The sequence below is a fragment of the Vidua chalybeata genome, chromosome 2, assembly GCF_026979565.1.
Source record: "Vidua chalybeata isolate OUT-0048 chromosome 2, bVidCha1 merged haplotype, whole genome shotgun sequence".
Taxonomy (NCBI): Eukaryota; Metazoa; Chordata; class Aves; order Passeriformes; family Viduidae; genus Vidua; species Vidua chalybeata.
This window is the reverse complement of record NC_071531.1, coordinates 81265286-81337374: the sequence shown is the minus strand read 5'-3', so window position 1 is coordinate 81337374 and position 72089 is coordinate 81265286.

Here is a 72089-nt window from a genome sequence, read left to right as displayed (position 1 = left end):
GTGCTGGCAATAATTTTTTATTTGAGCCTATTGGGGTGTGAAAAATGTCTGGCCAGAAAACTCTTCCATGTCAAGGCTCTATTAATAAAAGGAGATGGTATGGTGACTAAGACTGACAAATTCTGTGCTTCGGTATTTTGTTGTGGGGTTTTTTGTGGTGGGGGGAGAGTCAGGATTTTTTTTTCCGGAACTACTTCATGGTTCTTGCCAAATGTGGAACCTAAAAGAGAACAAATCTTTTTAACAGGCAAAGAAGGGAATTAATTCACTGATTTGTCTTACATGATAGGGTTATTACATCAGTGCTGGCAGAAAGTGTAGAAAATACCTTATTCATGTTTTGCTTGAGAGCTTCCTATTTGAGGAAACCACTCATGAGAACCCTGCACACCTTTCTAATCTCCTTCCCATGAATAGAACTGGACCAGAAGAGGAGAGGGGATTATCATCCAACCCATTTACTTGTGTGCTCTCCACAGTCATTTAGAACTCAGATTTTACAGTACTACCTTCAGTTCTAGGTTGAAACCTCCATGACCTTGTGCCAAATTTTGTACAGGTGCACCTAGTATGTTAGAACCCAGCTCGACAATTAGTGAGAAAAAGGCAGGTTTATTACAGAAGCATTTAATAAATTGTGGTATGGACAATTTTCTTGGACCCTGGCCTAAAAATATGATATGTCATAGCTGAGTCTAATCATTAAGACATTTCTCATCATTCGGTAATATAGATGCACTGGCAAATCAGTATGTCTAAGATATCATCAGTCAGCCATGATTACCTTACATGTGATCTTGTCTTCACAAGGTGCTGCTACTCAGCTGTTAAAGTCTCTCCTGCTGAGAGGAGATTAGTAGTCCTTTGTAGGACACTAGAAAGGTAAGAGCCAAAGGGCAGTAGTATAACTCAACCCACCTTCCATACAGAGACATAATGCAACCTCATTTGCCTAACTGGAATTTTTCAGTCTGCTTTTGGCTGTTGGTTTCTTTTCTTTTGTAACCAGTCAGATGTGCACATGGGGACTTTTCTCTGACCACTGCAATGCAGGGAACTAAAAGCCACTTTGAACTGCTGCCACTGCACTTCTTTGTGTTTTGGATTTGCAGAGCCTCAAGGCCATTCCTTACAGAAGAAATACAAGCATAGATTCCTCATGAGAACATGAGGGATGCTTTCCCACAAATTCTGCAAAGCTTTACCCATCTGAAAGGAAGAGGCTTGAAGATATTGTCTTTAATAGGCATAATTGTGTCACCAAACTCTCCATACTTACTGCTTTTGGCAGTAAGAAAGAACTCTGCTTAAATAACTGATGTCATTATGGGGAGGCTTATCCACACTGGGAAAAGAGCAACATTTGCTTTCCTGTGCAACCAACTCAGGACCATCTTTTCCATCTAGAAATCTGGGTTTGTGTCAACCCAAAGGCTCATATGCACAAACTGAAGGTGAAGAACAAGGAACAAGAAGGACTAGAGGATAAACAAAATAAATTTAAATGCCCTCCACACCGTCCTATGCATAACAGCTATATATTTACACGGTTTCATTCACCTGTTCAATTCACTTTCCCCTACAGGCCTGTTAACTAGAAGTTCGGCACACTTCATTAGTATTTACATTCTACTGAGTGCTTCATTAGCCTGGGCATTGTATTAATGATAGCTGAGGGCAAATAACCCATAAAGTGAAGTTTTGAAATGGAGAATGCTTAGGAGGTGCTCAATCAAATAAATATGTAGTTTCATTTAAAAGACTGCAGGATAAATTGACCTGAATGTTACTCCTAATCAACATAATATATGGAAATGAATAGAAGTATTTCTGATTGCTGCTGTCCTTGCAGTTTTGCTGATGGAGGAGATGTGGTATTAGCTCATGCTTCTACCACCTTTTGGTTTTCCTGATGGAAGAGATGTTCCACTGTTATCCCATTTATTGGCAGGAATAACTACCGACCTTTATGTTTTCCATCAGCAGGTGCTCATTCTTACCGTCCATAGTGCACAACCACATCCCAGTGATGCCTTAAATTTTAGCTTTCATATTTTTCAGATTTTGTACTGCATTAGTATATAACTCTGAACTTCATATGAAGTGTTAACAAGTTCTCTTCACAGGGTAGTTAGACAAAACAATACTTTTCCAGACTAAGGATACCATGGGTATCCTTACAGCTGCATCCTGCAGCTTTGGGCCCAAAAACTATAAACAATGGCAAATTGAGAAGAGTAATCTGGGAGCAATCATAACCTAAAGCTGTAATTGGACAATTAACCCCAATATGTAAATGGACCAAAACTTATAAAAGTGTGAAAACTTGTGACTCCGTGTCCATCTTGGGTGGTGCCACTGCCAGGCTGTTGTACTGCCCAAGGTATATCCTTTGAAGGCCTTTTAATAAATACCTACTTTATTCCTTTAACTCTGTCTAGCCTCTGTTCTAGGTAGCCTCTCTAGGCACCACCAGCTGCGCAGAGGCATGTGCATTATCATTTCTACTGATGGACTGGCAAAGGCAGCAGGGCATTGCACAGGCAGACTGTCCTGTGTAATGCCATGCACACTGACAAATGGAAACCCTCCATACATGATCCATAGTGGAAGGGATATAAGTACCAGCATTATTTGCATGTCCATGATTCCCATTCTTTATGCAGTCCAGGAGGGGAAGTCTGCACATGTGTGTGTGTGTGTCCATTTTAGGACATGGGCTCTGTAATGACAGAAGCCTGTACACACCCACATTTAACTCGTGGCATAATTTACCTCAGAGCAAAATCTGAGGTTTTAGTTCCTGCCAACACAAAGAATGGAGGGGAGCAGGTCTAAGAGGACCAAACTGGGAATGGTGAAAAATGTCATCAGCAATCCACTGTTAAACTGGGAGTCTTTTCAAACTTCTGCATCAGTTTTCTGATTCGTCCTCCTGTTCTTTTCCAGAGAACCTCTGGGAAACAAGAATAGCTCCTTGTATACATTTATTTAATTTTGTTTTGTTTTTTTTAATAACATTGGTCAAATTTTGAGTAGAATTTTACGGCCTAGTAATTCTAGTAATGATTAATAATGATAAGAACTACAGTGTGCAAACAAGTGGCTGCTGAAAAGACCTGCAGTTACTGATTAGTGATCATATATGCTCAAACATGGAATATTTCCTGCAACTTACTAATACTTATACTCTTTTCCCTCCCCTTGGACAGCTCAGCTAAATTTCATTCTGCAGGGACTTTGTAGATAGGCACAAAGTTACCTTTCAACTATTTTTTTTTCTCCTTTGCTCGTGATGTATGGCTCAGCAGATTATTGTGAAGGAAATGTCTTGGACTTTTTTTTTTTCAAAGTGCACAGGCTTTTTTTTCAAAAGCATGCCTCTTTGTCACTGTTATTGACATGAATTGGTGTATATTTTAGCACTTAATTGGTGGCTTAATATAATTTCAGTGTTCAGTACCATGCAGTTCTGAGGTTCACTTTGGCTGTGTAGAGGAAAATAGGAATAGTGGGGACTGCATGTCGTTCTTATATCAATAATAGCTGGAAGCTACAGCACTCAGGTCTTAAAACAAAATGATGACACATGAGACAACATTGTTTTCTCATCATACCATTCCTTGAACTGTCATGAAATGGTGTGTTGTAGGTGCATGGGAGATGTTGCAAAAGCAATGAGGTTCCTGATCCATGCACTTCTCTATTGATCTTCCTAACACAGGAAGCAGAAAGAAAACAGGGTACTGTACCTCTCTGAAGATCCTCTGGAGGAGGAATATAAAAAAGCTCATATCTTTCTCAGTTAAAATCTTCTGTTTTCTTTGTAAAGATATAGCACTGGATTTCTACTTGTGTGCTTTAAGGAAAGGTCCTAGGTGAATTCAGAGTGATTACTCTTCTTGAATGGGGTATTCCATATACAAGTCCAATTTGACCCTTGACATAATTTTGCAAGTCAAACAGAAAGCATATCCTCTGCAAGCCTTCTCTCTGCATAACACAATCAATATTCTTTAATTAAAGGATGATACTATTGATTCTAATTAAACAAAATTGCCTACCTCATTCATTTACAGTTCATACGTGTTCCCAGAGTCAAGATGATTTAGTGCTCTTAATACTGCTTTCCATATACAAGGGAAACATACTTACTACTTACTAAAAAAAAAAAACACCTTAACTCCAGCACTTGGTGCTGCAAATGTAATTTTTCTTTTAAGGAATGGACAATCTGAAAATAATGTAAACATAATTTTAAAATAATAAACTGTGTACATAGGCAATACAAATGTGCAAACATAGGGTTTTGGAAAATTGAATTTAAAAATGTTGAAATCATTAGATTACTGAAAAAAACCCTTCAGCTATTAATGACACACTTTAACACATCTTGGAGATATTAATTTTCACCCCAAATAATCTGTCAGGAAATAGCTTCTGTGAGAAGTGTGCATGTATTGTACTCTTAGGTGTGCTAAAGGGAAAGCTTTGTGAGCATATTTATAATTCCATTTGAAAAGAGGAATCTTGGTTATATTGACACAATATGAAATTTAATGTAAACCATGGATGATTATTTATATTCTTTTATCAGGATGGGAACCAATGTACAACCAAGGATTAATGATCTATGATTACCTGAAAAGCTACATTTACATTTTCATTGGGTGATAATTTAAAGAGAGGCATTTAAATTCCCTATATATGTGAATATCCAGGTCTTAGCCCTAGGACTGGTATGGCCTTAGGTTGCTTTACTTAATTACACTTTTTTATGTTTTCTTTTTTTTTCCTAGGAAGTGCCATTAGACAGTAATTAGAATATTATGATATAGGCTTACCTAGGGGCTCCATGTATGGTTTTTCAGAGGAGATATACTGTATATCAAAGACCTGTGAGAGTAATGGATTTGGAAGACATTAAGAATAAAGCACTTATAAGAAAATTTAAAGTTAAATAAAAAAACCCAAAAGCGGTGAACAGCCTGCTGCCATTTAATGAAAGCAGCAAGGTTTGTAAGTGTTAGCTGGTGTACTTGATTTATTCTGAGATAGATCTGATCTGATTTATTTTCCTAGTAACACAACCAATAGGCTTAAAATAATGGCTGTGGTATAATCTACATGGAAAAATTCTGCAAAGCAAATGTGGAAATTCCCAACCGTGTTTTACTGATATTTACATAATATTTTCCTGACAGAGATGGAGGTGACCCGCTGAACCTTTTTCTTGTGGATAAAGAAGTACTAGTGGATGATGTGATGCCTGGAATTGCCTTGGGTGCAGTGATCATGAAATGATGGAGTTATCAATTCCCAGGTAAGGATGGGGATGTGCAGAACTGCAGCCTTGGACTTCCAAAGCGCAAATTTTGGCTCATTTAGGACACTGATTGAGAGTGTTCTTTGCAAGGTAGCCCTGAGAGGCAAAGTCCAGGAAGGTTGACAGCACTGGTCAGCAGTGGCTGAACATGAGCCACCAGAGTGCCCAGCTGGCCAAGAAGGCCGATGGCATCCTGGCCTGTATCAGCAATAGTGTGGCCAGCAGGACCAGGGCAGTGACTGTCCCCCTCTACTCAGCACTGGTGAGGCTAAGTCTTGAGTGCTGTGTCCAGTTCTGGGCCCCTCACTACAAGAAGGACATTGAGAGGCTGGAGTGTGTCCAGAGAAGGGCAACAGAGCTGGGGAAGGGTCTGGAGCACAAAACTGAGGGGAAGTGGCTGAGGGAGCTGGGGATGTTTCACCTGGAGAAAAGAAGGCTCAGGGTGTACTTTATTGCTCTCTACAACTGTCTGGAAGGAGGGTATGGCCAGGTGGAGGTCAGCCTCTTCTCCCAGGGAACAAGTGATATGACAAGAGAAAATGGTCTCAGATTGTGCCAGGGGAGGTTTAGATTAGATACTAGGAAAAATGTCTTCACACAGAAAGATTGTTAGGCACTGGAACAGTGGGTTGATTTACCATCCCTGAAGTATTTAAAAGAGGTGTAAATGTGGCATTTAATGATATATTTTACTGGTATCTTGGCAGTTGCTGGGTTAGTGGTTGGACTCAATGATCTTGGAAGTGTTTTTCAATCAAAATGATTCTATGATTTGGAGCAACACAGCTACTAAGGGTGGCAAATGTTATTTTTTTTTTGATTTTGGCATAGATTTTTTAGACAGATACACGGGATACTGAAATCTTGCCAAAAGTTTCCATACCAGTGAAAATGGGAAATTGTTTTTATACAAGCCTTACTGATTGTTTGAAATAAGCCTTGATCTTACAGCTAATTTTGCTGAGGGCAAAACTAATAGCTATCTGGTAGTCAATGAACCACATATGAATATGTTTCCTGGAGCTAACCATTCAGTGAGGGGGTGTGGGTGATTTTATGATTTATGCCCTCCTATTTTAAAAGAAAACAAGAGCAAATGAAAAGCTGTATAATACAGTTAGCATAGTCAAGCTGCTTCTTTGTTGCAAAAAACCAGCATGAGATATTGTGCATTCTCTCTTCAAGCCATAAACCTGCAGGGGTGAATTTTGAAAATAAGACATTGGAAACATGCCAATATTGTCAAAAGTGATCAATCTATTTATATGGCTACTCCTCTTCTTTCAGATGTTAAATGAATAAATAGAAGAAGTAAACAAAGTTATGAATGATAAAGGATCTCTGGGCCCTAAAGTTGAAAAAAAACCATCCTTAGAGGTTGTGATTAGTTCTGTTTGAGAGTTCTAGTGAGGGAATGTTTGATTGAGCAGGATTGATAGGAGCACTGGATTTGACAGATGAAATAAGTCAAGCTGGCTCAGCAGCATGGTGCGACACACCCACTGCGACTTAATTGTTTCTCCTAGAGACATGACTTTTTCCATACTTTCAAGTGAGTGAAAACTTCATTTGGTTGGTCTGTGCCAACCCTCATTGATACAAAGGATGGTCTGGGAGTATGGACTTTGGTCATAACAGTGCCAAAGCTCCTGCTAGCAGTTAGCTGGGAAGGATAAGCATTCACCAGTACTTGAAACTGTATGCTTATCCTGTTTATTTTTTAAACACAGGAATAATCAAGGTTATCATCTTCTCTTTGCAGTTTTGTTACTTACTTACATCAGACAGTAAAGGGTTGATTCTGTTCCCTGCAGTACCTTGGGTAGGTTCAAAGAACAACAGATAAAGTGAAGCCACTGAAGAGATGAAAAACAGAGAGCTATTACCAAGAGATCAAGATAAGGGGTAAGGTACCTTGTTATGTTGCGTCATGTATCTGCAAGTTTATACTTTTATATAGTCAAATTGTGTCCCCAAATATAGATAACTGAGATAAGCCCTTAGACAGATACAGACCAGCACAGAAAATGAACTGTTTGGTACCTGAACAGTGATACCATCCCTACAGAAAGTCAGAGCATTGGTTTGGAGGAGACAGCGGTATGCAGTAAACTCAAACCCATTTGGCTGATGGATATATTTTGCAGCATAATATGTACCTTATCTTCAATTCCACATATTCTTTGTTGTCTGTCCTTATGTCTCCTGGTGCTGCAGCCAGCTATCTGATTCATGATGAAGAGGCATGTGGCACTGAATTTCAGTTGTGCATTGATCTTGCTGGGAATTAGTAAAAAAAAAAAAAATCAATTGGAGCATCTTGGCTACCAGCCAAAAAAAAAAAAAAGGATGTAGGTGACTCATAGTTACTGTATGATGGGTCAGTTTAGCAGGTGCTCTGGATAACTGACATGAGAGAACATAATGGTTATTATGGAGAGGCAGTGATAGTATTGACAGGAACATGGATGCATTTCAGAATAAAAAAGGAAGAAGCAAACTGAGACATCCATGGTGATATCAGAACTAGTAATTTTTTTAACACTTTCTCAATGGGGTCACTGCATTTTTGTCACTGGAAGGCTGATCTATAGAATGAATAGATACCTGATACGTTGCTTTTGATAACCTGGACCAAATGCTTACATGTAACCAGACTGTGACAATTAGAGGATAATTTAGGTCGATGAAACAAAATGTTCAGTCATAAAAATAATACACCAAGCAATTGGGCTGGGAAAAAGCCCGTTATATTTCTCATTAATTCAAAAACTTAGAACTTGTTATTCATCTGTAGATTCACTGTATTAAATCACTCTGCAGTTTATATGTGAGCTTACAGGCTTGACTTGCCCCGGCAGGCATAAGAAAAAAGAAAAAGCTGCCAAGGGCAATTTTATCCTCTATTTTCTGGAAAGTACAGATAATGTGCATGCCTAAAGCTTAATGAGAGAGTCTAAAAGAGATCAGGTTTCAGACTTCCTTGCTTGCTTGCTTGTCTGCCTATGCTGGTCAAAGTGGGCTGTGCTAATCCATTCCACCATGGGCTCATTCTGCTTTGTAATGCACTGGAGAGAACCACTGGGTTGTTTTGTGTACAATACCTGACATACAGGCAGATCTAGTCAGTGGCATCCCTGCTTGTGGCAGAGAGGTTGGAACTAGATGATATTTAAGGTCTCTTCCAATCCAGACCATTCTGCGATTCTATGATTCTACAAATACTCGAAAATCCACCCTCACTGTACACTGAAACAGAGAACACCAAGGACATCCCATGGAGGGCTTGGAATCCTCAATGTTAAGTTTTATTCTGGAACAAACTATGAGGATGACCCATGAAAAATCTCTTGCTTTATGTCTCCTCCACATCTTGACAGGGCTATTTTCAGTGGCTTCCCGTTTTCTGTGGGTACTGCAATCTCCCTTATGCCTGGGTCTCTTCTCTTGTGTGTCTTTCATGCCCTACCCAGAAACCCAGAGGATTCCTCTGGCTCAGGATCGTCAGGTACTCTTTGGAATACTGCCTTTGTCTTTTCCTCCCAAAGGGTGGCAAATACTCCAGGATGAAGTATCAAGGAAAATATGCACCTAGTCTGCACCAAGCAATGAAGAATTACAAGTCAGGAAAACACATCCATCTTCTGTCATGATCCATAGATATGTGTTTGTGCAACTCATACACAATATAAGAGAAGATATATTCTGTCTCATTCCAAAATCAATTGATGCAACTGCCTAAAGGAAAATGTACAGAAATGTGTGCTAATAATTATGAGTTATCTGACTTTCTATACAATCTCCATACATACTGATGCTTTAAATAGCAAAACTGCCTGAGGAGTCTGTAGATTTCATCTACACTGTGTATATCTCAATGTCCTTTGTTCTTTTAGGGATAACATGTAGGTGTGCACCACATCTCTGTGAACCCTGGTTTCCCTTAGTAATCAGGTTTTGCAAGTGCATGGGAATGGAAGACAATTTTAGGGAGAAACTTTTAACTACTCATAATAGAAATCAACATTTAAACAATATGATGGTGTGTGTTTCATGTTGTTGTTGTTTTAAGAAAGAAACTTTGTGTTATTATTGGAATACACTACACCAATTTGATCTGCTGTATAACTCCTTGATTTCAACAGAATTACAGCAGATATAAAACTGTCCTACTTTTTCCAGCCAAGTGTTGAATTCCAGCCTGTTATGATTTTTTCACTCTTTAACTAAGGGTGATTTTCTCAACAGTAGGCAGGAAATTTTCTACTTGGCTTTTCAAGAAACGAGTTTGAATTCCATGCAACAGCTGATGACCTGGGATAAACTTCCAGTCATGTTCTACCTTGGCAATTGCAAAGGCTATAAAAAAAAAAAAAAAAACAACAACTTTTTGTTTTACATGATATTCAGGAACTGAGTGAGATTTATGCTTACATTTCACATGGCTCAGGTGAGTTGCTCTATACTCCCAGCTAAGATACCAGTATCTCTCAGTGCTTTCTCTTTTCCATGCCCACATGTAACTTGCGCCATCATTCACTCATCTCTATGCCCTTTTCCCATCTCCATATTTTGGGAGATGCAAAAGGAAAAATGGTTTCCTTTACCTCAGCTTTATGGGATTGAGTGACTGGCCCATTTTTTCCCTATGTATTTCAGGGTGGAGTAGGACCTGTCAGAATATGTCCTTCTTTTATGCTTTTAAGCCACTAGATGTCTCTAATGTTGTTAAAAATTCAGGAAAAAAAGCTTTTGAACGCTGGTAAATGAGGAAAACAAAGTTGGAAGTTGATAGCTGTGGAAATTATCTCCTTGTGCCACAGTTCATTCCTCCTTCCCCTAATAAATTATTCTTACTTTTAAGAAAAGCCACTCATCTTTATCTCATGACAGTCACATACTTCTTTCCCTTTATTACCAAAGGCAAAATATTAATGTACTAATTTGTCAAGTGTCCTCCTTATCTACTAAATTTCCATCTAGGAAATAGGTAGTCAGGTCTCACACCTGTGCTCTTGCTTTCATTTTTGAAATGGGGCTTATTTTTTGCAAGGGATCTGAGATTATTTCCTGTCCAAGTCCAGTGGCATCCCATTGATATTAGCACAATGATAATGCTTGGATATAGAAGCTCCTAAGTGAATTTAAAAGGTCTGACCTTAGATTTTATCTAGATTTTATGCCTGACTGCTTCTCCTTGAAACAGCCAAATCGAGTAGGCCTGGATAATAGAAAATTGACTCCACAGAACTGAGAAAATGCAGACTTTGACTTGGGTTAGTTGCCAAGGAGGTATCTGGTGTAATTGGATATGTTGGTTGGCAGATATGATGCAGACCTATGTAAGACCTCTGTGCTGGAGGGGCAGCTGGTATCCAGACAGCATAACTCTAAAACATCTCAAAAGATACTACATTCTGTGAGCAACAAGTCCAGTCCAAGACACCTAAATTGAGCACTAGTGTCAGGATTAACTTCATTCAAATTTAGCCATCTAAAGTCTAGCCCAAGCTAATCATTCATCTAGAATGGGCTCTGTTGCCCACATGTAAAGTGTTTTCTGTAATTAGAAATAATTTAAGATATTCCACCTTGTCACTCTCTACTGTGTTAGAGGAATTTGCAAGTCCCATGCCATAACTGCCAGTTCCTTATGGACATCTTAGGTACTCTAGGGTTTCTGAAATGAGAGGAAATACATATATGGGCAATGAAGCATCTTTCACCAGCTTCCTCTGTAGACAAGAGAGAGGAAAAAAAGGGTAAAGTGTGCTCCAGAAACCTATCCATTTCATCTTAAGGAAGGTTTCTTTGATGGTAGAAAGAATTGTTCTATAAAGCAGACTCTGATTCTCCAATAATGTAGACCGAGTATACATAAATGTTTTATAACAGGTACCTAACATTTAGAATCTAGATGGAATGAATTTGCAACAACCTCATATTTCTGGAACCAAAAATCCTCCAATAAATATTTTTTGATACACACTTGTTGTATATATTTTGTCTGTGATGCTGAATATTTCCAGTCTAATTCCCATCTTGTTTGCTTTTACCTACACATCAATGATTATGCCCTCTTTTTTTCCCAATATATAAACACACTTCTATTCTTAAAAAGTGCCTTGGACCACAGCCAACAGTGAGAGCTGGGTACCTTCAAAGGGCAAGCTGGAATGTCAGCATCTTGGGTGCACCACTTTACATGAAATAAATTAAAGCCAAGAGGGCATAACTTGAAGTTTCAGAGTGAGTAGTTTAGAAATTAATTAATTAAATTTACCAAGTTAAGTCTCCTGGCCCAGAAAAATTCTGGGACAAGCTGGGACAGGGAGAAGTGAAAGTTTCTCTGATATGTGGTTTCCACATGATCAGAGAGTTGTGGCTGACCTCTGGTATACTTTTAGCTGCACAAGAACAGCTTATAGTACAGCCCATTTAACCAGAGCAAACACAAGTTAAGACAAGGAAGGTCCTTGGTCTCCTTTGTCTTTGGGGCAAACTTGTCTGAAAATAGAAAACTAGGGAGCTGCAAACATCTGTATGTGGAAGTTGATTGCAGGATATGAAGCAGTAAGAACAGCTATAAACAAATTTTTGTAAATCATAGCTGTCAAGTGATATCAAATTAAGTCCTTTGGAGGCAGGAGTGAGAACAGTTGTCCTACTGTCCTTTCTACAGAGTTCAAAGCCAAAGCAGAGGCTGAAGACAAGGCAGCTTATGCCTGCTGGCTGCTGATGCTGGCTTGGCTACCCTGCTTCCTATCATAATTGTTGTTTGATGGTGTTAATTCCAACCACTATTTTTTTTTCTTTACTTAGATGGTGGTTTTAGTCAACTGACAAAGATGAACAATGGTCATTCAGAGAACACAAGAAACTTTTTCACTCTGGTTTTTGTTCTGGTTTACAAAAAAAGTTCAAATAAGTACACATAATTGTAATTTTCTTTCTTTTCTCTCTCTTTTCTTCCTGATTAATATCAAGGACAAGCTCAGATTTGCAGACTTATTTTTAATTTAAAGAGAGTGAAATGAGCTAGAAAGGCTGCATGTCTCAGAAGAAGCAGATGCAACAGATTCAACCCTATGAACACAATTTTCTAAACATCTGCTGTGAGTGTAAAGTACTAAAACCAAAAGTTGAATACATTAATGGCTCAGTACACTCAAGAATATAGCTTAGAATCTATTAAAAAATTGCACAAAACACACATACAGAAAATAAGACTTGTCTACTACAATAGAACTAGGCCAGGTGCTTTTCCACTAAAAGTCTGTGCGAAAAGCTGAAGTGGGGCATAGAATTGACCTCATGTTTTGGTTGCTTGCGATATAACTGCAGAGAATTCCATTTGATAACACTTCTGAAAAGGTACTGCAGAATGGGGTTGTAAACTATAAACTGCAGGATGTAAAACTACCTGACCTGGGACTACCTGGGTTTCAACATCCACAAACTCAGATGGAGAGGGAGGGATTACATCCAGCACCTTATTTCATGGGCTGCACTGGGTAAATAACTAGAGGAAGTTTGTGGAAAGTTGTGTTATTTCTCTGTGACTCAGCAGTTTAGATTTTGCCACCCAAAGGCACACGTATGCTTCCTCCAAGTGAGGTACCATTTATTGGTTGAACTGCCTAGAAAGAAGACATCTGAAATGGCAGGGAAATGTCCTTTCTGTGTATTTCCCCTTACATCCTATGTGGGGTTTGTCAAATCTCTTGCCTTTGGCACATGTTCAGATCAAGACCTGAATTCCTCAGTCTAAATTGTCAGACATGGAGGATGACACTCCTGCTCTGTTGTTAGTAATGTTCAAGATACACTCCGGTCTCTGTATGTGTTTCTGGTTAGCTGTGAAGGCCTCTCTAACCACCATTTGTCCATAATATATTATAACAAAGAAAGAACAACACCACAGGGAGATAAATGACGCAGGAAACTCTGTGTCTGGGATTACATTAAATGGGTTTCGGTCGCAATGTATATGAAGCAAGTGAAGGAAGAGACTGGTGCAAAATGGATTATTGTCCTCTAGATTTTAATAAAACCCAGTAACCTTCCTGGAATTTTTAACCATATAATGTAATACTCCCCTCATACACTTCCTACACGATAGTAGAAATATTACCTGTCTTCATTAATCTCAATACAGATTTTGAAGTAATTTGCTGATCTCGCTGGACAAACTTACAGAGGTTCATTTGACATGTAGACATATACATTGAAGCCAGTTTTCTTGGCTTCCTTCATACTCAGCTCAGAGTAACTGAAAATTATAGGGTGTGATTAATTTTGCCCCAAAACAAATCACATGTGTTTGACTGGCTCTACTTGTTCCCAGTTACTTTAACAGGAGATAGTTTGAGGTGACTGGTTCACATGCTCATGCCAGTGTTATAAAAGTCTCACGATAGGTGAAAAGACTACACTTTTTCTGTCAATCACTATGAGGTCTTTAGTTTTAGTAACATTTTACTTCTTAAAAAATCCTCCAACACATTTAGTACAGTTAATTGAGAGGAGTTGAAATGTTCCGTGGAAGACTAAGTACCTGTGATTTATAGGCGATCTTTAATAGGATAAATGGCCATATTTCATTTTCTAAAAGAGAAAGATAAATAACTCAATAATACCTGCTGATCATGTTTAATCTAGAGAACAGCAGACTGGGGGGGTGATCTCATCAGTACATAGAAATATCTCAAAGTCAGGTGCCAAGAGGACAGTGCCAGGCTCTTTTTGGTGGTGTGTAGCAACAGGACAAGGAGCAATAGCCATAAACTAAAACAGAAGAAGTTCTACCTGAGCCTGAGGAAGAACTTTGCACTCAGGATGGCAGAGCACTGGAACAGGCTGCCCAATGAGGCTCTCTGGAGAGGATCCAAACCCACCTGGACTCATTCTTGTGTCACCTGCTACAGGTGGCCCTGCCTTGACAGGGTGGTTGGACTGGAAGATCTACAGACATCACTTTGAGCCCTATCAGTTTTGTAATTGTGTGATATAAAGCTTAGAAATTACTTGTGTATTTTCCCTTTTTTCTTTTCTTTTTTCTTATTTTTTTCCCCCCATGCAAAGGTCTTCTTGATGCATCTTCCTTTCTCCATTTAGATTGAGTGCCACTCTGTACTTCTTTTCCAGCTTAATTTCATATTTGGAAGTGAATTTGACTCAGTATGGAGCACTACACACTTAACCATAGTACAGTGCATTTAAAAAATTATTCTGGTGCATTCCCTAAAAACTGTTAAACCACAGATAAAATCCTGATATCTACAAATAAAATTCACTAGATGACAAGTAATGTTCATGGTTTCTGATGAGGGAGAGGTTTTGGGGATTTTCTTCTCTAAGAGAAGAGTGCAAGAATAAAGGCAACATTGAGTCATCCAATAAAAAAATACATTTTTGCATCTAAAATGTCTTCATTTTTCATAAAAGTATTTTTAACCAGTGCTTATTTTTTACTTCTTAAGAACACTATAATTTTCACAAGTCCTTGACTTGGTCTCCAAAATATGTGTCAAGTGTCAGAGTGCTGTACGGCAAAGGATTTTCTCTGAGGGCCAAGCAAAAGCAGCCAGGGGACAGAAAGTACAGAGTGATGATGATAAGGAATGAGATCAGAATTTATTCAGTTGTTTTCAGAATAATGTTCCTTGCTTAAAGGGCCTGAAATGCCCGAAGATAAAAAGACTCAATGCAAAACTGGTGACAATACCTTTGGGGAAAGCAAGCACATATCTCAGGAGACAATTACATTACTTTGGGGTGGCTGTGGATTGGGCCTAAGACAATTTTTTTTTTATTAGGAAAGATTTACAAGAATGTGTTCCATGATTACTTTTTCTTTTTTGTTTTCCTTGTCAGTGCTGGGTTTTTCTCAGAATAAGCCATTCTTGTGGTATTCATTTGCTAGAGTTAGGAGTATGATTTCTCCATCACTTAAAATATATGTCTATAATCAGACAGAAAGGTGAAGAAATGCTGGTGGTTTTTGAGACAACTTGTGTCCTAGGGCAATAAGGTGTCTGGAGGTATCCCTGAAATCATTGGATCAGGACAGGAATGAACCCCTGCTAAGTCAAATGAAAAAAAGAATAATAGCAAAGCTCAAGTGAATCTGGGAACTGTCTTCAGGGTAAAGTTCCTTTCCATAGCACTAAATTTCTCTGTCTTGTTTATATTAGCCTGCAAATCCTAATTTCATCTTGGCTCTAGAAAAACCAGCCTTCATTGTCTCTTTCAACTAACTGCCTTATATATCATAGTACATTAATATCCAGAAAGAGCCTTTGGTCTTCTTTTTTGGGTTTGATTAGCCTTGTAGCTAAATCATATCAAAAGTTGATACAAAAGGCAGCTTTGGAAGAATGAACATAAATGCATGGGTTTTTCCACTCTCAGGAGACTGTAAGTGATCTCACTGCTTTCTCAGGCTCAAATAAGCCTGCTGGCATTCAAGATAAAAACTCTGAAGATTTTTAAAGTTACTGCTAACAGTGTCTCAAATGACCTGTTCAATATCCTTAAAAATTAAACACAAGTTGGGACCGAAGGGAGCTGTAATAGGCAACTTAGTGCCTTCATTGTGCTACACTTCAGAGAAGGGATTTCCAGGTGCATTGCTTTATAACTGGGTGACTGCTGAGAACACAATCAGTAACAAATTTCAGGTTTTTTTCCCCCTCTGTGTAACACAGTAACTAATCATTTCACAAAATGGAAAGTCTTGCTGAGGACCGTAAGCCACTGGGAGCATTAAGGAAACCTCGTGGTTCTGATTAACAGGCTTCCAGATGCTAGATTAATGAGTGGATCTGGAAAGTTTGCATCAGCATAAGCTCCACTCTTGCTGAAAGCAGTAAGCTTTTTTGCTAGCATACTGCAGTAAAGATGAGTTGAGCCATAGCATGTGGAAGACCATTTTGCAAAAAAAAAAAAAAAAAACCCATATAACAGCTAGACACTGAAATGTGTGCTTTCCCCTCCATCAACAAAGCCTCTCCAGGCTGAGATAATTCCCCTTTGACTGCTTATTTTGGTCTCAGAAGTGCAGTGTGTTGTCCTATCTGTGTGGCTGTTTCATTTATGGCTGTATGGTTGAGAAGAATAGTCTCATGGAAACAAACAAACAAATAAGCAAACAAACAAAACCCCCCAAAACCCAAATAAGTAAAGATAATACATTCTGCTTAGTAGTGGAGAGAAACTTACTTTGCTCCATCTCTTTCCTTTCGTGTGTGAAACAACCTCGTAAAGCAAAATGCTGACTTTAAAAGAAAGCAAAGTACCCTAAACACAAACACTTCAGAAAGATGCTGGATGAGACGGTTCTAGAAGCGAATGACAAGAGGTGACAACAGAGAAGTCTGTGTAAGGTTGCATCAAAATTAATCTTACCCTTTCCTTTTTGATCATGCCATAGGAGAGCTTTTATCTGAACATACAACAATCTTATTATTATTTTTGTGGAGAGGCCAAGTTAATGTTTATACTTAGAGTTCAGTGGCTCATTAGTCCAGGACAATCAAAGGCAGCCAACAATGGAGCACAAGCTTGGTGATAGGTGTCACCCCCCATGTCATTTCTACCCATTGCCAAGTAAAGAAAACTGTATGGAAAGTACGTTGATGTTCTGGTCATTTCTCTCAGAGCAGCCTGTATGGTGCTGTGAAAGGGCATTTAATGGGGGGTCTATTTTTCCTTGTGGATTTTGCTTCTTGTCCCTGGTCATTTATTTTACTGGGTCCTTAAATGAACTTTAGCATTGCTGCTTGTGCTCAGGTGCATTTATCTGTCCAAAGAGGCAGCTTTGGCTGTCAACTCACACTATATATATTGCTGTACCTGCTGCAATGTTTTATCTTTAACAGTCAAACTATTCTGTTGTGGAAATGAAAGATTTACCAAAAAATGGCAAAAAATAAGACACCCTTACCCTTACAGCGATTTATTTCCTGTTCAAGGGAAATAAATTTACTGGCAAGCAGATTAACGGATTGCTGTTTCTAGGCTAATTTTGATTGGATTCATAAATGTTTGGCTGACATAATTTGCCATTCTATACTGAGTAAGATTAGGTCCTATTACTTCTTGTTTGCTGTACTCTGAAGTCCTTTAGCTAACCAAGAAAATGCTGTTGTGGTATCAGCAGTGCTGTTCTTTGTAAAGCTTCAGGACAAGCATTCAATGCTGTTTTTTTCCTTTTAGGATGAGTGGAAAGAATATTGCAGACAGCAAGTGATAAGACTGGCTTTTGAAGGGTAGTTTGTCAATTTTGATGTCAAAGTGACTCCAAATTAAAATAGATGGGTAACAATTCTGATCATTCCTAAGGGGAAGAACACACACTGCAGCAAGACTCCTACTATGTGAACAACAGAAGAGCCTTATGACAGATAAAAGGTTGTGGTGCACGTTTACAGCAGCTCGTAGCAGCTCCTGTCTCCCAAGGCTGTCTTTAGTCCTCTGAGGTTCCCAAGTGGATCTGTCTCCAGTGCCCCTGGGAATTCACTGTCTTATAGTTTACTGCAGCTGTGTCTTGCAAAGTGTTTATCCACTCTGCCTTCCCCCAAAGAACTATCTTCTTCACAAGTAAAAGAATGAAATAATACCCTTTTTTGACCTGGACTTTAGAATGCAGCAAGACTTCTCTCATCCTGTGTTTTGAAACTAAAGCTCCCTAGGCTTTGTGCTGTGAACCTGTTTCCCCTCCTGCAGGCCCTCCTGCTGCCTATGCCAGCTTTGAGGCAGCGGAGTTACACCAGGGTGGAGGGAGGAATGAGAAAATGACTGTTTCCAATAGCTCGCAGGCAGTGTTCGCAGCTGACGCTGATGCTCTGCCATCTGTGTGCTTGGTGTTTACAGTACTGACCGCGGTGAAAATGTGATCGAAGAGCAACTCAGTAACGTTTTCTGTTGGTCGATTTTGTTCCAGAGTAACTGCCTCCAGGGCAGATTTAGGATTTCACCTGAACAACTGAGTCATCTCAGATTCTAATTTTATCTTCTCTCTTTCAGCCAGTAGCTGTAAATGGTATTTTTTAGTCTCAAAAGCACCTTAGCCCTGAAGCTGACAACAGTCCTCTAACAAATAATGATAGAAATCAAAATTCAGGGGCAGAAATCTCACATTAAATAAAAACTTATTTAGTACAATATTTGAAGGCTGTAAAACCTTGTCAGCTTGCATATATGTCAGACAATTTACCATCTGTCGATTAATCCCTCTGGTCTCCAAAACTACACTAATATGTGTAGTTGTGGGAGAGTTTGTCTAACACCCTTACTCCCTGTCAAGCATTATTTGCTCTTTTTGTGTCACTTCCAGATAGATTTATTCAAATACAAATGTTATGGACATCTCTCAACAGTTACCGCAGTAGAATTTTTTTTTTTTTACTGGAATCATTGCTTGATGGACTTTGGCATTACAGTTTCTTTTTCACATACCGATCAGTTATTCCATTCCCAGGACCTACCTGTAAGCACTGATTTTAATAAACACAGGAAAACAAGAAAACCAGGCCATTACAAAGCAAACAAACTGTTCTTTGATATGAGAAAAATAGATGATGCTACTAACTTCTGTTGAAAAGATTGCTCTAACTCTTTGCATATTTTGAAATCATTCACTCCTAGAAAATATCTCTTTTTTGCTGTTTACTACCAGACTTCGCAATGCTCCTCTCAGGGCTTGCTGAGCTTAGTTGAAGTCAACTGGAGAATAGTAGGAAATAGCAGGGAGACCTAAACAGTCAGTGGTCTCTGTGTTGGAATAGGGAGCAGCTGATTCTTTTGCTTCTTGAAGCGCAAAACTGAGATCCTATCAAATATGACAAGATAGAGCCGTCCTTAAACAAAGAAGACTTATTTTGGATATGGTTGAATTCTAGCTATGCACCTGTGAGAAACAAGTTAAACATATCTGAGGATACAGAAGGGCCTCTGTGCCTTTTGAGGGGAAATTCTTGAGTGGTTTTTTGCCGTGTCCACAATAAACACAAATTCCAAATAAACAGTTGAGCAATGGGAATAAATTTTTCTCAGGTATCTGTGGACAGACCTTGATAGCTGTGTGAAATCATAATAAAACTAGACAGTATCTATTAATTGAATGCATTTTTCATGAAGAAAAGATGAAGCTTTGTCAATGCTAAAATATTTTTCTCAGTTGTCTGTTTTAGCAGGTTCAGATATAAAAAGCAGCAAAAGCCATTCTGATAATGCAAAATCACTTTGATTCAAGATGAAATGTTCTGCATCAGACCCACTTTCATTTCAAAAAAACTTGAATCCGAAATTAAACATTTTGCTTTAATCTCGAATAAGCTCCTGAGTGTTAAAAAGGGAAAATTTAGACAGATAAGAATATATATATAAATGTAACTGTAAATATAAATCTAAAAATACAGAAACAAACAAACAAACAATACGGCAACAGTCAATAAAGCAGAACAATGAAAGCCTGCACAGAAACAAATTCTCCTCTTCTGTGAATGTATGTGGGTCATCTGATTCCCTTGCCTTTTCTGGCTTCTTGGAGCTGTTTTCCAAAACTGTGCTCACATGTGTGACTTCATGTTGTTGCTTGTTCTTACATCATAATCCAGTTCACTGCTGTCTTAATGGTGCTATTAAAACTGTTGGTGAGATTGTTCCATACATCAGATTTATTTACTACCTGTCTCTTCATAAGGCTTACAGTGATGAAGGACAGCAAAAGGGAAACACCAAAACAAGCATATTGGATTAATTAACTATATGACCCAATAGGAAATACCCAAAAGAAAGTGCATGAAATTAGATTTTTAGGTTAAGACATTTTCTTTAAGCAAAATATAAAATTATGTTCATGTTGCTAGTGTAATTGAGTTTCAGAGCCTGAAAATGTTCCTTGGCTCAGGAAAATAAGTAATGGATTTGGTATTAGGTAGCTGAAGTCATGTTTTCTGTAACTGCTAAGTGGCTGGTAGGTTGCTACTATACAGACCCATGTAATCGCCTTGCAGTGAGGTAGCTTTGCATGAAATGGATCTGGTAGCATGTTAGGATAGGAGATACACATTTTCTTACTCCTCTCCTGAAGCTGAACAACCATGTTGCCAGCAATAGGCCCAGCACAGGAGATGGAGATGAAGAAGGATCCTGAACTCCACTGATCACTGCCATTGTCTGTCCCCTTTCTCCAGGACCTCATGTTCATTTTACATTAGACAGAGTAGCACTGGCTGAGGGAGCAGTCTTCACCCACAAGTACAGAAGTCCTCTCTTTGATTCTGTTCAAAGCGAAATTGAGAAATTGTGTAAGGGGCAAGAAGGAAAATATTAATTGGTGATGGCTGAGCAATAGGCTGGTGACAGGCCTAGGAATACAGCCCAGATTTTCCCATTTCCAGATCAGTGGTTTGCTCAGTGACCTATGCTGTTTTTAATTCCCAACCATATTCTACTGTGTTAAACTGCCATCAGTCAAGATCTGAGATAGAGATCTCACTAAACATTGTTTATATCCTAGATGTATCTTTAACATCAGTAGGTACGAAGGTGTATCTGAACATTCATCTTCACCTTATCTCTTTTTGGTAGATATCAACAATGAAAGACTCTGGGTTGATGGTTAAATTATTAAGAGATTTTATTCTGAGATCCTTGATATATTAGTCAAAGAAAGACATGTGCCTGGGGTTTAGATATTTGAACATCTGATTTTCTTTTCCAAATTATACAGCAGCATTTCTGGTTTTCAGAGCCAGAAGCTGAAGAAGAACCTTATCCAACCTTATAATCACTTTGAAAGCTTAAATATTGTATGAACACATTTTGGAAAGTGCTACAGCCTATATTAATTTTATACAATTTTATACAAGGGGGAAGTTCATGCATTAATGGCTGAGAGACATTCCTGGGAGGATTTTTTTGAGCCATAGAAACTGGAAAAAATCTTGCAAACCCCACTCCTCACTGTTAATCAATTCAAGGATGGAGAAAAGAGAAAGTCCAAAGGTTATCTTTTTTCTTCATGATATTCCTCTCAATTCCAAACACTCTCTTTCCTGCCCGAGACAAGAGGCAATGGGATTTCAATGACTGAGATGAACAGACAATATGTTGGAGAAAGTTGGTCTTTTTTTTACCCTGTAGGCACGACAGATTTCCAAAATTTCAAAGTTCATGCTGGAGTTAATGCTTGTAAAAGCACTACTAATTGATGCAGATGTCACTGGGGCCTGTGATGGGCATGTGTCCAACAGCAGCTGTTTCTGAAGGAGCTGGGTAGGAAATAAATATCTTACAAATGTGATCAGTTAAAGTCTTCAGTGATACAGACTCCAGAGATCAGTGGATCTGTGAGATGGTTTCCCAAGAAAACCAGTATTTCTTCCTCTTGTAATAACAAAAAGAAACACCTCTTGCTGAGTCTACTGTTTTCTGTCTTTTCTTGGATCACAGATTTTACTGCAGGACATACTCTGTGAAGAAGCCTAACCTTGAAGTGTAGCAGCCTGTAACAATAGAGCAGAAATGTTAAGCAAACAGTGCCTCATTGGGTGTGTTTAATTGCTCATCTTAAACAGAGATGTATGATCCAACAATTTGGCATGGTGTTTCAGTGATGATTCATGAAGAGTGTTTTTAACACTAATTCTGTTTGAAGCAGCTCCTGTGATCCCCAAAAGCCACCCACTCAAATACTGACCAGGATTCCTTTTTTTTGAAGATCTATTGGAAAAAAAAAAAAAAAAAAAAACAAAACAAAAAAAACCAAGACCAATAAGACTACGGTGCCATCTCTCTAGATCGTGTTCACCTCACTTTATCTTTCTAAAATGTACATGTCTGGTCTGAGCTAGCTGTACATCTTATTGCTATACCCAAAGGAGAGAGAGATATTGTCACAAAGTTGGATATTAGGAAAAGGTTCTTCACCCAGAGGGTGTTGGGCATTGAACAGGCTGCTCAGGTAAGTGGTCATGACACTAAGCCTGCCAGAGTTCCAGAGGTGCTTGTATAATGCTCTCAGGCACATGGTGTGATTCCTGGGGAGTCATTTTCTCTTAAGAGTAGTCTCATCACCTCCTAACTTGATTTTTCAGCAAAGAATTGTTCTTGGCTAAAGTAAAAAAAAAAAAAAGTATCTTACGCTAATCATTGTCTTTTCAAAGCACATTGTGAAATTCTGATTCTTGTTTTCCTGAGGGCATAAGACAGAATTTTTGTTTCTACTATCTGCCTTCAAAAATTCTTGCGTCTTTTGTTTTCAGTTCATTGCTCCTTTAAAAAAACCCTAATTTATCCACACACAGGTCAAGGACTTGAGATTCCACCATGTTGGGTGCAGTATAGCAATGTCAATAGAATATGAAAAAAGTAATTCCTTTAATGTGGTGGGATATTGAACATAACACTGAACTGCAGAATTGTAGAATTTTGAATTTTGTCATAGCTGTCAGTGGGACCAAGATTTCCATGCATAGATGTCCCTATTACAGACAAAGTGTCAGATCTCAGACAAAAATAAATACATAAAGGCAGGGATAATAAACAAATGATAGATAGACAAATAGATCGATCAACAAATAAATAAAGAGGAGGACAATGAAAAGACCTAATAGCAGGTACTACTTTGGCTTGCAGTGTGATTATAGAGTTCATGTCATTTGCACTTGTAGACTGATCAGACCTGTAAATGCCTTTGTTCCTGGAAAATATGAGACATGTCTCCAATGTCAAAAAATGTAACTCCAACATTAGTTTCTGGCTAATACACCAGATGGGGGTGCTACAATTCAGAAGGATCTGGATGAGCTGGAGTAATGGGTTGACTGGCTGGGAGGATGTGCTACAGAGAAGAGTCTTGGGATGCTGGTAGACAGTGAGCTGACCACAAACCTGTAAGCTACCATCCTGGTGAAGAAGACAACAGCCTTCTAGATCTGGAGACTAGAAAGATCAGGGGAAATCTTAGAAATGTGTAAAAATATCTGGTGGAGGCAAAATGAAGAGGAATCCAGACTCTTCTCCATGCTGACTGCTAATGAGACAAGAGTCCAGGGGCACACATTTAAGCATATGCCATCTGAATTCCAGGACATTCCATCTGAACAACAGGAAAAGCGGTTTTTACTATGAGGGTAGTTAAATTCTGGAACAAGCTGCACAGAAAAGTTGCAGAGTCTCTGTCTATGATGGTATTGAAAATCTGATTGTCCACAATCCTGGTAACATGCATACTTCAAAGCTGAATCTTGTTTTACAGGAGATGTTTCTTGTTACAAACCCATATTTTCTTCTGGAGTGCAGAAAAAAAGATGTTGAAGTACAATGAAATGGTGGTTTTCAATTTTTTAGTAATTACAATTGAGATATTAAAAAATAGTTGTTGGCAGATAACACAAATTTGCTATTTGCAAAATTATGAAGGTTTCTCAAAGTAGAGGAAAAAAGATTGAAAATCACTATTCTATGTAGAGGCCATGTTCTTTCCATCATGAGTTATATACTATTTAAATCTATTTGCTTTAGGATGTGGTACAAGCGTGTTATGAGGCATAAGTGAGCTCCACACTTCAGTTTGAAGTTCACATTCTCAGTTTGAAAATAGACCTTTAGAGATCAGCTAGCTGAAATAAGACATTAGTCCTCCTACATGGCAACTCAGAACTCCAGAGTATGAGTGCAAATCCAGAGGAAGTTACTTTGGGAATCTGCACTGGGAAAAGATGGATTTGTTCTGGTGTGGGAGCACCATCAACATTCATACTGACTTGGAACTATGACGTATGATTATGCCAGTAGCAGCTCTTGTCCTCTTTCAAGGGTGTTAAAAAATTGACACAAAAATAAATTATATATGAGAGACAAGTGGAGTATCCCAGGTGTTCTTGGCAAACGCTGCCACAAAAATGAAATAGAATAAAAGCCCTTTTAGGAGAATCTGAAGAAGTAATCTTTCATGTTTCATAGTGAAGCCACTTGCTCACCATCACCACCTCACTACAGATGAGGAAAGAGACATATTGAGGGCTCTTGAGCTTTTTGAATGATCACAGTGAATCAGCAGAGAGTGTTTTAGCACAGGTGTTCTGTAATTGGGCTGCACAGGAAAAATTCTGAGTTCATTCAGTGGTTCTCAATGTCACCTTTTCAGTGGGGAATTCAAGTGAAAAGTCTGGCAGGAGAACAAAATGGCTAAATGTAGTGAATACACACAACCTCAGTATCTCCTCTCCTTATCGTGGACCCTTTTTATGGGCCTATTTTTAGAGGTATTTATTTCATTTCTGTAAAGAGCATTTAACATATGGAATACTTTAAAAAGTCACAGCTAGTTCTGAAAATGTAACTGAAGCACTTCTGCTCCCTGTGTTCATTCTGAAAGGGCACTGCCCCTTTGCCTGTGCCTTGTGGCAATTCTCAGCACTTTGTCAGGCATCATTAAAATCTTATATGAATTTTATGATCGAATTTCTAAGGCTAGTTTGAGGGAGAATTAAAAAAAAAAAAAAAAACAGGAAAAAGAGAAGGGAGAAAAATAGACCAAGGTGCATGAAAGACTGATGAATAGATCCATCAGAGAAACAAATACATTGTCTTGGAGTGTTTGCTCCATGGGATAGTTTTGACTGTCAGAGATGAGCAGACATTGTTTTTTTTACAAATTCAGAGTGAAACCAAAAGCAAAGTCATGAATTAAACCTGGAAACAAACAGTTTCCAGAACACTTATGCTCTGCAGCAACTGGAAGAAATCTGGTGCACTTTCCACTGGAGTTTCTTTAGCCCCTTTCAGACCTGACATTGAAGTGTGACTGTACTTCTAATTACTTTCACTAATTAGAACATACTGGTTTTGTGCCAAGAAAGACAGGGGTCTGTGAAAAAAACATTTTCCCTTAAGAATATTTCTCAGCTCCTTCTGAGACTTAGCTCTTTTTATGTCATGTTGCCAGAGCCATAGAGTACTAAAGCTCCCTCCCTGTTAATACATTATTTTCTCAGTGTTTCATATGTATGGAATACAATTTTCCTGTGTTGAATTTTCCCCTTTAAAAATTAGATTATGCTCACAGTAGTGAGGTGCATGTTGTTCCTTCAAAAAAAAAAAAAAAAAAAAAACCAAAAAACAAAACAAACTTGAATAAGCTAAGACAAGAGGCTCTGCAGCTGACAAAAACCTGGTCCAAAGACCCTGCTGCACTGAAAAAGCAGTTTCCAGTCTATATCCAAGCATGGCAAGCCCTGGCTCCTAGTCACTGTGCTGGCTGCAACTCTCCAAAGGACAGGCCTGCCTACTCCAGTGTGCTTGCTGGAATACCAGTGCACGGGTATGTTTGGGTACGCAGGATTGCAAAGCTCTGGAGAGTGCACTCTGACCACAGTTAATCCATGCAGGCAGGTTTGCTGATTGAATGGCATTAAACACAGAATATAGCAAATAAATTTTCAAAGGCACAGGGAATCCCAGAACAAGACACTGACTTATTGTCCAGTTCATATTGTTGAAAATGGCATTTTCACCCCAAAACTGACAAGTAACCAGGCACTTTTCAAAGCATCTCTCCAAAGGCTTTTTGACATCCACTGAGTATGCAGTACATTTGGGACTACAGCTAGTATTCCTATGCTAACTCCTAATTGCCAGACTCATTAGAAAAAAAGAGCTTGCTGAGATTCAAAATAGAGGTTGTACTTTTTGTATTGCTAGACTGGCTGATAGCAAGGTGTAATGGAGAAAGGCCAGAAAACAATTAGCTCTAAAGAGGTGCATCCAGCAGGTTGAGGGAGGTGATTCTCCCCCTCTACTCTGCCTTCATGAGACCCCACCTTCAGTACTGCTTCCATTTCTGGGGTCCTCAGCACAAAAATTACATGAATGTGTTGGAATGAGTCCAGAGGAGAGACGAGAAGATCATTAGCGGGACCTCTCCTAGGGGGAAAGGTAGAGTTGGCTTTGTTCAGCCTGGGGAAGAGAAAGTTTTGGTGAGATCTCATTATGTCCATCCTGTACTGAAATGGGGGTATAAAAGAAGAGAGACTGACTTTTTACACATACAGATAGTCATAGGACAAGGGGAAATGGTCTCTAACTAAAAGAGAGGTTTAGATTAGGTTTTAGGAAGATTCCTTATCGTGTGGGAGGTGAGACACTAGCACAGGCTTTCCAGAGACGCTGTGGATGCCCTGTTCCCAGACATGTTCAAGGCCAGGTTGGATAAGGCTTTGAGCAACCTGGTCTAGTTGCTCAGGTGTTCCTGCTCATGTCAGGGAGAATGGAATTAAATTATCTTTAAGATCCCTTTCAATCCAAGCCATTCTATGATTCTATAATTATTTGGGAAAGACATCTTAGACAAACACTGTGCTAAGGATTTATGTTTTAACCTGGATTATTTGGTAATAATCATGTGCAAACATTTGAATTTATGCATAGGTCCTATTTAATTTATTAGTATGGATATAGACTATGACAACATTTTATCCCTGGACAAGATTTTTTTAGTGAAATTTTGTCTCTGTCTTTGTGTGAAAGAAAAGCAACACTATTTAAATATGGGTTTATTTGCACTTAACACAGTGCCAAAATAAATGACTTTGTTTAGATTCCATGGAATGATTATACAACATTATCATTTGTTTATGAAATAACAGATAACTTTTTTAAAATTTTTCTTCTCAAAGAAAAGCTTTAATATTTTTTTTCTTCAGAGTAGAAAAGCACAGAGAGAAGCAAAATGTAGAGAAATGCTAAGCCACTTTGCAGAACTGCCAGAAATGCATAACTATAACTTGTGAAATCCATATATTTAAACAAATGAACATATGCTTTTCTTTCATGGAATAGAGACAGAAGATGGAAAGTCTTCCTGCAATTACTTAGTGTGGGAAGTAGAGATGGTTGCACTGAGTAAGGTGGTATATCAATATCTTAAACTTCTTAGACATAGGAAATATTTGACCTGATCTCTTTGTTTCACCCAGCACACACACAAAAAAGCCCCAGACTTTGAAATGGTCCTTTTGTCTGCTCAATTTTAATAATCCCAGAGAAAAGAATTTTTACTGTAGTTGTGAAAAGCTATATGAGATAAAGGTTCCCGAAAAGGGATTTGGGATTTTCATAGGTCATAAGAAAAAAAAGAAGACAATTTTAACTCACCTGTCAAGTTCAGGCTCAATATACTTTATTTTCCATCCTCCACCAGCTGGCTGGTGCAGACATCTCAGACTCTCCAGACTCTGCACTCCTTCACTAGACATTTCCATTCTGTATGCTAGGATTAAGGTTTCAAAATAAATCACATTTGTTTGCAGGTGTTTGGTACTGGAGCTTTGAGATTATTTTCTATTGAGCTATGCAGACATTTGTATCTAGATTAGCATTTCCTGCATGTTCCAGCAGAGCTTGAGGCATTACTACTTCAACATTGCAAAGTGATTGTAATGAAATTCTAAAAAATCTTTCAGAAATAATTTCCACTTATCACATCTTTATGAAAAGTACGGGAAGAAGAGTTTAAGAACAGAGATGTAGAAAATAATAAATTCCTTGACTTATGAGGAAATCAGTATGCTTAACATCCCACTATCAGGAAGTCAGTATGCTTAACTAGTAACAGCTGGAGGTAGCTTACAGTATGCCTAAATCCTCTCCATATATAGGGTTACACCCTGAACTGACCTGGGGTCTCAAAAGGTAATTTACCTCACTTTATTTAATCCTATAAGCTACTATATTTATAAAGATTCTCCCTACTTATTCTGAAATTTCAAATTTCAGCTGCCCACTTAGAGAAAAAGTGGCCTTCAACGAGGATTAAAGGACTGGAGAATCTCTATTGTGGAAAGGCCGAAGGAGTGGGGCTGTTTAGCCTGGCCTAAAAATTGAGAGGGATTCTTACATACATGACATAGAAGTATATACATTGGTATATAATTATCTAAAGGGGAGTGCCAAGAGAGTGGATACAGGCTCTTCTCAGTGGTGCCGAGCAACATGACAAGAAGCAATGGGCACAAACTGCAACACAGGAAGTTCTACCTGAACATGAGGAACAACTTTACTGTGTGGGTCACTGGGCACTGGAACAGGCTGCTCAGAGACTGTGGAGTCTCCTGTCCTGGAGACATTCAAAAACCATGTGGACACAAATCTGAGTAACCTGCTCTAGGGGACCCTGCTTGAGCAGGGAGGTAGGACTAGATTACCTCCAATGGTCCCTTCCAACCTTACCTATTCTGTGATCCTGTGAAAAATGCCTTCTCTGGGGAGAAAGGTGAAAGTTTATAATCCCTTCTATAAGCCTCCAAAAGTTGTCTTCCTTTCTGTTTTTCTGAGTTCAGCAGGGTCATGCAAGTGTGCCAAATTCTACAGGATGAATAGCAACATTTCATTCTGGGATATTCCTTGGCATTAGAACACATTGTGATTTATTGAACAACATGGGTTCAGTCCCATCAGGTTGAATGGTGCTGAAAGGACTGGGCCTCTTGCTTCTTAGACTCAATGCTCTTCAGAAGCATCTAATTTCCCTATTTACTCAAATAAATACTTTTGATGTTTATTATGGTATGGGATAAGTTGCCCATAGTGGCGCCATTCTCTTCCTGTTCATTAAAGAAGTATATTTCCCTTTGTAATCTATATTTGAGGCAGTTAACATGAAGTGAGATGAATAATATCGCAGGAAACCATGACTGAATAATGGCTCTTACCATGATATATTTACACATTGGAATTGAACAACGATTTGCAAAACTGGTACTAATTCTACAGCATCTTTATTTTTAAGTGTCCTAACACTTTTAGTACTTATAGTGCATATATGTGCAGTTTCTTTATTTCCCTTAGAAAACACCCATTAAAATGGCATCATGCCTGAGGAGAAAAATGGCTGCTTGAAAAGTTCTTGTTCAGTTCCCAAAGGAGGGCCATGCCTGGTGCGTGGAAAACCTAATGGAAGGAAGAAGCTGGAAGCAGTGGGAGCCTGGTCAGGGGACTTACAGTCTGTGGAGAATGCATCTGCCAAACTGAACCAAAATCCAGTCTGGAATTCTTTTAGAGGCAGAAACCTAGGGCAGTTTGCTTGCTAGTTTCTTGCTTTTTGTTTTAAATAGAATAATTCATAAGTATGCCTCTGATATGGGGGTTTTCCTTCCCTTCCCCGCAAAATTTCAGGTTCTTGATGCATTAAGGCAAAATTCCAGAAGTGTGTCAAGTGATCACGGGATAAATGCACTTTTTAATTATTTTGATTATGGGGAAAATGCACTTTGTACTTGGATATAGTTTGCCTATTTTAGTTAAAAATTCAAAATTATTTAATCTGTGGCAGAATCTCAGCATGAAATGTAAGCCTTTAGTGTTAAAACTTGGCAGTTAGAATACAAAGTCTCATGTTGCAAAGCGTGAAAGAAGTTTAATTCTAGACAGAGTTGCCCATGCCGCTTGATATTCAGCTTGGCTCTCAAATCATAAAGCACAGAGAGATGGCAGCTTTTCATTTGGAGTGATATGGTCTGCAGAGTGAGTCTTGCTATCTAAAGCTCTGTTGAAGGTCCTGTAATTATGTTTTTCACTTTTCCACATGGCAATGGGAAAATAATCCATTTTTAACATTTGAAGTTACTTACAGTGAAAAAAAACCTCAGATAGCTTCCAGATCAAATGACAGCCACATGCTCCCGTATTTTGATTTTTTTTTCTTTCTTAACTCCTGTAGTTTTATACATTCTTGTTTATATGTAAGAAAACCCAATAAATTAAAAGTTAAAATTAAACATAATTAAGACTGCACAGGCTGATCTAAGTAAAAATATGGTCTCCTTTATTTTATCGTGGCTCTTAAAAAACACCATGTAGGCTTTTACTACTGTAACTAGGATCAGAATGAAAAATAGCCAGACTTGAGTTCAAGCAGTATCTTACCTTGCTGTTAGAGAAGTCTGTTTCTCCTGCCAAAAAAAAGACATCACACCTAAGAAGATATATGAGTTCATCTATTTTACAGGCTACTCTTCTAGGAAATTCAGCTGAGATAAGCTTTGTGGAATAAATTGTTGTGCATGCAGAATTCACAGACAAATGCTGATTCTTCACAGCTGTGGTCAAAAACATCTGGTCTCCCTTTCAGAAGTACCTACCACTTAAACTTTGTTGTTAAGAAGCAATGATGATAGTTAAAGCTTTAACTCTAGGCATAGGAAAAAACAAGATCTGGTTTATCTGAAGGCATGCAGAAAAGGTAGAAAATGAGAATGTCCTACTGACTCTCCTGTAGTTAAAGCTTTTCCATGTATGGAAGTGATCACTCTAGCATTGGTGAACAGCCAGGGAAGGACTTAACACTGTAGGAAAGACATTTCTGAGAAATAAGGATAGAAATAAAAGTAAAGATACTTGCCTTTTGGTACATGATCAGAAATATCCAGTTAGGAAAATGATATAAACATGGTGGACAACCTAATCTGTGTCAAGGAACTTTCAGGAATAAATGAGGTCAACCTTGCCCTAACTAAAAAGAAGAGGCTATACTAGAAACTTCTCTTCATTTTTTAGCAACTCCTGTCCTGTCTGTAACTGTTGCAAAGGTTTGTCATTTTGCCAAGCCTATTAATCAGTCATTTCCCTATTGGAACTGCAGTTGTACAATTTGTTTAAAAAAAAACTCCAAAACCTGAACAAACATAAATGTCAGGCACCAGCTATGTGACCCACACTCAGAATTATTTTGTCTGAAGTATATTTCTGGTGTAAAAAATTGGATCCTTTTTAAGATCTCTAAATATTCAGGGGGAGTTCAGTTTGTTAAGTACAAACAACTTAGACATCAGGTTCCCCTGGCAATGAGAAAGCACACCAAGTTTTCCAAGTCAATTTCAAACCTGACAAGATGACAGGGAAGAGCACTGGGACATTTTGAGGGGTTGCAGAAAAGATGATGTTTTATGTACTCTCTTCTGTCTGCTCTGTCCCAAGATGCCAGGGTTTAGCTCTTGGTGGTGAGAGGTGCACACTGCAAAACTGGGCTAGATAACTAAAGAAACAGTCAGAACTAAATACAACAATTGCTGCAGTGTCTACTAGGAATTTGGGGACAACCTACAGTTCCAAATTCTGAGCATATTTCATATTTAGATCTTAACTTCATTGCTTGATCACCTGTTTTTCTCTCTGTCAAACAAACAGGTTTGATATCTCAAATTCTCATCTGTCAAGGTTTATCTTTCTTAACTGTAATTCAGGGATTGTTTTCTTTTCCCCTGAAAACAGTTTTGTCAGGCCTTCCTGATAACAAGCAGTAGCTGCTAATACTTCTTCACCTTTAAACAGAGCTGGCTGTGTATTGACCCAAAATACAGAAAATCTAGTGAGTTTTATTTGCTTGATTGTCTATCACCCGTGATATGGACACATATGAAGGTCTAAGGCTTTTATTTACACTTTAATTATAAGCTGCATGATTTATTAATTTGTCAGCAACCCTGTTGCATAGAAACACATACTGATCTTTACTGTTATTATCAAGATCCTTTTACTTTTTCCATCACTGTAGTAAAAGTATCAATCAATTTACCATCACCATGATCTCCTGGAGTAGTTTGCCACTTCAATGCTAGAACCCTACAGAATGGAACAAATAGTTCCACAAATATACATAGGTTTTTAACTCTTACATGCTTACCTGACTCCTCCGTAAGGGAGGAAAGTAAGAAGAATTAGATGTTCAAATGCCATTCAGGGTCTTTGGTTAAATAGCTTGTCTGCACAAGGAAGCTGTGGCAGAACTGACCACTGAGTCCAGCCATCTTTCACATAGAGCCTCACCTATTAGAGCATCATTTTGTTTTATAGAATAATACAATTTCATCAAGTTAGAAGAGACTTTAGGTTGTCTTTTAGTCAAACATCTGCTCAATGCAGAGCAGGTTGCTCAGAACCTTGTCCTGTCAGGTCCTGAAAACCTCCAAGGACAGAATTTTTCTGGCCAAGCTCTTCCAAACAGTAGGTTCCGTCAAAGCCTTCTCAGCTCCAGGCTGACCTAGCCCAGCTCCCTGAGCCTCTCTGCACAGGACATGCACTTCAGTCCTCACCATCTCAGTGCCCTCCCCTGAACTACCTCCAGTTTGCAAACTTTTTTTTTTTTTTTTGACTAAGAGCTGAAAACTGAGTGGAGTATTCTGGATGTAGCATAGAAAGTGCTGAATAAAAGAAAAATCATCACTGTCCTCAGTCTAGTGGTCATCCTCATAGTAATATAGTCCATTGTGTCAGGATCTTTCACATCTATCAAGGCATACTCCTGATTCATGCTTAGCATGGTGTCCATCAGTATGCCAGTTATCTATGTGTTTGAGAGTGGTAACACTGAATTTGCAGTGAGAAATGCAAGGGAAATAGCAGGTGTTGGGTGAGTAAGTCCCATCATCCAGAATGGTTTATTAGCTTGGATTTACCGTGAGAAAGGATCAGCTGTTCTGATTATCAGCCTGTTTATGCATTGCTCATGTCTCTCTATTTCTGTTTTCAAAAGGCAGTCAATAATCACCAGCTGGATACACAGACAGCAACAGGAGGTAGAAAAAACACCCTAAAATTTGCTTCATGGTGGAGAAAAATTTGCTCCATTGTCCAGATTAGAGAAGATAATGACTGGACTCTAGTCATAATGACTGGACTAGTGCTCATTCCCACTAATTCTTTTCTGGTGTTTTCTGGTTGATTTGGACTCTTGCTTGTCACTACAGGTGACAAGGTCACTCTGGCAGGGTGGGACCAAAGCTAAACTTTCAGACATCCTCCCTCTCCCTTCCTGGCTTCTCCACAGCTGGCTGTCCTTGTCAGGTGGGGCTGGTGGTGAATGGAGGTCACTACTGAGTGTATAGCTTTGTTTGTACTATAAATCAGTGAAGCTTGCCTGATTTAATGTCAAATGTAGCAGGTAGTCAGTGGCTCCAGTATACTGAGATGAATCTAATATCTTAATGCATGAGGAAGCATCGTGACCTTCCCTTTCTGACAAATTGGCTTCCTTATATATTAGGAAGTTTCCTTAGTGCTACTATTTTTTATCCTATTTTTTCTCCTTTCCCATTATTAATTCATAGTTTGGGACTCTAAATCTTAATATTTCTGGGATTTCCTAAATTAATTTCAGCATAAGTGGGCTAGGACTCAGGAAATGCGAGACTGCTTTCTGTATGAGTTGGATTTGTGGAAATCACATCCTCATACCTCAGTTTCTCAACACATAAAATGGTGCTGATAATTCTGAGTATCTATAGAAGCATTTTGAAAGTTAGCAATGAACAGTTGTAGATTGGGATATTACACCTTGCTTTCAGTTCTTCCATTTATTTCAGTTTTGACTTGTTCATGGGTGATGAGAAAGCATCATGGAATTCATAAAGTCAGTGTTTAAACTGGCAATGAATTTGAGATTTTCCTGGCAGCCCTTCCCATGCCTGTCTGGGAATTTCTGCCAGAGAATATAAAGGTTTAGATGAGGTGCAGTTGTGACCATCCTGCAGGAAAGCAAAATGAGTGTACAGGGAATCAGCCAAAGGCTACAAGCCACAGTTAATGCATTTAAGATCTCCCCTTCCACTGAGGATTAGAAGCAGTGTTCTTTCAATCTATGAGAAAACAGTGGAAGAGTCATTAATGGGTGAAATCAGTTTCCTTCCTCTGGTCAGTAGAAGTAGACAAAAGACTGTGGTTTCCCCTGGGTGAAGTGATTTTATTTCTGACTGATTACCTTGTTCTGTCAAAAATAATTTTCAAATCAGTGATAGCAGTTTGCCTCAACTGCAAGATGGTGGGCCTGGATTACAAGACCCTGAGCTTTGCCTGTCGATACTGGTAATAGATTCACTCTAAGGATGAATGAAACCTCATCCATTATTGATGTTTCTTTTCAGAAAAACCAGTGAGATCAATACATTGGTAAATTGATCTCATCCTCATTCTAATCCACATCTCCTTTTGATTCCAAGATGAATGTTCCTACACTGCAATTTAGGGAGTATGCTTATTGTGTCCTGCTCAAAGCAACTAAGGATTGGAATTATCCTTAATTTTCAGATACTCAGGCTTCTGTGAAAGATGATATATTTCTTAGAAAGTGTTGTGGAGAACTGACATGCAAATCTTTATCAAAATATTTCTTCCATGCCAAACCTACAAACCAAATGAAAAAAACTTAATAAAAATTAATTACATTTTCATTTTCAGTTTTTAGTCCTTTAAACCATAACAAAGAATTTTGCATTTTCCTTAATTTCATAATGAAAAACAAAATAAAATAAAACCAATGTCAAGTCGTAAAAATAAGCAGGGGAAATTTTTTCTCTTGCCCTTCTAAGAAAAAAAAAAATCAAATAAGAGAGAATGGAGAAAAAGCTGGAAAATAAACATGCTAGTGGTTACCTTAAGCAAAAATAAGCAATGGTAAAGCTAAGTGAATGAGGGTTTTTCTTTTTCAAAAGTTTTAAAATATTTTTCATTAAGTATTTTTTCCCCATGAAACTCAAATTCCTGTATTTTCAATTAATCTTATTCAAGGTACCCCAGAATTTCAGTCCTAGACCAATACACATATAGTGTTTTCATGAAAGACTGCAATAGTTTTCATCAACTAACTCTGAGAAGCAAAGCTCTTCCATTAAGTTAATTATCTCCTTTTTAACTGTGTTAGTACTCAGGCTATCTCTAGAACTCTCAGAAGCAACTTTACTGATGAGAAAAGCATTTTTTTGTTAATATGGTTTGCCAAAAGTTTTCCAATTTACTAGAAGTTCATAGATGAGTTTTGTATAGGGCTTTATTTTTAGTTATTGTTTTCACCTTCCCCAGATAAATAAGGAGCTTTAAATATAATCTGGGACTGAAGAGTGATAGGACACCCACTGAAGATGCTACAAATATTTTCAATATTGCATGTGGAGGATGAATCTAAAAGCTGAGCTATGTCAATAGAGAATGCTGCCATCTCTGACTGATTTGTTGGGAAATCTGACAGAGATGCTGGTGCCTCCAGCTCCTGCTTTTAGTCCTCTACAAAGTGTGGAGAAGACATTGATTGACACATTTACAAAATAAATTATCCTACCATTATGCATGTTCGACAGGTAAAGAATACAGAAGAATAAAAACCCACGATGGTATTTGAAATATAACAGGTTAGATCCTCAGCACCTGGAAACAGACTTCGGTGAAGTTACACCCACTTGTACCTATTTCTGTTTTTCTCCACCATACTGCAGGTTTTATAGGGGAAGCCAGCTCTAAGCCTTCCTGTTCTGTGCTTTTCTTACATTCACAGAGATCAGGCACTGGTTCCTAAAAACTCTCATGCCAGGTTAAGCCATTGGTCTGTCTAGATCCATATCACGTTTCTGACAATGGTGAACTTTTGGCTTTAAAAAAAAGAAAGGTTCTCTAGTAAAATATCTAAGCTATTATGGAATAATACACCAGGTATAGGGACAGAAAAACTCTCTTTTAACTGACCATCATGGCTGAGTTGTTTACGCTTTGAAATATGACCTTTTATTACCTATTTTATTATATTAAGTTGCTTGATACTGCACATCATTCTTAAGTAGTAACTTATCTCACTTCCTTAAAAAATCTGGGCATAGACTGTAAGATCTAATGTGGGAGTAAATTCTAGAAGGATTCTGTAGGCTGCATATAGTTCTTATTCTCTCTGTTTCTTCCACATGGACTGCCCTTTCATTTAATCATCTGTCCCATTGTCTTTCTGATATGTAACATTGTTAAGAGAAGAAACTGTTAAATACCTATGATCTTCTTAACCTAAATGTCCACCCTCCACTTAGTATCATCCTCTCCAGGCAAATACATTTAAGCCTCTCTGATTTTACTAATCTCATCCCAAATATTTTACTTTTTTTATTCCCCACACAGTTCCTTATGATCTTTACTTTTTGGTGTCTAGAGGTTTAAGGCCCTGAGGGATCAAAATCTTACCAGCTCAGTTGTCCTCAAAAGTCTTCTTTAGTCCCTTCCTATCAGCTGTCAACAGCAATAAAGTTTTTTAGAGGTTTTACTTCCATCAAAGGTTCTCAGTAAGTCTTCAGAAGCTCACTCCAGTCATAGCTGTGAGGAGCTGATTGTACCAATGACTTCAAATGGTGGCAGCACCCAGGACTCTCAGCACTTCAGTCTTGACTCAGAAAGGCAGATATGTATTATTAAAAAAGATTACTACCTTCACAGAAGACACAACATCTCTAACTTTCATCTTCTTAAATCTTAGGCAACAATTCCAACTGACAGCTCAGTTCCATCTGACAGTTCTGGTTATTTGCAAAGAGGAATCTTGAAGCTCTTTCCATCAAATATATGATATATGAAACATGAAGGGAAAGAGTAGAAGAAGAGAAGGGGCTATGGACACACAGGGTTGAGTCTCATGCATAAACCCAAACATAGATGAACCCAGAGGAGTCTCAGGTCATAAAGTGTAGAAAAGACTAATGAGAAATATCTTTGTTAAGACTTACCTTTTAAAGGCCCTTGCTTTCTCCAACCAAGATAACTTATTGAAGAGACCCTAATCTCACAATGCCTACTTTATTTGTGCTGGGTCTTGGTTTCAAAAGAACTAAAAGATTATCCAGATGGCATGTTATCGGTTTCAGTCAAGTCTTACCTGTTCATCTAGAGGAAATGGGTGTCCAACTGTCAAAAGCTTAGGGGAGAAGACAAGGCAAAATCTGGTCTGGTTTTCTCCCATAAAGTCAAACCAGACTCCTTCCTGGTATGGTGTTTAGCCTTTTCTTGTTTTGCTGAATGGTTGAAGCATGGGTGCCCTGTCAGAAAGGCTATGATCGTCTTGCCGTGCTTACCTTGTTGTCAATGGTTCTGCTATTACCCAGGAGCACAGTGAATCAGATAATCCAAAAAGAATTGTTGCTTAAGGCCTGATGAACTCTAGGTTTCTCCAAGAGAAAGCTTTTGGCACCATTTTCATTGCAAGGCCAGTTCTGTTACACAGAAGGATTTCTTTGAAAGGTGCCTTTTTTTTTTTTTTTTTAATAAGCTAGGGAAGGCTAATTCATCTTGGCTCACTGCAGCCTTCTGCACCGTCTGTGCTGCCCGCATATTAGCATATTAAACACTTGGTTTTATATCCCCTTCTTTCATTTCAAATTTTACTTCTACTTTGGAAGCAGGTTTTTTCACTTTTGTGAATTAGGAAGGCCATCTTTTTGAGAGGTCATCTGAGATTTAAATCTGACTTCTAGGTTTCCAAGTCAAAGTCAAACTTCTCTTTGGATGAACTGTGACTAGGCTGGACACATTATTATAACTCAGTCATCTGTTCTGAGTGTTCAGTCAGCTCGAGGTAATGGGATTGTAATGGCACTCAAGGCAGTCCGGTCTCTAGGACACCCTCATGTAGGCTGTTTCTCCTTCATGCTGTGTGTCCTAATGAAGACAAAAGGAATTATAAACATAGATGGATAGTTGGATTGCAGAATATTTACTTAATCTTTCTCAAAGACAAACCTCAGAATTATTAGGTCAGAAGAATAATTTTAAATTCTCTCTGAGTCTCTCTGCTCAGATGCATGGGGGCAAAAGATACAATGAAAAGTTTATGCGTCGAGATAAAGACAGGAGGGTTGCTCAAAAATTACCAGCACAAGTGAAACTAACTCAGTTCAGAGAAATTAAGTAATTTGATTGACAATTAATAACAGACTTGGATAATGAGAAATAAACAATACCATAAACATCTTCCTCCAACCTTCTTCCTCCCAGGCTTAATTTCACTCCTGTCTTCTATCAGCTCCCCTTCAAGCAGTGCAAAAAGAATGGAGGTTTAGTTCCATTCATAACACTTAATCTCTCTTCCTTCCTCCTCACACTCCTTCTCTGCCCCATGATGGGGTCCTTCCCATGAGACACAGTCCTCCATGACCTGCTCCAGCATGGATCCTTTCCACTAGTTATAGTCCTTCAGAAACTGTTCCCATGACTGCTCCCATGTGGGTGCTCCATGGGGTCATGTCTGGCCAGAAAACCTGCTCCTGCATGGGCTTCTCTCCACAGATGGCAGTTCCTATCAGGTGCCTGTTGCAATGTGAAATCTCCATGGGCTGCAGCTTGCTTCAGGACACGTGCCTCTGCTCCAGAGTGGGGCCTTTCATGGGCTGCAGCATGAGTATATGCTCCAGCATGGTCCCCCATGTGCTTCAGGGGGATGACTTGCATCACCAGTCTTCATAATTGGCTGCAGGGAAATCTCTGCTCTTGTGCCTGACAGCAACATCTAAATTCAAAACTGTTTTTAAAAATTATTTTATTTACATATTTTTTGCTCTGATAAAACCATTTTGCAGTAACCAGACATCAACTGGACTACTGTTCTTTTAATTTTTAAAAGAAAAAGATCCAATAAACATTATTTAGTGCTGTGAAAGCAGTACAGTAGAAATTATACTGGATTTTGATCCAAAGATTCTATGAAAATAAAGAATATAAATAAGACTTGTGATATCAAGTGTGCAGATTTTTGTCTAGGCTGTCTGAAGTATTTCTTTTACAGGTGGCCAGTAGTCACATTTAGTTTGGATGTATGATCTCAGCTGTCATCTCACAGAATCTCACAGACATACTGTTGTTGTTGTTGTTGTTGTCGGATGTCATAATGGACCCATAAGAAATAATTAATGAAAATAAAGGTGAGTCCATAGGTCATAAGATAAAAAAAAGAGAAATTTCAGAAATAAGTCTATGAACTTTTTATTGAAATTTTCTCAAAGTAACTCTCAGCCCAGGAATTTGATTAGGTATATGCTCTTTAACTTTGCAGTTCACGCTAAGACAGAAGAGGTGACTTTGTAAGCTCCATCCTTATTATTCTATCATAATTGCAATTTTCTGCTATTACTGCTCATAAAGGCAGCAAAAGGTATTTGGTTCTACAGATACCTGCAGTGACTAATTATCAGTGGAATTGTATGGAAAATCCTTAAAAAGCTGGAGGCTTAGCTTGAAGCACAACATATGCCTCATTTCATCAAAAGAAGCATTAATTGGAGTGGATTTAAAGCTTTAGCTTGTAGAACCTAATCAGAAATTACTTGACTTATACCACTGTCAAGCACAAAATTTATTGAAATCAATGGATATGAAGGGAAAATTTGTTTAGCTAAATGCATATCAAGTCAAGAACTTGTAGTGGGACCAAGAGCCTCTTACAGAAAACAGAAAAGTATACTATAGCTCTTTAAATGTTGTAATAATCCATTCTTTAGGTCTTTCCCTGGGGCATCTCTCCCCTAAATCTTGAAACTGATAAAACTTCTTTTAGCTATTCGTCCATCAATTTTGTCAACTGGCATGTACAAATGAATAAAAAGCCAGACAAGAAGAATGTTCCTCTTAGAGCTACAGAAATCACTCAGCATGCTTTTTTATACTCCATTAACTAAGCATTAAAGCATGAAATGCAAATTTAGAATGCTCTCAGGGAAGTAGCCTTAAACTTTGCACACAATATCTGTAGAACCTGGAAGGTCTGGGTAAGCATGCATGCATGCATGCAGGGTTGTGTGCAAGTATAATGCTCTGCATGATAAAATAATAGACAATCCAAACCTATTCCAAAATACTAGAAAATCCAATGCCAGCACCTTCATTTGGCTTTTGGAATGCAAATTTCAACTGTCAAGGCTTAATTAAAAACTACCAGTCAGCACTATTTAAAAAGTGGAAGAGAACTAAGTGGTAGGTTGCTGAGGAAAATGTGAATGTTGCATGCTAAAAGAAGTAGCTAGGATGACAGGTATATAATTATCATCACATCAGGTGAAGGACAAGAAAGAGTCTTTGGTTCCTGAAGAGGTGGGGCTTCAGCAATCTTCAGTGTGGCAAGGGGCTCCTCAGGCAGAGTTAATTTGTCATTCAATTTATTTCAAAGGAGAATCTCCTTCTATGTGAAATGTCTGTGCACATTCAAATCTGTCTGTGGGGCAGACATAAATAGGTTAGTGTGAACGTAAACACCAGTGTTTCATGCATCAGCAATGGCTGAGTTTGAAGAACAATTCTGTGTTCAGGTGTTCACTAGTTTCTGCTCAGAAGCACATCACAGCTATGCTCTAATCCCACACTCAGTGGAGACCTGCAAAACATAAATCAAAGCCCCACTGCAGTGATAATTTGAATGCAAGAATCTCTAACATCTTCTGCAGGTTTTAAATCAGCAAAACTGACTTTCTCTATATGCTACCAAATATTCAAAGTTATAGATAAAGGATCATCTTTGCTATCTAAGAAGAAACAATTCTGAAATACCATTCAGCACTCCTTAAGACTATGATATTGATATGCCACAAGCTCTAACAATACCATCCTCTTCCCCATAGCTACATAGAAGGTGAACGTCTGCACAAAGATTTATTCTGGTTAAACACAGTACTGTTTGCCCAGGTTTTACAGATCAGATCCTCTGACCTTCACCTACGGCTGCAGTTGAGTCTAAGTGCACTGAGAAATAGCAACAACCTTGTGTCCCACAAATCCACTTTTACAATCTGCTCTTCCCTATATATCTGTACATTGGCTGCTTGCATGGCATGCATGGTGCCAGATTGGGTACCGAAAGTGAAGAAAACTTGCTGAAAAGAGGTGTCACCAACAATTATTTAGAAATAGTTCAAGAAAACAGTGCCAATTCAGACTTTGAAATTTCTGAATTTGTCAGCTTAAGGCTGAGAGTGGGGAAAAAATAAAAGGTAATTTATTTTATATTTAACCTGGGAATTTAACATTCAAAGCTCAATTTTATAAATGGCATTGCTCTAGATGAACTTCCCTCCTCACTCCCCAGTTAGAAAACATTAGCCTTTAAATCTCGACAGGTTTGGAATAATGTCCTGGATAATACATAATCAGTACTGAAGAGGAGAAATGTATTACTCAGACATCTGCCAGGAAAAAAAAAAAAAAAAAAAAACAACTTTCTTTAGCATTTCCCACATGTATAGAATCTCTGCTTGACACATTTGACTTGACCAGTCTTTCATAAATAAAAATAGCACTATGGTACTCAGATATTGCCAGGGCCTTGAGGGCCCTGTCAGACTCTAAAGGCCTTGCCCAGCCCAGGGCCTCTCCTCCTTCCCATGGTCTAGGGCCCCATTTCAGCCCCCCAGGAATACAGTTCCCCGTCCTGGCGACACTGTAGGACATTGGTCTCACAGCCCTGCTCTGCCCAGCCACAGGCCAGCATTCCTGTCCTGGTGCCCTTGCCAGGCCACCTGAGGGCTGTGTCTGACACTGGTGTCTCTCCCTGGAGCAGATTCTAATCTTTCACTGCCCTCCTCCCTGTCACCCTTGCTCCAAGAATGACACAAGAACAGACGAGAGAGACCAAATTGCAAGAGGAGAAAAAGAAGCTTTAATACAAAGGATTCTTTGGCTTATATAGACTGAAACAATACATTCTACTTGATTGGCTAGTTGATAAAAGCATCTTTCTCACACTCCTTGAGAAGAACAGAAAAACAAAGTGGAAAAACACCACCTGCAGATTGTTTATACTAACAAGTTATCACATTCTTACAACTCCCTAAAAATTCTCACAAGCCACTGTGAAAAACGATTGCCGTTTCTCTATCCCTGATCAGGCTGGCATCCACACCTCCCCAGTGCTGCACAGCCTCTGGGCTCCTACCAGGGCTGACCCCAGAATAATTTCTTCTCCCCTTGGCCCACCTGGCCCCTGGAGATCTTTGGGATGTCTGGGCACTTCCTCCACCATAGTTATCCCACTCAGCTTCCAGCCTCCATCCCCTAGGGAGTAGCCAGCTGCTTCCTAACAATTACAGTGCAACAAAAATGCTGCAATCCTTAATAAAATTAAATTACTTTTTTTTTTTAAATTATGCTCAGGTTGTATTAGGGACTTAAAATAGAAGCTACTATAGTTCTTATGCCCTGATGTTTGTTGGCTTTACTTACCCCAACATCTTTGGGACATTTGTGTGGGTTGCCTTGGGAAGATGATTCAAGTTGTTCAAGTTGAAATAAAATTCCTTAGATAGAATGAATGTTGTCTCATTTTTAGCAGAAGCTTGGACTTTTTCAGGTGACTGATCTCTTATTGCTACTATCAACACAAGTGCAATGATTTCAGAACTATCATAAATCAAAATAAATGAGATTCCACAAAAGATTATCTGCAAATACTGTCCTACGGGGTGGCAAGGAGCAGTGAATTCTCACTTGTCAGAAAAGTAAATAAAATCAATGAGCTTTTAACAGATACATTATTTCATTAGGTGACAGTTAAAGCACAGTGTGAAATCTAAACATAAATCACACATGGCACCTGCCAATGCTTGTTGAGTTGTATGTGTTTTTCAAGCTTATGATTTAAAAACACTAAGAACTGGAATAATAGTCCTTCAATTTTGTCAAGTATTTTTCCTCTGAAAATTCCCTGAGAACCTAAGATCTGCATTTGCAAACACATGGATTAGTTTTGATTACTCCCATCCTCCATGCTGTGTTGTGGTTCCTGAGATGTTGGTTTCTGTGTAGTAAAAGCATTACAAGGCTTCCTCTGAACACCATAGCCCCTCATTCTTCTCTTTCATATGCTTTAAACTGTGGTGTTACCTGATGGCAGCAAATATCCTGGCAAGTCACTGCTTAGTACAGCTCCCTGTTGTAATTTTGTTCAGATTGTGTTGGTCAAGCTGGTGGGGATCATGTAACATGACATGCTGGAAAATCAAACTCAAATTTTACATGGTACCTACAAGTGTGTGATCCTTTCCACTTTCTGTTACCAGAGGACAACTAGTTTAGACGGACTCACCACCACAGAACTGTGATGTTAGATGAGACTACTCCAACACTTAATTTTCTTCTATTCTCTGTCTTTATTCTCCACTCTCCCAGTACCAACATCAGTATCTAAGCAGACATCCTTTACCAAACCTCTGGGGTCATAAAAAAGACATGGTAAAAACAGACTTCTGATGGCATCCTGCACAACTGTTAAGAGGTGCAGAATCATTTTCTTGTCTACATTCTGACTTACAATACTCTGGTTTGGGGGTTTTGTTGTTGTTTCAACAGTATTAAAATAAGCTACTAATTTAGTTATTGATAATGAAAGTTCTGCTGATACTAGCTCTCCAATAATTTATTTTTTATTGCTTAAAAGAACTTTAAAATAATAATATAGTTTCTCTTATTTCAGCAGGTTGAGTATAAAGAATGAATACATAAGTGTTAGGTCCTGCCTACACTTAAATCACACTTCAGTTTTCTTTTTATTTCTCTTTCCTGTGAAGATCATAGAATATTTTCAATATTATCCACTTCCTAAACTCCCTAGCTTCCTGTTAGAGACCTAGAAAATATACAACATACTCTAGATGCTATGAGAAAACAGTACTCTTTTCTAACTAATTTACATATTGTTATAACATCTTTTCATAGAATTTAAATTTGTTTAAAGTGTCTGGCAGTGGTGGGTGGCAGTGAACTGAATTGCTCCATCACCTAGACAATATAACAGTAAGGATGACTAAATTGGGACTACTAGGGAAGATAGTCACAATATAGCCCTTTGTCCTCATATGCTGGTAGCAGCAGGGTTTTTAGATTTATGTCAAGTTCCATGGCAGCCTGTGCTGAAAAAAACCCCAAACAAGTAAGAAGAAAAAAATGACCTTATCCCAAAGATTATTAAATCACTTTTTCCTTATATTGAACTGCTAGGGGAAAAAAAAGTGAATTGCAGGTTTCTGAGAATTAAAATATTCCTCAGAGGATTTTTGACCAATTTGTAGTGATGAAGATCTGTAGTGCTGCATCTTGAGGAAAGCTGCATTGCTGAGGAAGTGGCATGTAACAGGAGGGACTGCAGTTGGCAAAACAGGCTTCAACATGTCTGTGTCTCATCTCCTTGTCAGTTTGAAAGCTGGAGATTTTTGAAAGCTGGAGATTTTTGAGTGGCTTTTTAATACAGGCAGTCACTTAAAAAGAAAAAAGATTCCTAAGCTAACCGTAGCCAAGGCTCTAACCCTCTTAAAAAAAAAAAAAAAAAAAAAAAAGTAAAAAAAAAATCTATATTTTAGTTAGTCAATGCATTGAGGAAAAGCATATATAAGATGATGTAATTTCTAGTAAAAAAAATATACCTAGGACAGCTTTTTGATACTGATGTGCAACAGTCCACATCTGCACCACGCATTTGGTTCTTCTCCAAAACAGGATGGCAACATACAATTGCCAACTTGAACTCTGTCCAAAAATTACTTTTGGTTAACTCCTTTGACAGAGAACAAAAACATGCCTGGAAAAGTGTTAGCGCTGTAAGTAAAATGAGTTCCTGTGTCCGTGAACATCTCCTAATGCAATTTCACTGATTAAAATACCTCTAACTACAATGTGTTTTTACAGAAATGGATCTCAAATAGCCTCACTTTCTGAAGAGAAGTTGTCAGTTTTTGTCTCTTGCCTTAGAACATCAACATTTTGAAATTAGGGTCTTTTTTTGGTGTCTGGATTTGTGCAGACCTTAGTGTGTGAGGACATGCTCACTTATGAGGACACCTGGGAGCTACCAAATTCTGTGGACAAAAAACCAAGAAGCATTTCTGGTAGAAGAGGCTGTGCAGATTTCCTGAAACAGCCATACTCACCTGTTAATATTCTTATGAGAAAGAAACTTATGGGTTCATATTTGTCCTTGGAAAGTTTATTTGCATCTGCAAGGAATGAAAAAATAAAAAACATTAAAAAACTATGAAAAAGAGGATTAGTTTTAATGACCTGTTTGTTGTTATTTCCAGCCCTCTGCAAAAACAAATTAGGATCTGTTCTTTTACTGTTTCCCTCCCACAGAGAAGAGAAATATTTAATTCTATAAATATTTGATCAGGGTTCAGCCACCTGGAAAAGATTGTAGAGGAGGAAATAAACTCCGAGAGGCCAGATCTTCGTTTGGTGTCTGGTTCACTGTGTTGGACACAGAAATATTGGGACAGATATCCCAGGGAAGCTCAGGGATCATTTGCAGCAGCTGGTGTGCTCCCACACTGTATGACATAGCTCTGTTATGGAGCCTGCACCTGCCTCTGTGTGCAGCCAGGCTTGTGGGTGGGATTGAACTCACTCCAGGTTAAGTATACATGTTTAGTCTCTGCAACAGAGACAAGTCGTCTTAGCTTCCATTTTCAGCCAATGGATAGCAACAGGCCTTTAAGAGTCTAATTTGTTTCAAATTCCTACCCAGAACAAGCCTAATTTCACTCTAGAGATGCCTGATTTTCTCTATTACAAAGAAAGCCTGGAGTGGCTAGTTATGTATGGCCATCTCTCCTTCATCTATCAAATGCCTTTCTGTTTCATAAGAAATATTTTAGATGTTGTCATCAAGCTCAACTGTGGTGACCTTACTGAGTTTTAAAAATTGATATGCTATCAAGACTTGGTAGTAGGTAAGTATTTGTTTGTCTATATGACAATCTTTTGTGTGGGAATTCAAGAAAAAGCAAGGCTCTATCAATATTTTTCTAAAATAGCAGCTGTAGGGAGAAATTAGAGAATCGTATCAGTGTATCACACCTATACTATGGCCACATGTGATGGGTATGACCCCTGAGCAGAAGCTGGAACAAGAAAAGTGTTCATTTCTCTGTAAGGATATTCAGGTATTGTATTCCTTCAGGATGAAGTTCCTTTATATGAGTTGGGACATAGGCCCTGATTGCTCACAACAGATTTTCATCCTGAAAAACATTTCCCCTTCAGTGAGCTCAGCTCCTCATTGGTTCCTGTTGCTGAGGTGACTTAAAGTCATGAGAAAACTATGTCATGTTATTCAGAGCAGAGCTGTCTGAATACATTTGGGTTGCAAAATTTACTCAGAGCATTCTGTAGTCTTATTTGTATGCATTATTCACTGGGTTTCCCCTTCCTCCCATCATTCATACAGTTCATGAAGAAAATAATTTGGGATTACATAGAATAGTGCCAGGCTTTGTCAACATGTTTCAGAGAATATTTCATGTAAAGTCATTGTATGTTGTTTGCTCAGGTTTAATAAACATACCAGGAAAGAAGGAAAAAAAGATGTTAAATTTTTTCCTGCTGCTTAGATACGAAGAATGAAAGGCAATTGAAGGAAAGCCCTGCTTCATTACATGAACAAAGACATCATATTCTTCCTGTCATGATAATATGCCAACACTTAACCAGGAGACAGCGTTCATACTAGGACCATTTAAGTATTGTTTGCCAGTAGGCAAACAGTAAAAATCAAGTTTATTGACTTCTAATCAATGTTTCTTCCATGTTTAAAAGAGTCTGGATTAGATGTGTCAGTGCTCACACTCCCTGGTGAATCTTGAAAAGATTCATCTTAATATTTTGCTTTGTCATGTGTGGTCATGTGCCGTTATCAAATAAAACATACCTATAGGCTTCAGATTGCTAATTTTTTAAGTCTCATAGGTTTATAGTGGACTTTGGCTTAGGTCCTAAAATAAATAAGCATGAGGCAGGACTAGGGAAGCATCTGTTGTGTGCACTGCAATGCTGCAGTGGGAGGAGGTAGGTGGAGGACAGGGACATCTTCCTGAAAGGCATCACCACTGTTCTTCCTCTTTTGTGTGCTGCTGGGGGAGCAGTTTAACAAGCAAAACATGCAGGCAAACAGTGCAACAGATGGTGCAACCTACTATTGAGGAAACATTTCAAAGGGTAACAAAATATGGTTGAAACCAGCTTACAGTTTACACACTGAATGCAAAACCGAACATGCTGTTTTCAGCAGGCTGTAGCTGTTTTCATTTGTTGATGCCAAGTGCTTTGGGGAGCCACAGCTCCAAAGTGGTTAGTGCAGCAGCAGGAATCCCTGGAACAGTACAGACTTGACTCAGCTGGATAGGTAGCTTAGGACCATATTCTTATCTGCAAATGGGCTTTAGTGCAAGCAGAGGGGTCCCTCAAGGATACTTCCAGTGAGGTTCCTACAGTTTGTTCCCTTTCTCTCTGTCTTTCTGTCTCTGGCCACTAATAACTTCTCAACCCAGGAGATTTTGATAGATATACATAAACTGTATGGAAGATCTCATAAAACTTTTTTTTAAAAATGTTGCAGTTTATCAAGAAATTGTCCAGTATTTCAGTGAAGATTATAAAAGATATTGAAAACTTTTGGCTAAATTATGATGTATTTATTCATTCAAAAGAGTGCAGATAAAGGAGAGACAAGCAGAGCCTGCTACACACACACACAGATCATCAGGAGAAGGTAGGAATACAATTAGCATGAACAATACAGAATGAACTGTAGCTAGAAAGAGCAACTGAAGGTAATAAGAAATCATTCATTGACTGGATTATCAATAGAAAACTCAAAGAAAAGTGTTGGAAATTTATTCAGTGTAAAGGAATAGCTATTTATAAATGGTATAACCAAACTGGAGAGGAAAAGGATGGGATTTTTTTCACTGTTCATTATAAAGTTTACTTATGAGAATGGGAAAACTTAGAAGCAATGGATAACAGCTCAGCCTAGAAAAGAAACAGATCTTGTTTGACCATATTTTGGTATTTTCAAGTTTTGTGCTTGTCCGAGCCTTCTAATCCTGACCTCTGTATGGGCCGAAGTTCATGCAGTAGTAGTTGTGTTTGAGAACTTGTGGAGGACATAAAATGTATTTCTGGGTTGGAAAGGAGTACCCAACTTATACCTGTATAAAGGGGGAATAATAAAATGTGAATTTACAGACAAGTCAATTTAACTTCAAATCCTGGTAAAATTCTAAAACAAAGAGTAAGCACTAGGAAGATAACAAGAAAAGTAGCAGCACATATGAATTTGCCAAGGAGATATCTTTTCAAATCAAACTAATTTTCTTTTATAAAGGAATAATGGGTGATATAGGCAAAGAAATAATAATAATATATTTCATTTTCACTAAGGCTTTTTATATTGCCTTACACTATCGAAAGTAAAATTACAGTGGGGAAAAGTGTAGAGTGGCACATAACCAGGTAAACTTATCACTTGTTCCCCATCCATCTGGAGGCAAGTTCCCTTCACTATGAATTTTAATTACACAAACTACATAATCAAATCAAGACTATGCTTATTAAATCCACAGACATCATCATACTCATAGGAACTCCAAGTGTGACAGAAAACAATACTAAAATTTAAATTAATAATTAGAAAAACAGTCTGAAAGAAACCAGGACAAGGGCAGAAATATTCCACCATTCCCTAATACAATTTTAACCCAAGTAATCAATAATGATAAAACTTCACTCTTTAAAATCAATCACAGGCTGAAAACTTTGGACAGAGAAGTTGTAATGGCAAATGTGGATCAGTTAAAATTAGAGGAATGGAAATATTGAAAGGCATAGAGATGGGATAAAGATAAAAGTTCTGAAAAGACAAAAATTCTGAAATGATCTAGAAATGCTAACTATAAATAAACAAACACTAGTAAAATATTAACACTGTATTTTCAAAAGGAAATAAACTGATATCTATCCAATGTAATTTTAGGGGTCAGCACTCCAGTTTTAAAGTAGAGTAATGGATTAAATGCCACTGTTAGGCCCTGCCACATTTCTTCCATATTTTCTATTTTTAATGTTTTTTTATTTGAATTTATTTTATTTATCTATTCTTCTATATATAAGAATATAACTTTTATAGATATAAGAATATAACCATTGAACTTTGTAGAATGATCGGTAAAGTACATGGGTATTGATGGATTTTAGTCTACTGTGGTTTCAGTCATCTAATGCTTTTTAAAATATGTTTATTTTGACAATTTTCTGAGCATTACTGTGCCTATTTTCTATTGACAGATTCTCACAGGGCAGAATGTTACTAATTGAATCTAATGGATATGACTGGAGACTTATGGTATACTGGAGGCAATAGATGAAACCACAGATATATATCAGGACTTCTGTGGCTATTAACAGCAGGATTATGTCCATCAACAAAAAATATCACCATGGCTGCAATTTGCATATGTAAATACTAGGAGCTTTGGAGAATTGATATAATAGCAGCAGGCATGCACTCTAGGAGAGTGTGATATTATGGGTTTATGGACAACTTACTTCAATGGGAAGAGAGGAAGAAAGCTAATGAGACATAAAAAATGTAGTAATTTTGAATGCTTTAAAGGATATAATATGAACTGTTATATCAGTTTTATTCTGGGTCCCTTGCTAAAAGAGCTGTGTATGACTAGGACATTGATAAAATTGTGCTATGAATGTGATTAAGGGACTGCTGGTATTTTATCCCTGAGATGTGTTACAAAAAGGTGAGTAAATATACAGACTTCCTTTCTATTGTTAATATTATGAAGTAAAAGGAACTTCTTGTAACACAGTTTTGTTACCAGGGTCCATCAGAATATAGACTTATAGAGAAGTAGGCAATAGCAAACTGGCTAATTTTTAGTTATTCAATATTCCTACTTACAAACTGATTTTTTATCTTGATGGATGAAGTGATCATTACAAAGGTATCAGGAAGAGATCATTACAAGAAAAAAATCATTAAAATCATCTTGTTTTGGATTTTGGCAATTTACTGAGTGTTTTTCTGTTGGGAGAGTAGGGAGCTTTGAGAACTGGAAATGCCATGGCTAATCTCTATGAAGCTAAATAAGAAAGGCACAAGGACTAAACCCTGTCCTGCATGTCTGCAGCCATGGACTGGCTCAGGTCCACACAGTTTTGTCTTAGTCCTGCAGACCAGACAGACTGTAGTTCTGCTGTTAAGGAGTTGTTACATACCACTTGGGCATATGTCTTCTCTGGGCCCCACATGCATGTCATCTTCTCCTCAAACACTAAAAAAAGTACATGAGGAAAAGCTAAAAATTAGCTTTGTATTTTTTTTTCTTTTAGCAGAATATTATTGCATAAGTCTGGATGTTAATCAGAGATGCCAGTTTCCTAATTAATGGATTTGTGTTGATTGGAGTTTGTTTCCTCTGCTCTCTTTATTTGCTTTTTCAGGTGAAGGGAAAAAAAAAAGGAAAATTCACACGAGGTGATTGTTTATCAGTTCTAAGAGAAAATAAGTCAGTTTTGTATTGTGCATAATGAAGTTTTTTATAAGTGATTCAGAGGGTTGTTTGCTTGTTTGTTTTTAGAAACATGTCACTCAATTCCTTGTTACCCTTATTATGTGCAACACAATGCTGCACAGTTTAACTGCTCAGTCTTGGGAATGAATAGATGGCAGCTGTTAAAAGGTAGGAGTTCAGAAAATAAACACGATTATGCACCAGACTATCCTATAAGAAGAAAGAACAACTAGACCATGAAATAGCAATAGAGGAAAAAAAATAGTAGAAAGTATAGTAATGTAAACAAAAAATAACTTTGGTAAACTTATAATGCATGGAGAGAACTTCTGACTTATGTGAGTTGAGTTGGCCCTGGCTGAATGCCAGATGCCCACCAAAGCTGCTCTATCATTCTTCTCCTTAACTGGACAAAGGAGAGAAAATAAAATGACAGGCTTGTGAGTTGAGATAAGGACAGGGAGAGATCACTTGCCAATTACCATCATGGGCAAAACAAACTCAATTTATGGAAAATTAATTTATTACAATTAAAATCAGAATATGGTAATGAAAAATAAACCCCAACCTTAAAACACCTTTGCCCCCACAAGCCCCCTCCTTTCTTTCTTTTCTGGGTTAATTTCCCAGGGTGCAGGGGGACAGGGAATGGGGTCTGTGTCCAGGTCATCACATGTCTCTCTGTTGCTCCTTCTACAGAGGGGTAACTCCTCATACTCTTCCCCTGTCCCAGTGGGGTCCTTCCTACTATGGACAGTCCTTCACAAACTTTTCCAATCTGAGTCCTTCTCATGGGCTGCAATTCTTCATTAACTGCTTCAGCATGGGACCTTCCCACAGGTTGCTGTCCTTCAGGAATGGGCTGCTCCAGTGTGAGTTCCTCAGGGCTTCAAAAGTCCTGCCAGCAAACCAGCTCTAGCATGAGCTCCTCTTTCCATGGTGCCACAGATGCCAGAAGCCTGCTCCAGAGTGGGCTTTCAATATGGTCACAACCTCCTTCCCAGCCTTCTGGTCTGGCTGGGATCTCCAGGGGCTGCAGGTGGATCTCTGCTCCCCAGTGGTCATCCATGGGCTGCCAGGGTACAGCTGCTTCACCATGGGCTGCACCACGGGCTACAGGGGAAATCTCCACTCTGGCATCTGGAGCACCTTCTGCCTCTCCTTCTGCACTGACCTTGGTGTCTGCAAGGGCTGCTCCTGTCACATATACAATGTGGGTGCAGTTGTGCAGGTTTTTTTTCATCCTTGTTCAAATACTGGATCCTAGAGGCACCACCACATTCCTGATGGGCTTGGACTTGTTCAGCAGCAGGTCCATCTCAGAGCTGGCTGACACTGGATCTGTTGATGTGGGAAGCTTCCAGCAGCTTCTCGTAAAAGCTGCCCCTGTAGCCCCTGTGCTACCAAAACCTTGCTAGGCAATCTAATGAAATGGGATAAAGTAGTGAGGGAGACACTGACCTTTCAGAGAAAAACTATGTTGTTCATAAACATTAGTTATCTAATAAACATGGAAACAAAACAGACACATGTGAGTAGTCTGTTACAAAAGGTTGTAACAAGAACAGGAGGAAGAAATAAGTTTTTCAGAATCCTAAAATATCATAAAGGAAAAGTATCAAAAATGTATATTGATCACAGCTTAAAAATATTCAAATGAATTAAAGTAAGATTAAGCAAAGATGTTATAAGCCTTTTATTTGGAATTGCAGTTGTTTAGTAAGGACTTGGACAGATAAATAAGATATCCTTCCCTGGCCTTGCCAGTCTGCTTGTATCCACCTCCTCTCTTCTCTTTTATATTGGAAGTTCAAATTCCCCAGGTCAGTGAGTATCTATCTTTGTGTTCACATTTCAATAGTACAAAGAGTTGCTGTTCAACATTATTTCTTTGCATCAGTATCTTATAAATAAAAAACATACAGTAAGATAATCAAAGGCCGTGATTTCCAAAGTCACAGTAGGCCATTCTCAAGGTAAGCCTGAGATGAATGCTGAAATCAATATTTTATCTTAAAAGGGAAAAACTTTCAAACTAAAACTGAGTAGTTCTTGAAGTGGCAGAATGGATTGTTCTGAAGGCCTGATTCTGATGTACAGTAATGCAGATAATAGATATAACTCACAGAGCTTTCTAGGTACACCTGCAATGTAAGTAATAATGACCAAAAAAAAGCTATGAACCTAGCTAATGTCAACCTTTTCAGAATGTCAACTTAGTATTTGTCAGATAACACCTTGGGAGAACAACTCAAGGAACAACAATTGAATTGTGATACACTGAAGTCCCATGCAAACCTTGGATAGGCCAAAGTGATGTCTGCTCCCTACATGGTACTTCCCCTTTAATACAGTTGGGATTTTCACAGTTCCTTGGTGGCTCATGCTCAAGATTAAATTGATATAACATGTGCTAAAATCACTTCCCAGGACAAAGCACATAATGCCCAGACTTACTATCCTTAAAAGTTTTCCTTTCTCTTAGGTTGAGGCTCATGTTTGTTTTATAGGAGCTGTAGTGCACCTGTTATCTTTAAAGCACCATGCTGAAGACCGAGGATATAGAGCAGACAATCAAAAGGGTCAAGCAGATTCTCCATCAGGGAACATGTGTTTGTGTCCATGCTTCAGACAGACTCTAGACATCAGGTATTTGTAAGATTAGCTCCAGATGCTGAGGAGCTCCTAAGCTTGTATGATTTGTCTGTAGAAAACATGCTGGGAATTTTGATAAAGTTGGAAGATTAAGCACCATTTCAGAAATGTTTAGTGTGATAAAGAATAGGGTTATGTTCAAAGTGGGATACTGCTTCAGAAGAACTCATGTTCTTTGAAAACATTTCTGAGTAAAGAGGCAAGGGTTAAACACTGACACAAATTATTAATATTTCAGTAAAAGGGTTGGAATTTGATAAAAGTTTCTATCCCCCTTATCCTTAGCTAATATTTTTGCAAAATATATGCCAAAATAATAAGATTTTTAGAGGTTCACAAGGAAGATTTAGAAGAGTGAGTAGCGGTACTCATGTACAGTGCAACATCTGTCACTCTTCCAGATTTTAGTGTAGATAGCTCAATCATTTTCTTAGAGAAGAAGATAACATGTAGCAGTTAAATTGGTGGAACCTCCACATGACATCGCCTCTGAAGGCTGAAAGACCAACCAAGCCTCCCAGCTGTAGCAGTCAGAGGCCCTGCAAGGCCTCCATGGTGGTCACTAGCCTAAGATAAGAAATGCAGAGTCATGATGAGTGGAACAGAGCTGCCCCTCTTCCCCACATCAGACCCCTGTTATCTCTCTGTAAGGCTATAGGTCGTATTCTCCTCGACCCCAGCAATAGGTCAAATCCTGATCCCTCAACAGCCTATATAAACCCATACCATTGCCCAGTTCAGCAGAAGAGCTGTCACTGGAACCCTTTGCAGAAGCTGCCAATGAAGACATCTCCGCAGAACTCCACACTGCCTTCACCTCTCTCCATCCCTGTGTCTGCTGAGGCACTTTGCGAGCACAGAACTGAAATCACTAAGAGCTGAAATCACTAAGAGCTGAAATCACTCCACAAGTGCTTGCTAAAGTAGCCAGCGGCTCGGAGCTAGCCGGAGGGCCCAGACAGGCTACGCCTCATCAGCACAGTGCTATCCGGGACACCTACGGCGGCTACTGCCCCGGGGGCCAGATGGACCCCCGGGGAACACCAAGCTGTAATACCAGCTGAGACAAAAGATGGTTGTGTCTCTGCCACCTGTGTACCCAGTACACCAGTGCCTTCTCAGGCTTGCTCTTCCTACTGTTGGAGGACCATTCCAGTGGTGAATTAGGAGGGGAAGGAAGCAGGACGAGATGCATATTAAATATTTTGCCTTTATCCTTAAGTCTGCAAGTTAAATTTTGCCTATGCTGGAGAGAAGTTAAAACCATCTATGGTTTTTCTTATGCTCTGCTATGGCCATAACAGCTCTGAGCAATTCAATACTGAGGCCAGAATAAAAAGATTTGGAGAAAATCAGGATATATTGCCAGTATCTTGCAATACTGAGTTCATTCAAGTGAGCTTGAATGCCTAATGCAAACCTTGGGTTAGTGGTAACGTGACCTCAGCCTCAGCACTCCTACCTCTGTATCATGACAGGTAGCAATCTGAGCAATGCAAAACACCAGTTCTGGACATCTCATTCTGAGCTGGAGACAAGAAAGTTGGCTTCCAGCATGAAATTAAGAAACCTAAACCTAAATGTTCCATATGTTTGAACGTACATTCATCTAAACTCTCCAGTGGGCATGGTTAGTGTAATCTTCAGTGGTCTGCACATAGGCACAGAATATCTAAGGGTATCAGCCAGCCTGTGTTTTACTCCATGATGACAGATGGCCCCAATAGATCTTGTGTCATAGCTGCCAGTATTGTACAGATGTTGGTAAGTCTCTGTGGAGGGTTAAATAGTGCTACAAACATATGTTTAGGCAGTTGTTTTGCATCTCTTGTCAATGCAATCAATGGAGTCTAGAAAGTGACTGATCTATTTGATCAAGCGTAGGTGTCTATATTGATAGCAGTTGGAGCTTACATGTAGAATAAAATGATTTAGACATCTGAAGTCAACTGTATATACCTACTGTTGAATCTCATCTTTAGAATTACATCAGATTAATTGCTTCCAAGATTAGAATTCAAATATTTTCTCAGTCTTGGCTCAAATTTAGGTCAGAAATACCAGGAATGTAAATTTGGCTGTACTCGAGCAAAAGGTTTCTGCCAAAATCTCTTTAGCATCTGCAAAAAGTAAATAAATGTATCTGACCCATTGGAGCTGAATTTTCAGGGCCTCATTAAGGAAAGATAGTTGCATTATGACCTCCAGCTGGAATGGGTTTATTATGCAGTAATAACTACACAATTGAAGAGAGACAATAGGACATCTAGAGTGACTAGGAGTTTCTTAGCAGGTTACGATATTTTAATGAAATATAAAAAATACTGTTATCATAGAAGTTTTAAAACTATCCTGTTGAATTTTGTTGTATTCAATCCCTGTTGGGAGTACTATTATGAAAACCTACCCTGTATTTTATAATAAATTACTAAAAAGACACATAGTAATATTTTTTATTTCAAATTCACTGTTTCGCAAAACTATCTTGGCAATGCTAAAAAGGGTGTACAATGGGAGATTCTGTCCTTTCACGTAATATATGTTACTACTGACTGTGTTACTTCATGTGTTTTGGACAGTGATCCCTTAAAAGTCTGTTGTATTGAGAACTTAAGAGGAATTACTGTTTTCTAAAATAGCTGTATTTAAAAATCTTTTTTCGTAGGTTAGGAAAAGATAAGAATGGAAAGTAAACTGGTGCAATGTTGCGACCAAAGGGAGTAAACAACTCTAGAAAGTACTGGAGCAGCTAAATATGTGGGGAGCACTGAGGGGTGAAACAAAGAATAAGACCTAGTATTTACAGTGAATAAACCAGAAGAGCGGGTATGAAAAAGAGCAGCTTACTGTTAGCTATGGATAATATGCTGAAAAATCCATCTGCAAACAATGGCGAGAGAGAGTAGAAGTATAGGAGAAAAAAGGGAGACTTGGGTCATATTTCCACAGGCTCAACTCTGCAATATAAATCATCAAACCATCTCTGGTTTGACAATAAAGTACTACTGATTAAATCCAGTACTAAGAGTTGACCTATGCTGGTTTTGGCTGGGGTAGTGCCAATGTCCTTCACAGCTGCTGGTGCAGGTCTGTGTTTTGTATTTGTGCTGGAAACAGTGTTGATAAGACAGGGATGCTTTACTTTCTGTTTAGCAGGACTTACACAGAGCCAAGGCCTTTTCTGCTCCTCACACCACCCCAGCAATGAGGGTGGGGTGCACAAGGAGTTGGGAGGGGACACAGCTGGGACAGCTGACTCCAACTGATCCAAGGGATTTTTCATGCCATTTTTCATATAGCATCATGCTCAGTAAATAAAATGGTGTGAAGAAGAATGACGCTGTTGAGCAGGACGGGAACAGAGAACTCTAGATCAGAAGGCTAAGAAAATGAGCTCTGATTCATTTCAAATGTACCACTCTATATATAGAGAACTTCGAGAAGACTAATTTCATTGGTCTTAGAGTAAAAAACATGTCACACCATTGGTGTGCAGTGAATGACGCACAGTGGCAGAGCATATCCATAAACAATATGAATAACCAGATAGATTAGAGAATTATTTACATTCTTTCCTAACTGTTTCCCAGGCTCTTGCCTAGTTAGAAAACCTTTCTCTTTCTCTCTGACTGAGCTGAGAATATCCACAGAAGAACAAAGAGGGGACACTCAGACTGCTGGTGTTTCTTTTCCCAAGTCACTAAAGCCCTGCTGTCCTAGAGAAATCTGAACACCTGCCTGCCCACAGGAAATAATTCTTTATTTTGCTCTGCTTGTGTGTGTGTGTGTGTGTGGCTTTTTCTTTATCCATTAAACTGTTTTTATCTGAATCCAATGTATTTTCTCATTTTAGCCTTTCAATTCTTTCCCCTATTCCACTGAGATGGGCAGGGGGCAAGTGAGAGAACAGCTTTGTTGGGCTCTGTTGCTGGCTGGGGTTAAGCTGTGACATAATGCTACCAAACATCTGCTTAAACAGATTTTCCATTGAAACTAATCAGAGTATTGAGCAAATAATCATGCCACCCTGGGTTTTCAGAAGGACTGTGTTGTGTGCCATGGTCCAGACTCCCCTGACATGTTTGAAGGACATTCTCCTCAGACAAATTCTCAAGTCTGTTTTGTCACTGACTTTCTTCAGTTCCAATAGTTCTACTATCTAGGTTTTCAAAGATGAAATGGTCATGGCTATCTGTGTGGTTCACATCCTGTCTTCTCAAAATCCAATAAATGCAAACAAAAATACAGTAGTGTGAGTTCATATGAAGAGAGGTTGATTCAGATATTCTGAGGCACTGCAAGGAATTAACATGAACAGCAAAAAGAAAAATGTTTGTACAATAGATGTTCATGCCTGAGCCCTGAGTTTGTCTCTATAAGCAGATAACACCATTTCTCTCTGACCTTGCGTGTCTGTCCTGGTCAGGAGGTGGCTAAGGCAATCAGCATGACAAATAATTGATACTTCCTAAGGTGTAAATATGGCCTATGATCTTGATCTCAACTAATGATTCCCCTGAGTTCACAAATTCTTTTAATCAGTGTTAGGAAAGTATCTTTTTTTTAAAAGTACTGTTTGCCTTAGGAAAGAGTCATTTTGCTTATAAAGCATTCAGTGAACATTCTCTGACAGTTTCAACAAAACAAGGTTGAAAAAAACTGTTAAAGTGTATCACCATCAATTTTAAAAAACAATACATTCTTTTCCTGTTCTTTAGTTCAAGTGTATTTATCCCACTGAGGGATTACTTTTATTTTTCAGCTGTGACTCACTGAATGTATGACAGAGTTTTGTCTCAAAAAATTTATTGAGGCTGAAGAAGATGTTAAAAACAGACAGGCACCTGGAAATGCCAAAAGTGGGAAAAAGAACAAATACCATTTCTTTCAAGGAGAACCATGGCGGAATCGCTGATTCCTCCTGTGTATTAAAAAAATTATATTCATTCTCCTGCTCCTGTACTTCCCCCCTCTTAAAATTTCATATGAGCTCAGAGGATAAAGTTTATTTATCAATCTGGTAATAAAATTATAATATCCTCAAAATGCATTTTTGAGAAAACTGGTGGGAGATGTCTTTAGCCTTCTGATACACTGATTAAGCTGTTAATTTTCCAGAGCCATAATCCCTAATTGTAACATTTGCATATGTATAAACCAATTTCAATTTGTGTGTGTGTGTGTGTGTGTGTGTGTGTGTGTGTGTATGTGATGGTTTTCATCTAACCAGACAGGAAATTTATAGGTTTTAATTTCCTGGAGTCAGTATCACAAGCTATTGTGATAAAACTTTTGAAAGAAGTATAAGGAGTGCCCTTTGAAACAAAATTAGTGTAACCTACCCTCTGGATGAAGTATTAATATGCTGTGTTACCCTTTGTGGATATTTATCCAGACAGTTTAAATGTTGGATCCAGATATGCGATCAATGAAATTGGGAGCTCTGTGGTGGTCAAAAGGTCTGATACAATAAAGCCTTAAAGTACATGAGTGATCTAGTCTTCCTACAATAATTTTTTAAATACCTTTTTAACTCTTACTGTTTTCAGTGGGATTTAACCAAATGCTTAAATTAAGCAAATACACTTTGCTGAAACTGATGCATTGTATAAATTGGCTAGATCTCTTTATTAATGGGAGTTAAGGATGCTCACCACCTTAACATTAGGTCTTTTAATAAAACATTTGTCCTTTATCCTTTGCCTCTTCATATATGTGCCTGTGTTGCAACCTTCAGTAGAAGCTAATAGCTTCTAATAGCTATACAAAGAAAGAACCCTTTCTTTCTTTGTATAGCTATTAGAAATAGCCATGTGATAAGGTGGGATCTTTGGCCATGGCACAAAACACCTTAATGCAGTTGCAGTTATAATGAGAAAAAAAAACCCTTTTTTTTTTTTTTTTTTGCCCATGTAACAAAATGTAGACTAAAGCAGCTGATATTCAGATTTGGCAATACAGATTAGCACAGGTAAGAAGGATTTTGTAGTTGTCATTTGCCAAGGCCTCTATGATCAATAAAGTGCCTTTACATGGAAAATTAACTTCCATAGATTCAGGTTTTAAAATATTTCGTGAAACAATGGAGCAGCTTACTAACAGAGAAAAGAATACTCTAGGTTATTAAAGGAATACTCAATGTTCTTAAAAATTGTGAGACTGGTCCCAATTGTGCAAAAGTAATTCTGGATGAACTGTGGTAAGTATAAAGAGATCTGGAAAGATATTTGATGCAACTAGGTGGTTCAGAAAATTGAGGATGGTTTTGAATATCAACCTGGAGAGGGAAGATTGCATCAATTATGTGTTTACTGTCTGACATATACATATTTGATGGGTGAAGAATTACTTCTCTGTCTATACTTTAAAAAGAGGAACCTTGAAAGTAATTACTGAGGTCCCTAGAAAAAAAATATTTCGACTAATAACTAGAGAATCATGTCACTGAGCTTGGTTTATTCAGAAATAAGGCACCTGCCCTTAACTGATTATCTCCTATTCCTTTGAAGTCACTTGTAGGTGCAATGAGGGAACCTTTCCTAAAAAGAAGTCATCCTGTGACAGACAATTCCTGAGAGATAATGAACAGTAATATGAAAATGCTACTCTCTCTTGAGGAACAAAGAGGAAGTAGAAGTGCTTGCTTTAACTTGAAGCCAAATTTTTAGGTTTATACATGCCTATCACTTTAATTTTTAGTGAGTCTCTGGAATGCCCTGTGGGATACAGCTGCCACATTAGCCACAGAATAAAGGAAAGGAATATATTTTGGTGGGTTTTTGGATCTTGATTAAAGATTGTTTCTGGGAATCTTCTTCAGGGCAAAGGTATTTATGGAAATGTGTTACAGTTTGCTTTCAAGGTGTACTTTCCTGGTTATATTAAAATATTTATTGATTGGTCTGTTGAATGCTTAAAGTCACTTAGATTCTACTGGCATAACCAGGAACACTGTGCACATTTGTGGATTAAAGGCAGCATCACTGCCATAAGGTGACTTCATTGGAAAGGCATGTGACATGGAAAAAAAAAAAATGGAATCAGAACCTTTGGATTTTTTACTGTTTTATTGGTTTTGTAAGGAAGGTTTTTTATATTACATTTTCTTCTCTATTGGTATTACAGAGAAATTTAAAAAGGATCTGAATACAGAAGAAAGGAATCCTAAATTGGACTATATTATAGACAGGAAATAAAACCATGTTCCTAAAATACTGCCATTCTTGTTTGAGTATCAGAGTTATTTTCTGTTAGTGTCTCCTTGTTTTTAATATCACTGTGTCCTGTGATCCCATATTCGTTATTACCCATCAAATATAGACCAGAATAGAAACAAAGAAGTTTGGGGCTATTTTGGCTCCAATGAAAGATGGTATTCTGAAAACTGCCTTCACAGAAAAAGGATTTCTAAAAATAAGGCACTACTGTGTATATAACTTTACATTGTAGGTATACTTTCCAGACACCTTGCCTGGTTATACTACTTATTTATTAATAGGCTTGGCAAACACTTTTGTCAGCTAGCTTTTATTTCTGTGCTGCTATATCATAGACTCTAGCAGGAAAAAGTAAAAAATAAGCCAAGTTCATCTTCCTCTCTAGCCTACATCAGGACTCTGATTCTGCTTCCATTAATGATATCTTCATGGGGCAGAGATGGACAGAGAGTTTGATAAAGTGTTTGACATTTTGACACTGTCCTTCATGATATCCTTCTCTCTAAACTGAAGAGGGATGGCATTGATGGATGGACCTTGTAGTGGATAATTAATTGGCAGTGGATAATGAATTCTGGTCACACTCCAGAATTGCAGTCAAAGACTCGATATCCAAGCAGAGACCAGTGACAACTGGCCTTCCTTAGGGGTCAATATTGGGACTGGCACTGTAGCAGTCAGAGGCCCTGCAAGGCCTCCATGGTGGTCACTAGCCTAAGATAAGAAATGCAGAGTCATGATGAGTGGAACAGAGCTGCCCCTCTTCCGCACATCAGACCCCTGTTATCTCTCTGTAAGGCTATAGGTCGTATTCTCCTCAACCCCAGCGATAGGTCAAATCCTGATCCCTCAACAGCCTATATAAACCCATACCATTGCCCAGTTCAGCAGAAGAGCTGTCACTGGAACCCTTTGCAGAAGCTGCCAATGAAGACATCTCCGCAGAACTCCACACTGCCTTCACCTCTCTCCATCCCTGTGTCTGCTGAGGCACTTTGTGAGCACAGAGCTGAAATCACTAAGAGCTGAAATCACTCCACAAGTGCTTGCTAAAGTAGCCAGCAGCTCGGAGCTAGCCCAGGAGCCCAGACAGGCTGCGCCTCATCAGCACAGTGCTATCCGGGACACCTATGGCAGCTACTGCCCCGGGGGCCGGATGGACCCCTGGGACTCCAGGCCATGATATGGCACTTTTTAACATCTTGGTGGCAACATAGACAGCGGGATTAAGTGCACCTTCAGCCAGTTTTCCAATGACACCAAGCCGTGTGGTCAGGTTGAGATGTTGGAGGGAAGGGATGTCATCCAGGGGGACCTGGACAGGTTTGAGAGGTGGGCCTGTGCAAAACTCATGAAGTTCAACAAGGCCAAGTTCAAGGTCCCGCGCGTGGGTCAGAGCAATCCCAAGCAAAAATATAGGCTGGAAAGAGAATGGCTTGAGAGCAATCCTGAGGATGACTTGGAGTTGGTTGACAAGAAGCTCAACACGGCTTAGCAGTGTGTGCTTGCAGCCCACAAAACCAGCCATGTCCTGGGCTGCATCAAAAGGGGAATGGCCAGCAGGGCAAGGAAGGAAATTCTCCTCCCCCCACTCCACTCTCGAGAGACTCCACCTGAAGTGCTATGCTCAGCTCTGCAGCCCCTAAGGTAAGAACTATGCGGACTTATTAGTGTGCATCTAGAGAAAGGCAACCAAGGTGATCAGAAGGCTGGAGCACCTGTTCTATGAAGAAGGCTCTCTCTCTAGGGAGAGCTCAGTCTGGAGAAGAAAATGCCCTGGGGAGAGCTTTTAGCAGCCTTTCAGCCTAATGAGTGTTGCAAGGAAGCTAGGAAGGGACATTTTACCAGGGCATGTGCTGCATTAAAAGTATAGAAATTTGGCAGAAAATAAACCCCATTGCTTTCTAGCCTGTCCTCACAGAACAAAGGGGCTGGGTACAACTCATTTTAATTTCTGATTATAACCAGTTTGGCACTATAAGTCTGGTCACATTCAGGATCCCAGATTCATGAATAGTGTGATTTACTGATTTGCTACTATAAGTAAGAGAGAGTTCATTAAGAACTTTTGTGATCACAGATTGACAAATACTTTGCACATTGAAGAAACAGTCTATAGATTTTTGTGAGATTTCCAGTGATAAATACACTAGACCTAGAAAATGTGAGTGTATAGTGCTGTGTACGAGTATTTCCAGGTACACTCTGATGGAGTTTGAGGCGTAAATCTTACCAAAGAGACATCCCTTCCTTGGGGAAGAGAGAGAAACAATCCTGTCAACTTGTCTGGAGGGTTGTATTCTCATCCTCTACCATGGAAGATTTCAAATGCCAATTTATACTTTCAGGAGAAGTGGAGGCAGGACTGTAGTCAAATAACCTGTTGCTGCAGTCAACTTATATGTAAATTAGGGATACTGAGAGTTACAGAGGGAGAGATTATTATGAAGACTGTAGGTCTTGCATGAGGATGAAACAGAAACACATAACCTATCAGCCCTGCAGCACACCATATTTAATGGAAATCTCTCTACCACCTATCTCACATCATGCCTTATAGCTGTAGGCCTCATTCCCACAGCATGCAGTGACAGGACAAGGAGGAATATCTTTAAACTCAAAGAGATTTATATATTTATATCAGCCGTTAGGAAGATATTCTTTACTCAGAAGATGGTGAGGCATTTGAACACATTGTCCAAGGAAGCTGATGCCCCATCCCTACAAGTGTTCAAGGCCAGGTTGTGTAGTGCTTTGAGCAACCTGGTCTAGTGGAAGGTGAGCCTGCTCACAGCAGGTGGAGTGGAACTAGATGATCTTTAAGGTACCTTCCAACCCAAACTAGTCTAGGATCCTATGAGTCTATACAATTTCCTTTCACGTCAGTGGTAGAAGAACGAGGCCCTGGTATTACTCCTGCACTCTGAGGGAGGGTGATCTCCAGATGGTCGTGCAGATGGTACATTACACTTGCTGCTCTCATCCTGTCCACATGGACTTTCTGTGGAGTGCTGACAGCCAGCCAGACTCTTGGAATATGCTGTAATGTGCAATTTCTTTTAAACAGGCTAAAATGACAGAGACAAACCATTTCAGGGGAGTGAGCTGTGAGCAATCTGATCAGAGGCTTGGGTTGTTTGTGTGTTCAGCTTTCATTCTAGTCATGAAGATGTCCTTGATACAGTCCTCAGGGACAAGCGTAGGTATCTCCAGAAAACTCGTCTCAGCTCAGCATGTACAAGGTGGGTACACCTGTTTACAATTTAGCTTATTTTTCCTAGTCAGAAGCAGTTGGATACAAGTCTCTTCAAGTTGTTTCTCTTAGTACCCAGGCTTATTTTACATTAATTTGGGAATGCATGCTCCCATCATGACTTGGACACGATTGGTGATTTTCCTCTCCAATGACCTGGATTTGGATTTGATGAGGAGAAGAGAATTTTTGAACAATGCCATTCCATGCATTCAAAAACATTCTCACAAAAGAAAAAAATGGTTTTGAAAGGATGTTGCAATTCAATTTTTTTAAGGAAAAAAGTGTTTTCAGAAGCCTCAATTTTCTGTGCATTTTTGTTCCTTTTCTCGGTTTGGATTTTTTGTGGTTTTTTTTCAGAGGTGCTTTTTCATCACATTATTTGGAATAGTAGGAAAATGATTAGAATTTTTTTTTCTGGCTATCAAAAGGTACTTATAGCAATGTGATTCAGACAGCTGCATCATATTCAAATGTCATTAAGACAACAAAATTAAGTCAGTTTTTATAATAGCTCAAGGGGGTAGATTATCATGGCATAATTTAATCACTAAGAACAGGCTTTTAACTCTTATAAGAGTAAATCTCTTATATTGATCTCCAAAACAAGAGGAAAACAACAAAAAGACAGAACAATCATCACAAATCATGGAATATTTCCCAGGCTGCCTCATGGACTTTTGAAGGTACAACACAAATATTTATATTTGAAGGAATAACTCATATTGCGTCAGGCCAATAGCTGAAATCAATAGAAAACTTCTTCACATACATCTTTAACTAGTAGTGCACCTGGTCCATGTCAAATAATGATGTATATTTTAACAAGTTTGGAAGTCACGACTTCTGAATTCTGGGTTTGCTTAGGTTTCTGACTCCTTGGATAGTACTCAGTATGTCATACATAATTTTCTGATTTGTGAGAGCTAATTAGACCTGGGAGTCCCAGGGCATGAGACCCTTTCAAAGTTCTACAATATATTCTGTCTTCATTTATCATGCTGACCTCAGGTGCTTGGGTGAATAATTCTGCATACACTGATGGTGAGCATTGTTTTTCCATTACACTACTAAACATGACCAGCTTTGATTACTCTCACAAGCACCAGTGCCATTTGTGAGAATATGAGATATACCAGACTGCTGCATGTGAATGGAAGATGAGGCCTGAGGAAGATCATGTCCTTCTGAAGAAAGAGGTGGAGACCAATGCAAGATTCCTTGGGGTTATTCAAACAGTAAAAAACACTTTTCTTAGGGAATATGAATGAAGCCTGAGTGGCATTAATGTCAGCATATTTAGTTGGCTGAACAGTAGTTATGCAGTCTAGCGGTCCAATTTTCTAAAGAAATTCCTTACACTATGGTTTTTTCCACCTCTTTTGTCTCCATTACAGAACAAGGTGAATTGTCCTCTGGATTGGACTGTGTCTATAACACAGAAGAGCGTTGACAATCAGTGTTGTTTTCATATGTGCACAACTGGGGCTTAACTCACCCACAGCCCTACTGTCATTGGAGAGGAATAAGTGTATTCTTTGCCTTGCACTGTCAGTCTAGTAGGGCACAGGTCTCTCCTAGCTCCTGTGTCATTTCTGCCAGCCCCATGCAGAAGTGTTTGATACCTGAGTACCCTTCATGTGTGCCCTGCTTGCAGACATGCAGCAGCATTGAGAGCCATGGGAGTTGTGCCCAGGTTGCTGCTCTATACGTATTTGCTGGCAGCATGGTCCCAGGGGGAAGAAAAGGTGAGCACACCCTGGAAGTGGATCATTTTGCCTCCCTCTCTCCATGGCTAGGAAGGTTGTTGGGATCAGCCTTGTGGACTGCATCCTCTGTCACCTCTGCTTGTCCCCTGCCCACTCCTCTGAGTCATGGCTCCAAGATGTGGTGCTGAAAAGCAGCACTAGTGTGGGAAGTACCATGTGGAACCAAGTGATGGAGGTAAGTCTGAGCCCTGCCATGTCCAGCGAGAGCTGAAAGGAGACAAGCTGAACCAAGCAGAGCTGAGCCAAAAGGAGCTGAGTGGTGCTGGTAGCAGCTGCGTGGAATTGAGTCCAGCATTTGAAGCAGCAGTGCAGTGCAATGTGGAGGATCTAGCTTTTGGGGATTTGTCCATCACTGTTTTCCAGTGTCTTGAGCCTGGGGAGGGAAAAAGCTGTTTGTGGGAACAGCTACCACCTTGTCACTGTTTGTGGAAAGTCAAGTGGCCCTAGGTGCAGGAAAAGCCACCATCTTGTCTTTGTTCCAGTAGCCTCGCGGAACTAGGATGAAGTGGTGAACACCTTCTGTGTGTAAAGCACCTTCTCTTATGTATATTTTTGTTTTTTAAGATTAAAAAAAGTGTGTTTCCTTTTCCATAGCTTTCACTAAATTGTTATCTCAACCCATAATCTCCACCTTTGTCCCTCTCTTACCAGAAAGGGCAGGGGGAAGGGAAGTGGTTAATTTGGAGTTTAATTTTCTGATGGTGTTAAACAGCATGTTAACTAGATTGCTTTACACTGTCAGCTATATCTGCCTCCAGATACTTGGGGAGATATATTCCACTTCTTCTTTCTGATTTAAAGGACTTACCATAAAAAGACTCCTTTTCAGAGGATTAGCACTGGATATAAATAGAGAAAATAAATATTCAGCAGATTTTAAATTTACAGGTTTTTGTATAAATTTAAGTGTTTAAATATCTGCAAATCAGGTAAAGAGGGAGAGGAATGTTTATATTGCTAACCCTGAAAATTTTTACTATTTGTATAGTTTAACATTCCCAGAGGTATATTCTCTGTTCTTCTGTAATTGCTTTCTATACCCAGAAATACTTCAACAAGGCTTTTTGTCATTCTAAATTGTCATCACTGTAATAGTTGCAGAAAATAATTAATTAATTAGGATAATTTAGGGTGCATTTGGGCTGTAAGTGAAGATTTTCATGATTGCAAAGCATGTTATTGATTCAGGGACTAAATTTTCTGCTGGAAGAGAGTGAAAAGAGCAAAGAGAACAAACACCATGAAAGAGCATAGCAGGATTAACTTTCCTTTTAGAGTTTCCGTGAGATTTCCCTGTGAAAGCATCAGTGACAGTTACGAGCTTTCATTCAGAAGTGCTTTGTGTAGTTTTTGTTTGTTTTCAGTTAAAACAGATGACTATAGCTAGGCCTCTGTTTGCTTTGCATTTCCATCTAGTCTTAGTTAAGCATCTTAACAGGGTTAGTAATTAGCAGAACTGGGTGACATGCCAGTTTTTGGCTTCATGCATTAACCTTGCAGACCTTTTCTGTTGAACTTTAATCTCCTGGCCTTGACTTTCTCTCACCATATGTTTTATGATGAGCAGTAATAGTAATGGGACCCTGACACACAATTACTGCAAATGGCTTGAGTCTGTAGTGATGTCTCTGTCCACTTCATCTCTGTGCCAGGGATTTCTCTTTGAACACATGCTGGCGCTTTAGTCACTACAGATAAGCCCATGATTTTAGCTTAAATTCTTGAATTTTCAGTGTAAGACTGGAAGAAAGTAAATGCCCCTTCAATTTTCAAGAAATGCAAAAAAGATGATCCAAGGAACTACAGGCTGGTCAGCCTCACCCACATCCCTGGGAAGGTGATGATTCAAATAATCCTGGAAGCAAGTTGAATAGAACGCAACAGAATGGAACAGAATAGAATAGAATAGAATTTTTCAGTTGGAAGGGACCTACCACCTTTCTCTCTTCTTCCTTTCTCTGTAAGCTGTAGAGGTTTCTAAAAGCACGGAGAACAAGAAAGTGATTGGGACTAATCAGCACGTATTTACGAAGAGGAAAAAATTCCTGAGCAACCTGACAGGCTTCTATGAGGAAGACCTGGGTAGATGAGGTGAGAGCAGCTGATATTCTCTAGCTTGACTTTAACAAGGCTTTGAAAAATTTCCCCCACACATCCTCATTGAAAATGTGACAAAAACCAGACTAAATAAGTAGGCAGAGTGTGGAACTGAAAAGTGGCTGATCTGCTGGGCTTAAAGGGTTATGACCAGTTGCACAAAGTTCACCTTTAGGCCAGTCACTGGCTATGCACCCCAAGGCTCTATACTGGTGCAACATCTTCATTAAAGACCTAGAACATAATACATAATGCACTCCCAATTGGCTTTTAAGTCTTGCAAAGCTGGGAAGAGTGAGTGATGTATCAGATAGTTGTATTGCCTTTCAGAAGACCTGGACTGATTGGAGAATTTGGCTAAAGAAAACATGAAATTTAACAATGGGAAATTCCAAGTCTGGCACCGAAGGGGGAATAATCCTAGGCACCACCAGGCTGGCACCAGACGACTGGAAAGGAGCTTTATCAGGGAGAATCTGGGCATCCTGATGAACAAGTTGAAAATGAGTCAGCAATGTGCCCTCATGGCTGACACATCCACAGCCTCCTGGTCAGCACCAGGCAGAGTGTCAGCAGAATGTCAGATAAAGTAAAAAATCCTCTAGATTATCATTAGAGCCTTCTGGCTCACTTCGAATATGGTATGTCATTTTCCTAGGTAACAAATGTCGAGAAAACACCATAGAACATTCTCATTCCCTGAGGTTATAGTCAGAAATCTTAAACTTTACCTTTAAAAGATCAGAAATATGACATGCAATATATAAAACAGTTTTAACTTTTGGTACACAACAAAATGGATTATTATCAAATTATCTCTACATCAGAAGTTGCAACAGAAGTGATGCTGAAAATAAACAGAAAATTTTGATTGAAAAACTTGCAGTTAGGAAGAGAAGAGAGTTGATGTATCCTTTTTTTGTCTTTTCCGAAGTTCAGTTGACTACTGTTGAACATTAGTCATCTCCTGGAGCATAGATGAAACTTTGTTCTTTCTCTGCCCCCTCTCTGCTTTGCAATTAAACATGTGACAGATTAGCTTAGTTTCACTTAATTTAGAAGATTACAGTGTCAGCATCATATCTGACTTGGCCTAATAAGTCATCTTAACTAATCACATGAGAAAAAGGAGGCATCTATAGGACATGAGTAATGTCACTTTAAGGTAGATATCTAAGACAAATCAGAGGACTTTTGCTCTAAAAATGCATCTTTCTCTCAGTTAACCATTCAGATATGGATTCAAACATTGTTGACATCTAAAAACAGGTGTGATGAATTTCAGATCTTAGGACTTTGACAGTTGTCCAATCAAAGCACCAAGTGTCATTTGAGATCCTGAAGGTTCCCCTGCAACTTCAATTTTTTCCTTTTAAACAGTGAAGTGCTCTATGTCACATTTTATATTCCTTAGAGGATGCACTAGTATGTTTCTGAATTAAAAAGCAGAATAGAATCCTACATTTATACTATTAAATGGAACTCTATGAGTCTAGCTGTCCACACGGGGGTATTTCTGCTCATGGACAGAATTCCTTTCATTAGAGTTTGAAAATTATGTAGCTCTGTAGATGTAAAGATTTTTAAAGACCTCCAGAATTAGGCACACTGTAAATGTCTCCCTGTAACCCTTCTCTGAATTAGTTGTTCTTTCTATCAATAAAGATTATTCCATGGTTAGGGAAAGAGCATGGAAGCAACGTTTGCATGCTTTCTTTTTCCTGTTGAATGTAGCTTTGAGATTGAAAAAAAGAAATAAAAAAAGGAAGGGGAGTACTATTTCCCTTTCAAAATCATAAATGTTGATATGTTGGGTTTTTTTAGTACACCCAAATAGGCTGCAATCTGATGTTTAAGGTAAGTTGTTTCAAAGAAAACACCTGTGCAAATTATATACTGAGTTTGTAAAGAGAGATGTGATAGTGCTAATTTTCAGGGTATAACTCTGCTGCCAAAACAGAGGTGTGGGTCCCTATAAAAAATTCAGGAAGCTCCATAAATAGCACTCCCAGTGTGAAGGTACTGCTGACAGAAAAGGACTTGGAATGACAGCCATGTAAAGCACACCGTGGATACCCCAGAGTCTTTGTAGAAAACTGAAACTGCATGGTTACTGCTGAGGTGACTGGAAAAAGAGATTGACTTCAAGCTGCATGGATGTGTTTAATAAACTGATTAAACTGTGACCATTTGGGGACCCGGGGGAGACGTCTAAAGAAGCTAAATGCTCTGAAAAATGAAGGATGCTTGCATCTCCACCCAGGGCTCTGCTGTCACACAGTCCTATAGGTTTGCAGCTGTCTTTACAGGTGCTGAAAACAGTTCCCCATGATAGATTCGTCTTTATTCTTGGAAATAAAATTTCAAGAACACTTAGACACTGTTTTTTAAACATTTCAGCAGTTGAGAGAAAGCATGAGTTTCTTCTGACTTTTAACATTTTTACTGTCATCTCCATTAAGGAGAACAATCATCTTCTTTTGGGAGCCACTCTTGAAGAAGAGGTCTGACTTGGCAATGGTATACCTTAGTGCTCTGATGTTTAAACCTGAGATGTGCTTTGTGAGTCACAGCCCACTGAAAAGCAGGATGCCTTTTGCACTTAAGCTTGACAAATCAACATCAACTTCAAAGCAGAGATTGCATTGAGTAAGGTTTTTTAGCTCGGGTCTATTTTAGACAAGCAGCTGCCAGTCTGGAAACTGATTCATGTGTACCACTGCAGAGAGTCAAGATGGTTTGTAGACTTCAACTATACTGATGTGCAGCAGGAGTAAAATCCATGCTAAGAACAGGATTGAGGTAAATTATGGAGGATAATGGCAGATTAGCTGAAAAATAGCAGATATGTCAGTGATGAATAGAATTGAAATACTTGTAAACTAATTTACATAGCACAGCTGCTCAACACAGCACTTGTTCAAAGTGGCTGTAAGACACTAATAGATGTAGTGAGTGCAGAACTTCTGTCTGGTGAATATTTTCTATTCATCTGAATAAGTGCCCAAAGGATGTGAAGTAAATAGCAAGTTCTGTGCATATATATAAATGTTTATTTTGACTACAAAAAGTATAAAAAAATGAATATTTATTTCACTGTTAATGAATATTTCCATCAGAAAAGATAAATAGTAAGACACAGACCTACCACGAAAATTTACATAATATTGATAATTTAGTTTCTATGAGGATAAACAATATTGTGAGGCAGACACTAGTCTCTTCCACAGGAATTTTAGAGAGGAAGTCTATGTTGTGAAATCTGACAATGTTCTCTAACACCATGTGCACCATGAATGGACCCAAATGCCAAATCAGTGACACAAGAATATCCTGTTCTAGTTCATTTCTCCTCTTTGGTGCCTTGGTTTCTATAAAGAGAAAATTCAAAGAGGAAGCTCAGGTCAGATAGGAAAAATATGCTGCAACAGAACTATAAACTGAGAACATATCCTGATATGAGTCTGGACATGGTCTGAATTGCTTATCTGTCTCTCTTCACTACACAGTAAGCCTGGGATCCCAACTTAACTATCTGAACGGAGCAAAAAGGCTTTGTGAATTTGAGATGTGAATTTGAGTTTCTGTTTCCTAAACCTAAAGCTGGAGTTTCTATTCTGTATTTTTACGTGTATTCATCCTTCCCCCTGGAGTTATTCCCATTGGATTTTACCTATAATGTATTCACACTGGGCACTGTTCTATTGGTTTCACCTTATCTCTTATTTTCCCCTATAAAACCTTTGTCCGGACCCCAGATCGGGGTCACTTGTACATGCGGCGATCGGGCAAATACAACCTACTTTGGACTGCACAACAAGTGTCCAATCTCTTGAGTCTCTTTATCCTGGTCTTGCTCGCGCTCTCTAAACAGCTCTGTCCGTATCAGACGAACCCACAAAGGTGTTTGTCACCTCTCTCTCTCTCTGGCTGCTCCCGGAAGCACCTGGCCAGCGCCCCGGGAAAGCGGATCGGGCGAAAACAAGGAAGTCGGAGAGAGAAGAAAAGAACGTAAAGCAACAAGTGGCGCCCGAACACGTGGCTTTGATGCGGGAACTGTTTTCATAGTGCGGCAGATAGCGCTCCGGTTTGGGGCTTTTCCAGACGCGGGAGACACGTCTGCTAGCGTCGAGCCGCCAGTGCCAGAGTCCGCCCAGCGGGAAAAGCCGATTGGACCACGGCGAGTCCGAGCGGGCTTCCGCTCCCTCCGCTCAGCTCCACAGACCTATCGCCGCTGAGAAATGCTTCTGGCTCCTGCCGGCTTCCGAGTTTCCAGCGGACCGAAGACGCAGCTTCTGCACACCCCAGAAGATGTCTTCAGACCGGGAACCGCTGCTGTTTTTTGTTTTCTAAGGGTCGACGGATCGGTAAGATTCAAAACTAACGCGGGAAGGCCCCGGTTAGTGGATCTGGGTGGAGGCAACCCCTGTTCCCGCGGAGGGAAAGAAGCACGCAAGCGCGCTGCGTGCAGGGTGCCGACGTCGGGTTTTAGACTTTTTTAGGTTTTTTTTTCTTTGTTTTTTCAGCAGCAGGCGGGTGAGGATTGCTGGTGGGCAGCATGGGTGGGAAGTTGTCCAAACAGCAAAAAGAGATTTATTACCAAGTAAAAGTAACCCTGACAGAGTC